Here is a 72,089-nt window from a genome sequence, read left to right on the forward strand (position 1 = left end):
TTTCCTTTTAGGGAAACCCGCTCCATTCCTCATGCCTTGATGGCATATTGTGCTAGCCACCTTCAACAACTTACAAGACTTGCTGATGACATTTTACAATATCCTGAAAATAGAATAACGCAAACTATAAATCCCATGTATATGAATTCTTCGGAAATACTGGGACGAGGAGGAATGAAGCTAAGAAGATCACTAGAGCACCAAAGCCTACACCACACTCTAGTTGTTGGAAGGAGACACGCACTGCTGAAACATTTAAATTCTCCACAGCTGATGGATGGAGGAAACAAATACCTGACACAATCAGGCGGCTCGTAACGGAAGAAGCTAGAGGAGAGCTTGTCAGCAGGCCAAGTCCAGTGAAGGGGGAGGAGCAGGCAATCCACTGCCTGATGCTAAGGGGTCGAAGGCATCCTAGAGGGGAAGGAATGGAAGAGCCGGTGCTCTGCCATGGCAGAGCTGAGAACAAGAGGCTGCCCTTCAACTGCAGTGACCAGACCGAGAGAGGAGAAGAAGCTGATCATGCTCCAGATCGACCAGCGAACTGCAGCATTCACGGTACGGCACAAGGAAGAAGGAAGCAGCCAAACACAGCCGGTGATCCTAGCTGGGGAAGGTGGGACATCTTGTCACTTTCAGGTAGGTTGCTGCACACCAGGGAAAGAGCTGAAAGGCCACTTGGCGAGGGTGTGAAGTCCTGGAAGAGAGACAGAGACTGTTGCAAAAAGGGTCTCTGACCTGTTGGCTGTTGAACACATGGGAAAATGGTTGAAACCTGAGAAACCCTGCGAGTGTGGGCCTTGCATCCATATTGAGAAAGAGTTGTGTTATATGAGAAAGCCCTGGCAAGAGAGTATACCAGGCAAAGTCAAGTGGGTAAAGAGAATCCTAGACCCATGCTCTTGGGATTGCGAACTGAGTGATATGAGAAAGCCCTGGTAGGAGAGTAAAGCCTGCAAAGCCAAGTGTGTAAAAAGAATCCCAACGAAGACCCATGACTTGTAATTATGAACTGAGTGAACTGTCTAAGAAAGTCATGGCAGGAGCGTATACCAGGCAAAGCCAAGTCTGTGAAGTAAATTGCAAATGCCAAGAGAGGGAGTTCTGCTACTGCCCTATAAAGAACTTGGTTATTCTTGTTGAACAATTCTTTGTCGTGGAAAGAAACCTGGGCAAGGGAGCCATCCCCTGGAACTGTGAACACTTTCCATTTGGAACCTTTTTTGTTGGAATTATCCTTTTATTTTGGAACTTGAAACATTTGTACACTTTCAGGGCCACACCAATACCCTTAGCACCTTAGAGTTACATTTAGAATGTGAGGGCTAGGAATTGATTTCAGACACAGAACATTTTGCTTTGGACATCTTGACGCAGGACAGACCTTTAATTTGTGGTTGTGGTAGGGAAATGCCTCCTAGAGCAGGGACATTGAGGCATTTTCCAAACCCTTTTATTTTGAATAAAGGTTTATTGCAATCACTGTGATCTATCAGTAATGATTCCCCAGAAAACCTGGCCTGGAACCCTTCTCATGTGGCCATGGATAGGCAGACGCTTCCGGATCCAACCCTGGGGTGGTGTTCTGCGGGAGGATCACATGGTGGGGAAACAGGTCAGGAAGACTGGGACACCCCAGGGTATAACATTCCTCAAAATCCCACTTGTAATGGCTTATTGCAGAATGGAAGAAATAAGAAAACCTGATTCTGATGTTAGGGACTTCAGGTCCTCTAGTTCCCTATGTCCTGGGACGAGGAAGAGGGCGCAGGAGCAATGTTCAGGAATGGTCAGCTTGTTTAGGCCAATGACCCACACCTGAGGGAGGCAGAGAGGCTTAAAAGTCCCCCTGAAGTGAAGGGAATCAGGAGGAGAATTGGCAGGCCCTGGAGACGGAGTTCTGGCAGCAGCAGTAGTAGTGGCAGAGCACGTTGTTGGCAGTACTCGCAGATGTTGGAGGAAAAAAGGGGCGCCGGGACCATTGTGAAGTAGATTCTAGCTGCCAGTCCTGAGAGGGTCCTTTTCCCCCATTGAATCTGCAGTGCAGAGGATGCGCAGCAGAAAGCATGGACGAAGACTGCTCTTTCCCCATGTGAACCTGATTGCAGACTCTGTGCAGCAGGAAGCGTGCCGAAGACCGTGGCTGAAAGGTGGTGTGCAGCCAAGTGTTATTGGAGCAACACCAGCTCTGTAACTGCATGGCGGGAACGAGGACAGCTTCACAGGAGAAGAGTGCCTGTTCAAAGGAAGCCAGAAGCAGTTAGTTAAAGTCCTGCAACATGCAAAGGGAGTGAAGACCGAAGCCGGTGAGTGTTACTGAGCGTTCCGCTCCCTTGCACAAATAAAGGCTGGCAACTGTAGCTAAAGAGAATCACTTGCGTGTGAGTGAAAGCCTTGCCAACTGACTGTTAATTGTCGGACAATGGAATGCCACAAAATTAGCACACGTGTATGAGTGAAAAAGAAAAATTTCAAAAGCACTCACGTATAAGTAAAACTCTTTAAAGCATGCTGCTTGAATCATAATCTGAAGATGAAAGAGTGGACCTGTATGCTTAAAAGTGATTCTGAAGGGGATATTATCTGAAGAGTCAATTGGAAACTAGTTTTAAACATTGCTAATTTTGAATTTAAACTGACTGAACTTTATGAATTGTGAGTACCAGGGAACAAGCATTGCCCAAAGTCAAGATGGGAACAAGCATTGACCAAAGCCAAGAAGGGAGCAAGCATTGCCCAAAACTAAGAAGGGGGTAAGTATTATACAAAAGCCAAGAGTTGTACAAGCATTGCCTAAATCCAAAAGAGATTAACAACAGGGTATACAATTAAGCTGCTCTAGTTGGCAGGAAGAGAAGGGGCAAATTTAAGGTTGTAAAAGGGTGAAGCTGATTGATGGTGATTGTTCTATAAAAGCTGGTATAAAAATCTCAGATTGCCAAGCCAAAGGGGGAAAAGGCAGAATTACATCCTTGTCATGATGCCTACCCCCGGGGACCCAGACCACGTCCAGCAACCCCAGAAGCAGGTATCAAGTTATCCTAAGCAAGCCCAACAACCCCTGCTAGGGGCTATTTAGGTCCAGTCCTGGGGCCTACGGCGCCAGGCTCATATGGAGAGTCAGTTCTGGTGCCATAGGCGCCAGGCTCATAGATTAAAACTTACCTGATGCAGACCATGCTGCAAACTTACCTGATGCAGACCATGCTGCAAGAGCTCCAAGCCAAAAAAGGCTTGGAAGGGACTACTTTTCTTAGGGACTATTTTTTACTTGGGCGGGGCTGGGGAGGAATGCTTACCTGGGACTACTTTGGAGGCTATTTAAACCACGCCCGAAGAGCAGCACACGCTTTGCGTTATTCTGCATCCAGCAGCGTAACGCTCACCGTGCCTGTATGTCTGCATCCAGCCTTCTGCCACGCCCGCCTCGAGTTTGGAGCTCCTAGAACAAGGGAGAAAGAAGGAGAAAAGGTTAGAACAAGAGCAACACCTTTAATCCTTACCTGAATTCCCGATCCATCGCGCCTTTGAGCTGGAAGAAAGAAGTTATTTTATGCGTGTCGCCTCGCCCGCTGAGGCGCCGCGCTGAACTCACCGGCCTTCGCAGCATCATCATATTCCACCGCATCCTCCTGTATGTTCCCGCCGCACTCCGGCACCTAAGGAGAAGACAAGAACAGCAAGGTGAGCCAAGGGAATACACAGATGAATATTAGTCACCCCCCCATAGACTCACCTGATTTTACCACCGGGGGTACTATTCCTCTTCACGGGTCGGCTCAGCTTCCACTGCATGTTTGCCGAACCCCGGCCCCTAAGGGCAAACAAAAGGACAGCAAGGTGAAACAAAGGGACTAACAAGGGGAACCCTCCTCACCACAATAGACTTACCTAATTTTACCGCCGGAGGTATTATTCCCCAAGACTTCATATTTTCTCTCAGCGCCTGAATAAGGGAGAAGGCAACAGGTTACATATTGACATTATTTTATCGAACTGTGTTGTAAAATACAAATCCTTACCAGAATACTACAGGTTGCCACGAGGAACTCTTCATTAGGGTCAAGCTGCAACCTGCAAGGAATCGGACAAGAGTGAAAGTCAGGCATTTGAACTCTTACGAACTTTATACTTACGGCGTCTTGCTGGGAATCTCGGAGTCAATATTGTTCTGGAACTCACCAAATCCTTCGGGCCAGTGAAGCAACTGGTTATCAACGCGCCCCTGCGCTCAATGCAGGATGGAGAGCTCATCTTTTCAAACGATCAGGTGAGACTATAAGAGGGGACATCAAAGGCGATCTGTCGGGAGAACAGCAGGGGATTTACGCTCAACTCCACGGGTGGTTAATTCCCTTTCTCCATTTGCAGAAGAGTTTTCCTACGGGCCAAGCAAACAAAGCTAGGTTGGCCAGTTCAGTCCGTCATCTCGGCCCTATGCATCACATTGGTGGAGACCGCAGCTGTCCAGTTCCGATCGACGCCTCTGTGGGAGCCAGGTGAGCATAACAATCCTTAAGGGAATTTTGGTTGTTGATGTGGCAGAGAGACGAGAATGGCAAAGAGGCTGCTCTTCAGGAAGGTGAATGTTCTGAAGAAGAGTGCCTTGCTTACCTAGAAGGTGTTGATGTGAATCTTGTATTTTCTAAAGAGTTGTTGAAAAGTCACAAATCTGAAAATTGATGAAGCTGTGTTAAAGGAGGCAGAGAAAACTTGCTTTTGGTTGAACATTGGTTTATCAGAACTTACTTTTGACAGATTGAAGGAACAACAAACTGTGCCAGAACTTTATTATCAACCCAGATGTCCTTGTTTCTTTTTGTTGAACATTAGAATTGAATTCAACTTGAAACCTGGGCAAGGGAAATTCGTCCAGGTTGTAAATAGAGACTGTGAATATATTTCGGAAATACTAGTTAAAGTTAGGAAGTTAAGGAAGGGATATTGAGGTGTTTATTGAAAGTTATGATTTAATAAAAATGGCATATTTTGAGAAATCATAAAAATGTTGTTCGCCTCACAGTCCTCTGTGTCTGCATCTCATTCCTGGTTTCTCATATATGGTGTTAGTAGTGGGATCGAGCTCAGTTGACACAAACTGGGGAACACTCAGATTAGAAAAACTTAATAACCAAGCCTCGGATCCATCAGCAGCCGCAGAAAATTCTATTAGGTTTGACCTATGTAGTAGCAAGGAAGAATGTGTACAACCCGGAGACAGAATGTAAATACCCACTGACGTGGTTCTATTACCACCCCCAGGCACTTACATTAGGTTACCCTCTAAGTTGGGCCTACCTTGGTGATATGGCCTAGACGTCTTAGCCGGCATCATAGACCCCAACTATAGAGGTGATGTGAAGTTCTTAACTCAAAACAGTGGGAAAGGGGAATATCAAATAAAGGCTGGAGAGAAAAAAGTTCAGGGACTCTTTTAGAGAGCTTTGTTTCTAAAGATGGAAGAAATTAGGAAAACAGACCAAACTGACAGAGGGGGAAAATGCTTGGGGGAGGCAGATAAAGATTCCTGAACAACATCAGAGGAGATACAGCCAAACCCCAGGAGGAGGAAACTGAAATAATTCCTGACTTAGCATTTGCCCAGAGGAAGGACCCCTTGCTAGCAGAGTCTTTTCTACATGTGATATCTGAAGAAGGGAGAAGACTAAAAGGGGGACCATTCTTCTTTCTAAGGCATGGGCTACCTTATAGAGGTGACCTTAGCCCATGGTACTCCTAGATGTCAGATAATGGTGCCTAAAAGTCACAAGAGGATGGCGCTATAGATTGTCCACTCCCGCTTAACCAGTGCTCACTTGGGAACAGCCAAAACACAGACGCAAACAATAAACTGCTTCTATTGGCTGGGAATCTACGCTGATGTAAAAAAACATGTTGCTTACGTGTGCCCTGTGTCAAAAGACTAGTTCCCAAATACCTTACCCAGCGCCACTACAGTCCTTGCCTATCATTGATGTGCCTGTTTCCCACATAGGCATGGACATAGTTGGCCCCTTGAACCATCCAAATTGGGAAACTGTTACATTTTAGTAATGTAATTCAGAAATTGGTTGAGGCTGATGGCAAAAATTGGGATATTATGGCCGTTTTATGCTGTCCACAAAAAAAACACAATCCTCAACAGGGTTTTCACTCTTTGAATTACTATATGGTATGGTGCCACGTGATGTCCTTGACATGCTAAGGGAGCCCTGGGAGGAAAGGGGAGGAAGCCCTTTTACCACTGTCACAGATGGCCCATAGTTTAAAAGAACACATGGCTACAGTTAGAGCGATAGTTCAAGCCCACATGAAAACCAAAAGACTTATCATGACAAGAAGGCTTTACTTTTCTTTTGGACAAAAGGTTTTTGTTCTTCTGCCAACATCCGAGAACAAGATGTTCTAAATGACACGGACCATATGAAGTAATTGAATAAACAGGGCCAAATAACTATCAAGCCTCCCAACCAGATAGGCAAATTAAGACCTATATCTAACATATAAACCTCCTTAAGGAATGGAGAGAGGATCCTGTAGCTACAATAACACCCTGATTCCTTCCCATCTACCAGAGACGCAGAAACAAGATCTGCAAGACTTATTGGAACAGTTACCAGACGTCTTTAAAAATGGACTGAGGAGAGTGAAAGGGTTTGTTCACTACATCCGCACACTCCCAGGGAAGGTTCACCTCATAGGTTAAAATGTACTGGTACAGCAACTTTAGAGTGCGCTATGACCACTTGAATCTATGAAGCGTCAGGCTGCGACAACAGTTCCACGAGGTATGCCCATAAAGACCCCTGATAAATGAATCAAAGTGTAGTTTGGTCTGGCAAATAGCGCTATGCCTCTGTCATAATAGCTTTACAAAATCAACATATTTCTTGCTGCTAGGAGTCTGGGACAGATATTTAATGTTTTATTATTCTGTTAAGAATGTTCATAAATATAATGATTGTACAATGCAAGATATCGGGAATGCAGTGTTTTTTAGGATGCTTACATTTCCAAGGACTGCATAATGTGAGATCTCAGGAATTATGGGGTTTTACAGGATGATCAATAATGAATTTGATATTTGTTAGGGCGGTGGACCACATCCATTTGGACATTTCTTTCAATGCACATAATAACCCACACTGTTCAACATATTTCTTGCTGCTAGGAGTGCGGGCCTAGTGGCAACCATGTATGCATCACCCTACTTACATGGCCACTACACTCATAGGGCCTCATTCCGAGATTGGAGGTAGTCATGTTGCTATTAGCGCTATGACTGCCTCCAATAATGGTACTGAGTCTGCCCTGGTTCAATGGGGACTTACCGGTCTATTCCGACCTTTGCGGGACCAGTAAGTCCCCATTGAAAATGGCAATCCCCTTTCCCATTTGAGCCCCCATAGGGCTCAATGGGAATGGGGAGGGCGCAAATAACGGCCCGGCACATGCCAAGGCCGTTATTTTCACCCTGGTCCCCTAACGGGAACCGTAAGGTACTTTTCGTCCGACCAAACGTACCTTACGGGTCCCGTTGGGGGACCTCGAATAGGGCGCAAAGGGATTACCGGCACCGGGTTCCTTACCGGTGCCCGGTATCCCTTTGCGCCCAGGTCAGAATGAGGCCCTCAGAGTCTACACCATATCCTGCTGACAAATAGCAAGATAATTTAGATCACAGTTTGAAAGTCATGATAGAACTGCTGGTAGAACATGCTAATAGGGAACACACAAGGGTAACACAACAAATAGAGAAATGAAAACAGGAGATTACAAACAGGAGATTACAGATATGACTAATGGGACGCTACCAAACAAAAGAACTATGATAAAATGCATGACTCCTAAGAATTTATCAAGATGAAATTAAATTGAGGAAATTCAGAAAGTATTTCAGAGATGACAGAGATTATCGAGAAGACAGGGTATATACCTTTCATACTCAATTTGATGACAATAGTAAAAAATCAAGGGACAGTACACCAAATACCACACCGGGCAGCTCTGATGCAGAATCTGAAGGGGAGAATACCAACACCACAGGGAATAACACCAATGCCACTGATAAAGGAATGACCAAAGGAAGGTTTTTCTTAGATTAAATTCGAAGGTACAGAAAAGGTATACAAAGGAATACAAAACAAGTAAGATTTCAAAGTCCATTAGTGCAAAATATCACAACACAGAACATCACATCAGGGGCAGTAGGGGGGAAGCGAAGCTCAGATAAGGATGCAGGACTCACTGGTATATTACCCAGATCTGGTACCAGGAAACAATTAGTGAAATGACCGACAACAACTTGGTAGTGAACCTCTTGAGCAGACCTCTAAGTCAGAACAGGCAGTTTTGAATAAAGGATTGTCTTTTGCACTGAGTTAATTCTGTGGATTTTCAGATAGACATATACAAATTTGTAAGAAAACTTAAATTGAAAGAAAAGTTGTCTACACAAGTGCAAACGTTTTGTTCCTAGACCACTGTTCAACCCTTTGAGTACCCACACTATGGGGGACATTGAAAACACGAGTCTTCTGATGTCTCTTGAATCAAATACATATCAAGACAAGGTGGCTACTTGCTCTGAATTAGAAGTGCAAGCCAGACATTTAAAACTACAAGAAATTAAACCCAAATCGAAATGTACTCCTCAATTAAGCAATGACCGTGTTATATAGACATTCCATCAAGGACATCCATTCACATTTAGACAAAATCGTTGTTAGCAGGAGGAGGTCGAGTACCAATCTGAGCACAGATGAATTGCGATCATTGGACTAGCGAGTGGGAGATACTAATATAGTGATCGAAGAGGCGGGAAAAAGCAGGCAACGTTGTTATTTTGAACACACAAGACTACATAGATATGGGCAGGAAACATCTAGCCACGCCAGGCTGCTATAGAAGCCTGAGCTCTAATCCAACGAAGGAGATTGTACAAGACCTACAGGCCTTGATACAAGAATGGCATGGCCTAAGGTATCTGACAGATGAGGATTAACGGTTTTTGAGCATTACAGAGCCAACCATGCCCACGCTCTATTTTCTACCCAAAATACACAAACCTTTCATAACCTTTCCCGAAGTCCGCCCTATCATGAGTTGAATAGGATGGGCCACTGAAGGTATTTCACAGTACATAGGCAATGCACTTAAAGGGCATGTGTCAACGTTGTCATCTTACATGAGAGACAGCACTCAGGTTTTACAATTTCTATCACGCATACATTGGCAAGATGGTTACTATTTAGCGACTTTGGATGTAACAGCCCTCTACACAAGCATCAATCATGAGCTGGTGATCAGAGCAGTTGACTACACTTATCACAGCCTCTCAGCATCTTACTGCATGCATGTAGACATTTTGAAAATGTTCTTGAGATTCAATCTTTTTAACAATGCCTTTGTGTTTGATGAAACATATTACGTACAGACGAAAGGGGTGGCTATAGGAGCTAGAGATGCAACATCATTTGCCAACTTATTCATGGCCCATTTTGAAGAAACACATGTTCTCAATAACAGCGATTATTTTGAGAACATTATCACATGGAAACGATATATAAACGACATTCTCATTATATGGCATGGTTCTTTGGAACACTTTGAAAGATTAATTTCTTACGCTAATGACAATACTTTTAGCATTACGCTGACAGGTCATTGTGACACAGCAAGCACAGACTTCCTTGATTTCCACATTGCCATAGTGAACGACAAAATAGAGACTAAGTCTTTTCGGAAAACAACTGAGGTGAATTCCACGTTACATGCTCAAAGTTGTCATTGCAAATCTATCATCAACAAAATACCAGGTGGGGAATTTTTCAGAGCGCATTGCAACTGTAGCAATGAAGCAGATTTTACCAATTAATGTGATCTCTTAGTGAAAATATTTCGGTTGAGAGGATACGAACAGGACATTATTGATGAAACATCTCTGAAATACAAAACAGTCGACAGACTAACCATGTTGCATCCTGCTGTTATAAAGACACAAACACAAAGGAGCATAGACATAATTACTAACTTCTCGCAGGATGCACACTTTTTATACAAACGAGTTCATAAACATTGGAATCTATTGCTTTTGGACAATGATTCATTATATTTTGGCTGACAACCCGAAGTTTGTGTTCACCAGAGCACAAACTATCAAAAATAAATTCACCCCTTCCCTTTTAGGTACGGGCCGCATGAGACAACCCAATGGCAGTGACTGCTTAAGAAAGGCTAAGGATTTTACAAATGCGGCACAAGTAGCATGTGCACATATGCACATGAAGACTATTCAGAATATACTGACTTAAAAGGCACAAAAGTTAAGATTAAGGATTTTATTAATTGCCGGGCTACATTAGTTGTTTATGCTCCGATTTATGTTTGCAAGAAACTTTATGTGGCCAGCACAATCAGACCGCTACGAGTCAGGATTAGAGAACATTTGTCTAGCCTAAGTAGCCAGGATCAGAGGCTCTCACTTTCTGTACATTGGCAATAAAACCATCAATTTGCAGGCAAGACTGGTCTTCAATTTATTGGTCTAATGAAAGCTAAGAGTGGCAAGAGGGGTGGAGATGTCAAATCAAAATTGAGGCAAATGGAGTCTAAATGCATATGCTATTTGCGTTGATCACAAAATGTTTTTTTTTTTATAATTCCATAATTGACATTCATGTACAGTATGATGACGTCTATTTAATGAGGCGGACATGCAAGCAGATATTTAATGTTTTATTATTCTGTTAAGAATGTTCATAAATATAATGATTGTACAATGCAAGATATCGGGAATGCAGTGTTTTTTAGGATGCTTACATTTCCAAGGACTGCATAATGTGAGATCTCAGGAATGATGGGGTTTTACAGGATGATCAATAATGAATTTGATATTTGTTAGGGCGGTGGACCGCATCCATTTGGACATTTCTTTCAATGCACATAATAACCCAAACTGTTCAACATATTTTTTGCTGCTCGAAGTGCGGGCCTAGTGGCAACCATGTATGCATCCCCCTACTTACATGGTCACTACACTCATAGATTTAGTGTCTACACCGTATCCTAGGATTGGGTTCACAATGGAAGTATGACAACATGGTTTGTGGCTACGATCCCATACATAAGAATATAATAGGAATAGGACGTACACCCAATGATTTCACTTTGCATATGAGGTAATATGTAATAGGCAATATATTTGTTTAGCCGCGGTCAGTGTGGATGTGACATCAGGCGCATTGCGCGTATGATGTCACGCACAGTATGCGTATGACATCACACGCACAGCCGCGATTACAAACAAAAGTATGGCAGCGGCGTGTTCCTAAACGCGCACAGCACCCGGGATTGTAACCCATTTATATGGAGCTAGGGAAACCATAAAGGTAAGACCATAGGAAGGAAATCTTTTGCAATGGCCTGTGTTAAACACAGGCTTTATCATCAAGGATTATGTTTAGGTAAAATAATTATTTACAGTAATTTTGGTTACATCCAGGTACTACTGATGTGACAGAGGACCCCATTTTTGGGAATGAATCCCGAATTATCAGAAACTAGTAAAGAACAGCTCATTGATTCTATTTGTTTAACTAGTGTGCCAAATTCTGGTAAGCCAGTTAATTGAAATATTCAGAAGGTATTGGCCAACACAATAAGGGCTTTATAGTAGAAGAGAGAAATCCATATTTTTTAAATTTCTTTATTTGTTAGGGCCAATAAAACTAGCAGTCGAGACAATGGGTGAGTTCTAACTAAACAATTCACACTAGTGCCCCAAATCGGGTTCAAGGATTTAATATGGTGAGTAGCTAATAAGGCACAAAGGATAAGTCTTCCAACACTAGTGATGATATGAGACAACCTACATATCAGCAGGCACTAGCTTTCAATTCTCGATACTTACTATATATTTACCAGATGCTATGCATGTAATTAACAGAAACCAACAACAATTCACTCCACAGAGGGAAATGTTTATAATGGCAATGTAAAGATGGGGTGCATCACATATACATTCTGAGAGCATATTTTCAAGATTCAACTGTGTAATATGTGTTAATAACTATGACATATTGCTCTTGTCTGTTCTTCCTGCTGCTATACCCTTCTTCACCTGTGACATGCTTTTGGGTATGTAACTTTTAATTCTTCTTACAAACATTTTGTTTTGAAATTTTGCCTTGTAACAAATGTATATTCTTTGTTTGCGCGTCAATAAAAATCGCTACATATTTATAGACATGTACAAAACCATTTGCAATACCTAATCATCATTATATGGATCATTTATCAGCCTTGAGGATGACTTAGGTCAAAAGATGTGTCGGCTGAAATCTGGAAATGAATCACTAACAGATGAATACTTAACAAGACGGTTTAGTGTTTGTCACAATAATTTTGTAAAGCTATTATAACAGAGGCATAGCGCGATTCGCCAGTACCAAACTACACTTTGATTCACCTCATACGGTCCATGCCATTTGGACATTTTATTTTCAGACGTTGGTAGGAGAATAGGAACTTTCTGCCCAACAGAAGAAGACCTAAGTAGAGCCTTTTTATCATGAGGGGTGTTTAGGTTTTCTTGAGCTTTAGTCAGATGCTTTTGAACTATTACTCTCATGATGGCTGTATCTTCTTTGAACCTTTGTGCAGTTTGTGAGAGTGTTAGAAGGTATTACTCTCTCTCCGCCACGGTCTCCCTCAACATATCAAGAACATTCCTCAATGCCCTACTATCCAGCATCTCAAATGGTAAAAACCCTTTGGAGGATTGTGGTGTCTTCCAGATAGCAAAAAGGGGCCAGGGTATCATAATATCCCAATTCTTCCGTCAGCCTCAACCAATTTACGAATTACACTTTTAAGTGTTTTATTGAAAGCTTCCACTAATCTGTTAGTTTGCGCATTGTAGACAAAAGTCCTAAGAGTCTTAATGTGTTGGATCTCTTTTACTTCTGTCATGAACCGACTCATGAAGGTAGTCCCTTGATCCTTTAGGATCTCTTTCAGGAAAAGTACTTGTGAAAAAGGTGGGATTAGGTGTTTCAAAATCTGTTGGGATGTGTTACGTAAGGAGCAAGGCCTCTGGGTATCGAGTAGCATAATCTACAATTACTAATATATACCGATTTCCCAGCCTAGATGGCTCAACAGTTCCTTCTATGTCCATACCTATGCAAGAAAAATGCACATCAATGATAGGCAAAGGTTGGAGCAGATCTGGGAGAGGTATTTAGGAGCTAGTCTTTTGACAAAGGGTACAGCTGAGTATGACGTTCTTCACATCAGCAAACATTCCAGGCCAACAAAATTGACTTATTATTTATCCCTGGGTCTTGGCTGTTCCTAAGTAACCACCTGTTAAACGGGAGTGGGCAATTTCCAGTACCATCCTCTTATGACTTTTAGGCACGTAATCTGAGATCTAGGAGTGCCATCAGGATTGATATTGCATCTCTAAAGTAGCCCACATTTTAGGAAGAAGAATAGCTGCCCTTTTAATCTTCCTTCTTCTTCAGATACTACATGTAGAAAAGCCTCTGCTAGCAAGGTACCATTCCTTTGTGCAAAGTGTAAATCCAAAATGATCTCACCTTCTTCGCCAAGGGTTTTCATTTATTTCCACCCCATAAGTCATCAGGAGTTTTCATCTGCCCCTCCAAAGCTGTTTCCCTCTCTTTCAGTTTTATCTGCCTTACTGATTTCTTCCTGTTTGGGGAACAAAGATCTTTCAAGGATTCACACAGCTATTTTCTCTCCCTCTTTAACTTTATATGCCGCCTTCCCGCTGTCTTGGAGTAGGATGTTTACATGACCTATATTATCAGGATCTTTGATGCCTCCTTTGATGCTATATTGCCAAGCCAGTCCAGATTTAGAGGTTAACCTAATGTAGGTACCGGGAGGGGTACTATAACCAGGTCAGCCGGTATCAACATTCATTCTCTGGGTTGTACTACTTCTTCCCTGCCACTGCAAAGATCAGACCCAATTGACCTTTCTGTAGCTGCCAATGCATTGGAGGCTTGGTTGCTAGATTGTTCAAACCTGAGGGTTCCCCAGTTTGTTTCAATTGAGCCCAATCCCACTACTGACACCATACGTGAGGAGCCAGGAATGGGACGTGGAGAGAGAGGACTCATGTTTGGATATAACCTTTTATTTAAAATTAAAAAGGAGTTGGAAAAATGTCTCATTATTCCTAATCTAGGAGGTATTTCCCTACCTCAACCAAAATGAATGGGTCTGTCCTTTGTCAAGATGTCCAAAGCAAAATATATGTCCTGTGTCCAAAATCCTATTCTGACCCTCGCACTCTAAAACTAACTCTAAATTGTGAGAGATATTGGCTCTGGTTCTCAAAGTGCACAAATGTAGAGATCCAAAACAAAACAGTAAATCCAACCAAAAAGTTCCAAGTCGACAATGGGCCTCATTATAAATTTGGCGGTAGCCTTGCCCATTGCTCATTCGGGCAATTACCGGGTCGAGCAGGGCCTTAATGACCCAGTAATTGCCCATTCGCGGATGCCAGAATTTTTCAGAAGTTTGGCGGCAGCCTGCCGGTTTTACCAGCAAGGCTACCGCCAAACTTATAATGAGGCCCATTGTCAACTTGGAACTTTTTTGGTTGGATTTACTGTTTTGATTTGGATCTCCACATTTGTGCACTTTGAGAACCACAGACAATATCCTTCTCAATTTAGAGTTAGTTTTAGAGTTTGAGGGTCAAAATAGGATTTTGAACAAAGGCTATATATTTTGCTTTGGACATCTTGACAAAGGACAGACCCATTCATTTTGGTTGAGGTAGGGAAATACCTCCTAGATTGGGGATAATGACACATTTTTCCAACTCCTTTTTTATTTTAAATAAAAGGTTATATCCAAACAGGAGTCCTCTCTGTCCGCGTCCCATTCCTGGCTCCTCACGTATGGTGTCAGTATTTAGATTGGGCTCAGTTGAAACAAACTGGGGAACCCTCAGGTTTGAAAAATCTAGCAACCGAGCCTCCAATGGATTGGCAGCTACAGAAAGGTCTATTGGGTTTGATCTTTGCAGTGGCCCATTTTGAGGAAACACATGTTCTCAATAACAGCGATTATTCTGAGAACATTATCACATGGAAACGATATATAGATGACATTCTCATTATATGGCATGGTTCTTTGGAACACTTTGAAAGATTCATTTCTTACGCTAATGACAATGCTTTCGGCAATACGCTGACAGGCCATTGTGACGCAGCAAGCATAGACTTCCTTGATTTCCACATTGCCATAGTGAATGACGAAACAGAGACTATGGGCCTCATTACACGGACGGCGGTAAGGGTTTACCGGTAACGGTAAGGGCACCGGTACCGGTAAACCCTTACCGCCTTACTACGAGGTCCCTTTGCGGGCAGGTACTTTAACGCCTGCTGTTTAGCAGGCATTAAAAACCAACCCGCAAAGGGACCAGGGTGCTAATTACAGTACTGCAATTTGCGGCACCGTAATTAGCGCCTTCCCCATTCCTCTAAAGCCCTATGGGGCAAAAATGGGAATGGGGAAGGGCAATGGGTGAAGGGGGAATTACCGCCCCGACAACCTTGGAATAGGGCAGTAATTCCCCTTTCCACCAGGGCGGTGCCGGTATTTTACCGGCATGGAGCAAGGTGCTAATAGCACCTTGGTCCTCCGCCTACCGTGTAATGAGGCCCTAAGACTTTTTCGGAAACCAACTGAAATGAATTCCACGTTACATGCTCAAAGTTGTCATTGCAAATCTACCATCAACAATATACCAGGTGGGGAATTTGTCAGAGCGCGTCGCAACTGCAGCAATGAAGCAGATTTTACCAATGAATGTGATCTCTTAGCGAAAAGATTTCAGTTGAGAGGATACGAACAGGACATTATTGACAAAACATCTCTGAAATATAAAACAGTCGACAGACTAACCATGTTACATCCTGCTGTCAAAAAGACACAAACACAAAGGAGCATAGACATAATTACTAACTTCTCGGAGAATGCACACTTCTTATACAAACTAGTTCATAAAAATTGGAATCTATTGCTTTTGGACAATGATTCATGACCCTTTTTGGCTGACAACCCGAAGTTTGTGTTCACCAGAGCACAAACTATCAAAAATAAATTGAGCCCTTCCTTTTTAGGTACGGGCCGCAAGAGACAACCCAATGGCAGTGACTGCTTAAGAAAGGCCTAAGGATTTTACAAATGCGGCACATGTAGCATGTGCACATATGCACATGAAGACTGTTCAGAATATACTGACTTAAAAGGCACAAAAGTTACGATTAATGATTTTAATTGCCGGGCTACATTAGTTGTTTATGCTCCGATTTATGTGTGCAAGAAACTTTATGTGGCCAGCACAATCAGACAGCTACGAGTCAGGATTGGAGAACATTTGGCTAGCCTAAGTAGCCAGGATCAGAGGCTCCCACTTTCTGTACTTCGGCAATAAAACCATCAATTTGCAGACAAGACTGGTCTTCAATGTATTGGTCTGATGAAAGCTAAGAGGGGCAAGAGGGGTGGAGATGTCACATCAAAATTGAGGCAAATGGAGTCTGAATGCATATGCTATTTGCGTTGATCACAAAATGATTTTTTTTTTATAATTCCATAATTGACATTCATGTACAGTGTGATGATTGTCTATTTAATGAGGTGGACATGAAAGCAGATATTGACCATCTGTTTAATGCTTTATTATTCTGTTAAGAATGTTCATAAATATAATGGTTGTACAATGCAAGATATCAGGAATGCAGTGTTTTTTAGGATGCTTACATTTCCAAGGACTACATAATGCGAGATCTCAGGAATGATGGGGTCTTATAGGATGATCAATAATGAATTTGATATTTGTTAGGGCGGTGGACCGCACCTATTTTGACATTTCTTTCAATGCGCATAATAACCCACACTGTTCAACATATTTCTTGCTGCTAGGAGTGCGGGCCTAGTGGCAACCATGTATGGATCACCCTACTTACATGGTCACTACACTCATAGATTCAGTGTCTACACCATATCCTGTGATTGGGTTCACAATGAAAGTATGACTACATGAATCAAGGAGCCTTTATTTTGTAGTTCATGCACCTGTAACAAACACGGTTTGTGGCTATAATCCCATACGTAAGAATATATTAGGATTCTTAAATGATGGGCACGCTTTAGCCTACCTAATATGCCCAATTGGGCAACAATACACAGAGTTTGCAGGCTCATTCTGCACTGCCAATGCAGGACATACAGCCAATTATTTCACTTTGCATATGAGGTCATATGTAATAGGCAATCTATTTGTTTAGCCGCGGTCAATGCCAATGTGATGTCAGGCGCCTTGCACGTATGACATCACACGGAGTACGTGTATGACATCACATGCAGGGCCGCGCTTACAAATAAAAGTATGGCGGCGGCGTGTTACGACACGCGCACAGCACCCTGGATTGTAACCTATTATATGGAGCTAGGGAAACCATAAAGGTAAGACCATAGGAAAGAGACAGTGGGCCTCAATACGACCCTGGCGGAACGTGTTAAACGGCGCCGTAAAAGGCTGCGGCGCCGTTCAACCCGTTCCGCCACATTACGAGGTTCCCTCGTGGGACACGCTAAGCACGCCTGGGAAAACCAGGCGTGCATACCGGGTCCCGCGAGGGGAAGAGGGAGCAAACAACGGGTCATCTCGTAATGGCCCGTTGTTTACTCCGTCTCCCATTCCCATTCAGCCCTATGGGGGCAGAAATGGGAATGGGGATGAACCGTGTCCGTGTCCTCGAGTGAGGAATTACCGGGCCATCCGAACTCGGAATGGTCCGGTAAGTCCCAATTCCGAGGACACGGACACGGATGCGGTTTTGCCAGCAGCCATGCCGCCAATAGCGGCATGGCTACCGGCATACCTCGTAATGAGGCCCAGTATCTTGTGCAATGGCCTGTGTTACACACAGGCTTTATCATCAAGGATTATGTTTAGGTAAAATAATTATTTACAGTAATTTTGGTTACATCCAGGTACTACTGATGTGAAAGAGGGCCCCATTTTTGGGAATTAATCCCGAATTATCAGAAACTCATAAAGAACAGCTCAATGATTCTAGTTATATAACCAGCGTGCCAAATTCTGGTGAGCCAGTCTGTCCTTTGTCAAGATGTCCGAAGCAAAATATATGTCTGTGTCCAAAGTCCTTTTCTGACCCTCACACTCTAAAACTAACTCTGAATTGTGAAGGATATTGTCTCTGGTTCTCAAAGTGCACAAATGTGGAGATCCAAAACAAAACAGTAAATCCAACCAAATAAGTTCCAAGTCGACAATGGGCCTCATTATAAGTTTGGCGGTAGCCTTGCCGGTAAAACCGACAGGCTGCCGCCAAACTTCAGAAAAATTTCGGCACCCGCAAATGGGCAATTGCTGGGTCATTATGTCCCTGCTGGACCCGGTAATTGCCATTCGCGGCCGCCGGAATGGAATGCTCCCTATTCCCATTTCAGGCCCATAGGGCTCAATGGGAATGGGGAGGTTGGATGCACCGGCATCATTCAGAATGGTGCCGATCCATCCAACATGCTCTTCTCGCGGGTGCCGGTATGGCCGTCAGGTCAGACCTGGTGGCCATAATGGCACCCACGAGCAGAACTCGCAGTTTTCCGGTCCTGTAACTATGGTACCGGCAGCTTACCGGTACCGTAGTTACCGCACTGGCAAACTTATAATGAGGCCCAATGTTCACAGTTCCAGGGTATGGCTCCCTTTCCCAGATTTCTTTTAACTAAATGAAAAGTTCCAACAAAGAATAATCCAAGCTCCTCGTAACCCCAAGAGGTTAACCCTGTCCTCTTGGTGGGTTCACAGTTCTCGGGGTAATCACTCCCTTCCCTAGGTTTCTCTTTACATTCAAAACAGTCAGAAATCCTTAGGGTATGTGTCTTCCTTCAGATTTTTTTTTCACTTTATCACAATTTGGGTGCGGGTCCCAGTCTTGCAGATTACCTGGTATACCCTCCTGCCAGGACTTCTAAGCAGTTACTTTCTCTTTTATCCACAAAATGATATTTTTCCAATGTTGACTTATCGACCTTTGTTTCAATATTGGCTCCTTCTTTTATATGCTGGGTCTCTGACCCTTTCTCGAGACCATTCACATTTACTTTGTAGTTTATTTTGGAATATGGATTTAGCGGCCGATTGGTGGCATGATTCACAGATATGTTAATCTCTTCACGGGCTTCCCTTTTCCTTTCTGGTGCTCCTTTCATGAAAAGGCACATACTTTCAGGCAACCCGGTAACCTGTACATGTTCCCTGGGCTTACTGGTTTCTTCCAGTGTCTCTTATGTTTCTCTGCTTTAGTTCCACTCAATCTGCGGACTCAGCGTGTGTCCCGTTAGCCTCTGTGCCTTCGCTGTGTTGTTCTTTACAGCACACAGTTTCCGCTGCCTCATACTCTCAGGTGGTTGGCTTCCTGCTCTGTGGTTCCTTTGCGCGACATTTGCATTCACCTTCACGCTCCTTCCCACAGCATGCTTTCCCTCAGCGTTTTGAATGTATCAGCAAATGCTGCGGTACAACACAGCTTCTGAAGCTCTCTCTCCTTGGTGTCACCTGTTTCATATTTAAACTTCACAGTATGATTGACTGACTTCCAAAGACTAGGCCGCTGTGTTGGTGTCACGATCCATGTCCCCAACCCCATCAGGTATAACAGCCCCCTGGCAGCAGTGGGGCTAAAGCACTTCACACTTGTCCCAAGGGCCTTAAAACTCCATCAGAAACAAACATGGAGTCAGTCCTTGAGCCTTTGGCACCAGGCTCATTATCAGAAATAAAGCAATACCAGTTATGGACATTAATCCAACATGGAGGCCTATTACACAGCTCAGTTCTTTATAACCAAGTCATGCGGTCTAGTGTTTTGGGTGTGGCTGGGCCTGGAACTACTTGGCCTGGAACTACTTTACCTGGACTATTTAAACCACACCCAAACAGCAGAACACGCTTCGCGTTATTCTGCACTCCTGCAGCGTAATGCTCACCGTGTCCAGCTCCTGCTCATCTGCTTCTCCGGCGGCCCGATCCTGAAGCCCTAGATCTGGATTCCATTAACAACCTGGAATAAAAAGAACAGCATTAGCGAGCAAGAACACTACCTCTGAAGAAACCGGTCTTGAATCCATCCTACGCTTTGCTTACCTCGCCCAGCTCCGGAGTTCGCTGCAACCTGCAAAAGTAAAGAACCAAGCACAGCATTAATAACAATTCTTACCTGGGCAAGCAGCAAGTCCTTGCAGCACCCTGCGCTTCTCTTACCTCGCCCATCAATGGGTTTCACCGCACCCTGCAAGGGAGAAGAAACAAGGTCAGTATTAACAAAGCACTTACCTGGGCAAGCAGCGCTTCGATCGCTCATCACTCCGGAACATCACCGCAACCTGTACCAAGAAGGAAAGAGAACACAGGTTAGCAATTAACACCAATAAACAGCACAGCGCTCCGCGCATCAATAACTAGCTGTGGTCTTCGCCATTGGCACGGCAACTCCGAGATCGCAACCATCCCTGTGAAAACAAAAAGAGACATTGTTAGGGAACAGCATAGTGGAGCAAGATGCTGAGAAGACAGAGAAAACGGGGGGAAAGAAAGAGACAGAATAAAGACAGAAAAGACATTATAATTAATCTGGAACACAGCAAGCAGAGTCGGAGTCACAGCCGTTCTAGACCCGACATAAGGGCACACGGACCAGTGAAGCAACTAGGTCCACGGAACGTCTGCACCAACCACACGCCCCTGCACAGAGACGCAGGACGGAGAGTTCAATGCACTAAAACCTAAGGTGAGCAATAACCCCAAGGGAGGGGGTTTGGACCAGAGGGAGGTGGGAGACCACCCATCACAGAACCAATATCTTAACTCTCCATTCTCCTGTTATAGGCGCTACCCAACATCTGGCACATAACCAAGCAGAGAGGGGTCCGGGATAGCGCTTAGACCGCCATCCAGTATCGTGTGGCACCCCTGTGGATACCAGGTGAGCGTAACTGAACGCGAAGTCTCAATTAAAAACATCCACCTGGGTGTCATGGAAACATCAGAGACTGACCAACTACCCAGTTACTGGGAGAATTACGGGCTGAGGTGCACTCCAGCCGGGAAGAAACCAACACCCTTAGGTGGGAGTTGATTGTCACCAAGGACCGCACCGATGAATTAGCCAGACAATTGCTCCAAACACAGGCTGGGCAGGCTCCATTGCCAGGAAGTATTCCGTAGGTTCCAGCCACATCCGTCAATCCAGTGCAGGTGGTCCTCCATGGGGCAGTTCCTTTGGCCTCACTGGAACGTTTTACGGCGGACCCAAGAAAATATGCAGTATTCATGAACCAGTGCCGCCTCCATTTTCTTTGTAGACCACGAGCCTTTCCTAATGATCAGTTGCGGGTTGCCTTCGTTCTGTCATATCTGCGTGGCAGTGCCACGGATTGGTCCATACTGTTAGTAATCCAGGATGACCCACTCCTGCTGGATTTCAGGGGGTTTCAACAGGAGATGGAGAAACTGTTCACCCAACATATTCAGGGACAAGCTCTGGATAATGAACTTCTGTCCCTCCACCAAGGCAGCCAAGATTTGTTAACATATATTGCCACTTTTAACAGACTTGTTGTTGAAACTGGGTGGCCTGAGGAGAAACGAACAATGTTATTCCATCGAAGATTACTGGGGAAATTGAAAGACATCCTAGCTCAGGTGCTAAACCCGCCAAAAGACTTTGCTGAGTTCATCAACCTAGTGATGCAGCTAGACCACAGGCTGCAAGATCGAAGGACGGATCGAGCCAGAACGGAGAATCGGACTATGTATGTACGCTCAACTGAGAATATACCTCGTTCATCTGAAAACACTTCAGAACCCATACAAATTGGGGGGTACGGAGCCCATTAACCAAGGCCGAAAGAGACAAAAGGAGACAACAGCAATTCTGCCTGTACTGCGGGAAATTAGGTCACTTCCTCAGAGAATGTCCGGTAAAACCCCCTAAGAGAACAGTTGGAACTACAGAGAAAGAAGGAGGAGAACAAGAGTCGGAAAACTTCCAGGCACGGCAAGCGTAGAGGTCCGTTTGTCGAGTGAAGGAAAAGAGCCACAGACCTCACATCTTGCCCTGCCTGTGATTTGGATCAGTCACCAACAACCATCTCGGATGCATGCTGTGGAGGCATACATAGACAGCGGAGCCGTTGGTAACTACATAGACAAAGGCCTGGCAACAAGGATGGGGCTTCCCCTCTGTCAGAAAACGACAACTGAGAAGGTCACCACTGTCAACGGCACAGAGATAGCTTCTGGTCCTGTAACTCAATGCACAGCAGAATTGACCCTTCTGTGCCAAGACGGACACCGGGAAGCCATTGCATTTGACCTTATCAAGGCCCCTCAGTTTCGGGTGATTCTAGGGATGCTGTGGTTGGCGGCTCACAATCCTAACATCGACTGGCGAGCCAAAAAATGTGCCTTCTCCAATGAGTGTGCTCATGCGTGCTACCAAGTGGAAATGCCATCATCTGACCCAGAGACACCTGTCCAAGATAAAGAGGTGTTGGTACTAGGTTTAACAAGTACACTACCTAGCGAATACCACGATTTCCAAGACGTTTTCCAAAAAGAACAGGCTAATACCTTACCCCCTCACAGGCCATATGACTGTCAGATCGACCTCTTACCTGGTGCATAAATCCCGTGTAGTCGAATTTATGCACTCACCGAACCTGAAAATCTCCACTTGAAATCATATCTGGACCAATACCTGGCAAATGGTTTTATTCGGCCGTCCAAATCCCCGGCAGGCTGGCCCCTATTCTTCGTACCCAAGAAGGAGGGGGACTTGAGAACGTGCATCGACTACCGCACACTAAACCTGGTAACAGTTAAAAACTGTTATGCTCTAACCCTTATCCCAGAACTGCTGGACCAAGTCAAGGATTCCCAAATTTACACCAAATTGGACCTCAGGGGGGCATACCATCTCGTGTGTGTGAAGAAAGGGGACGAATGGAAGACCGCCTTTCGTACTAAGTATAGGCTGTACGAATATCAGGTGATGCCCTTTGGGCTTTGCAACGCTCCTGCCGCGTTCCAGTACTTCATGAACGATGTACTACGGGAATTGATTGACGTATGTGCCCTAGTTAACATCGACGACATCTTGGTGTACTCCTCTTCTAAACAGGACCATGTCAGGCATGTTCGCTCCGTCCTTGCAAAACTCTGACATCACCAGCTATATGCCAAACTTGAAAAATGATCCTTCCATGTCACCGAAGTCGAGTTCCTTGGTTTTGTCCTCACTCCTAGAGGCGTCCAGATGGATATGCACAAAGTAGACGCCATCCTTAGCTGGCTATCACCGTCTTCAGTCAAAGGTGTCCAAAGTATGCTCGGCTTTGCGAACTTATATCGTCGATTCATCCCGGGTTTCTGCCAGGTGCACCCAATCACTTCTTTATTAAAAAAAAAACAACAAACTGTTGCAATGGACAGAAGAGGCGGAAAAGGCCTTCCAGGAACTCAAGAAAAGATTTACCTCAGCCCCAGTGCTACGACACCCCCGCCCAGATCTCCCATATGTAGTGGAAACAGATGTCTCCAGCATGGCAATGGGGCCTGTTCTTTCCCAAAGGGATCCCGAAACAGGCCAGTTACATCCCCTGGCCTTTTGGTCGCGAAAAGTTACTACAGCTGAACTTAACTATGCAATAACAGACAAGGAACTCCTAGCGATCAAGGCAGCCTTTAAGGCTTGGCGGCATTACCTCCTAGGCGCCAGATATACCATCACATTAATCACCGACTATCGCAACCTACAATAACTCAAGACCGTAAAGGCTCAATCATCCCGTCAACTCCGATGGGCTTTATTCTTCGTAGTATATGATTACATATTCACGTACCGACCTGGAGTCCAGAACGGAAAAGCTGCTGCACTATCCCGCATGGGTATTGATGAGAACGCATATTGAACCGCAGACCTGGTGGCCATTATTCCAGGTGCCAAACTACTAGGACTTACAACGATGTTATCTCTGGACGAAATCCAAAAGGAAATTTGGCTCCTAATGAACACCGAGGCTCTACAAGACTGGACCACTCAAGGTGAACATTAAACAACAAAGAACCAACTCCCCTATTTCAGAGGGCGTCTATATCTACCGAAACTACAAGAGCAAGTCATTTCTGGTTATCACGACCCCCTGATAGAAGGACATCCAGGAATTGCCAAGACCCTAGCCAAGGTGAAAAGAAATTATTGGTGGCCGACCTGGCGATAGGACATTTATGCAGTTTATCCTGTCATGTGGCATTTGTGCACAGAATAAATCCCAGAACCAAAGACCTGCAGACCTTCTTCAACCCCTGGAAATTCCACCTGCACCATGGCACACACTCTCCCTCGATTTTATCACAGATGATTGTTGACCTATCCTCTTAAATGGCCCATTTCATTCTGCTTAAGGGCCTACCAAACGCATCCAGTCTGGCAAAGGTGTTTGTAGAGCAAATTGTACGATTACATGGTTTCCCCTCCGTCCTGATTTCTGACTGAGGGAGTCAGTTTGTGTCTAACCTCTGGAGGAAGAGTTGTGCAATTGCCCAAATCGATATTCGTCTGTCCACTAGTCACCATCCCCAAACTGATGGCCAGATGAAGCGGACGAATCAGACACTAGAGCAATACCTACGGTGCATGTTACATCAAGTCGAAGAAAGCTGGAAGGATGTGCTGTGGATAGCCGAATATGCCTACAACAATTTGCTACACACCAGTACCGGACAGAGTCCATTCTATACCGTATATGGAAGGCACCCACGTACTTGCGAATTAGATACCCCCATGGCCTTGGAAATGCCTGCAGTGAAGACTTTCAATACGACCATCACTCAAGCCTTCAAAAAGGCTACAGAACACTTGATCCAAACCAAAGAAAGACAGAAAAGATTCTCTGATCAACACCGAAGAAAAGCCCCAGACTACCAAGTCGGGGAGATGAAGTCTGGTTGGTGTCTCGGCATGTGCCCATAAGAGGAACTCAAACATTTTGTCCCAGATATCTAGGGCCCTATACCATCAAGGCTATTATAAATCCTGTGGCAGTAAAACTAGCTTTACCACCAAATATGCAGATCCATCCCGTATTCCACGTGTCACTCTTAAAACCTGTTCAGCCTGGAACTCGGGTCAAAACCAAATCCGGTACTGGTTAACGGAGAACCCGAATTTGAAGTCAAGGACATACTAGATTCTAAGCTCACCAGGTCCAAGTTATATTACTTAGTGGACTGGAAGGGATATGGCCCTCAGGACAGGACATGGGAGCCTAGCGAGCATGTCCATGCGCCACACCTGGTAAGACGATTTCATCTGAACCATCCGACCAAACCAGGGCCAGATGGAGGAAATACCTTGAAAGGGGCCTTAGGGCGGAGTGCTGTCACAATCCATTCCCCTGACTGCCTCAGGTATAACAGCCCCCTGGCAGCAGTGGGGCTAAAGCCCTTCACACTTCCCCGAAGGGCCTTGAAACACCATCAGAAACATACATGAAGTCAGTCCTGGCGCCTTTGGTGCCAGGCTCATTATCAGGAATAAAACAATACCAGTTTTGGACCTTAATCCAAGATGGAGGCCTATTACACAGCTCAGTTCTTTATAACCAAGCCATGCGGTCTAGTGTTTTGGGTGTGGCTGGGCCTGGAACTACTTGGCCTGGAACTGCTTTACCTGGGCTGTTTAAACTACACCAAAACAGCAGAACACGCTTCCCGTTGTTCTGCACTCCTGCAGCGTAACACTCACCGTGTCCAATTCCTGCTCATCTGCTTCTCCGGCGGCCCGATCCTGAAGCCCTAGATCTGGATTTCAATAACAACCTGGAACAACAAGAACAGTATTAGTGAGCAAGAACACTACCTGTGAAATAACCGGTCTTGAATCCATCCTGCGCTTCGCTTACCTCGCCCATCTCCGGAGTTCGACGCAACCTGCAAAGTAAAGAAACAAGCACAGCATTAATAACAATTGTTACCTGGTCCCGGCAGCACCCTGCGCTACTCTTACCTCGCCCATCTCCGGGTTTCACCGTAACCTGCAAGGGAGAAGGAACAAGGTCAGCATTAACAAAGCACTTACATGTGCATGCAGCGCTTCGATCGCTCATCACTCCAGAACATCACCGCAACCTGTACCAAGAAGGGAAGAGAACACAGGTTAGCAATTAACACCAATAAACAGCGCAGCGCTACGCGCATCAATAACTCGCCGTGGTCTCCGCCTACGGCGCGGCACCTCCGAGATTGCAACCATCCCTGTGAAAACAAAAGGAGACATTGTTAGGGAACAGCGTAGTGGAGCAAGATGTCGTGAAGACAGAGAAAACGGAGGGAAAGAAAGAGACAGAATAAAGACGAAAAGACATTATAACTCACCTGGAAGACAGCAAGCATAGTCGGAGTCGCAGCCGGTCTGGACCCGACATAAGGGCACATGGACCAGTGAAGCAACTAGGTCCACGGAACACCCGCACCAACCACGCGCCCCTGCACAGAGATGCAGGACGGAGAGTTCAACGCACAAAAACCTAAGGTGAGCAATAACCCCAAGGGAGGGGATTTGGACCAGAGGGAGGTGGGAGTCCACCCATCACAGAACCAGTATCTTAACCCTCCATTCTCCTGTTATAGGTGCTATCAAGGGTCTGGCACATAACCAAGCAGAGAGGGGTCCGGGATAGCGCTTAGACCTCCATCCAGTATCGTGTGGCGCCCCTGTGGATACCAGGTGAGCGTAACCGTTGGTTTACCGGTCTTAGTCATCTTTATTGCACTCTTTCTCATCTCAGTTGTCACGTTGTTCCTTGTATGATATTAGAGAATATGCGAAGTAGGCTTGGCAAGTGGTTGAGGGAAAGTGTTACAATATGCCATCAGGACATGAGGAGGTTTTGCCTTCCCCCATGTGGTCCTCCCTCTAATAGCCACACCCAGGGTCAGGATCAGGTAGCGGCTGCCGTGCCCTGGCCACATGAGCAGAGGCTACCTCAGGGAAAGATCATCAGATTCATCACACAGAGCTTACTTATCTAACCGCAAAAAATCAAATTGTGGCGAAGACTCAGGATCATGTCCTATCACAATTTTATAACGCTGGTCTCTGCAGTCATATTAAGTGGTATCTAGAGCAGTGTGAGATCTGCCAGAAAGCAGCCCATCAACCTACTCCTGAAGCACCATTGCAAAAGTAACCCATCGTTGAGGTCCCCATCATAAGAATCACAATACATATAGCGAGTCCCTTAGGCCTATTCAGTTAAGGAATTCACTATATTCTAGTCATTGTAGTCATACTACAATGTTCCCAGAATCTTTCCTCAGAGGTCAAATACATCACAACAGATTTGGTAGCATCTATCATCATTCTCTTAATGTAATGAGTGGTGTTCCCAGAAGAGATTTTCACAGACCAAGTAGCACCGTAATATATGAGGTAATGGGTGCGTTGCAACATGTGTAGGGCATAAAGACATTGAGAACATCTGTGTATTACCCCATCGAACGGATGGCCTAGTAGAGCGATTTAATAAATGCTGTAAGGACATCCTTAGGAAGCTTGTATAGTCCATTGGGAAACATGTGAATACCTTTAAAATCAAGGCATTATTTGTCATTTGTAAAATCCCTTAAAGGTCCATGAGCTTTTATCTCTTCATTTCCTCTTCAAGCCAATATATGGCAGACAGCCCAGAGATGTGCATCATGTGCGCAGGAACAGCTGTGAAAAACAGGAAGACTCTGGGGAGAACATATTTTCTTCTCTTACGAGGATTTATTAGTTAACGCAATGGGTGGGCGAAGACAGGTACATTTTAACCTTGACATTGTTGTTCTCTTACGAAAACCTGGTGAGACCTGGAGATGTTGTAATGATTTTCAGAGGGTTAACTAAATGTCCACATTTGATGCTTGATTATGCCGAGGATTCATTAGTTAAGGCAATGGGTGGGCGACGACAGGTACATTTTAACCTTGACATTACCAAAGGGTATTGGCAGGTCTCTATGATCTCTATGATCCCAGCTGACCGGGAGAAAACAGCATTCTTCACCCCGACAGGTTGTCCCAATTCACAATCTTACCCTTTGCATGGGGCCTCAGCTGCCTGTCAGCATCTCAAGGACTGTTTCCAAAAAACGTATTGAGCTTTCTCCATTGCCTCATTGGATAATATTGACATTTATTTCAACAGCTGTGAAAACCATATTTGTCATCAAGGTAACCTGGCTCCTTAGCTCATCGCTCTCTTTTTCTCTGCACCTTGCTTGCCTTCTTCCCTTTGTCCTCTGCTTCCTTCTTCTCGGGGTTGCTGATTTTGGCTTGCTTTATGTTTGCATTCTTCCTAGCTCTGATCTCCTCCTCTTGCCTCCTGGGCAATTCCTATGCTCTCTGCACTCCTGCTTTGTTCAACTGAAGCAATTTTCTTCAAGGCTCTTTACTTCCTGGACAGAGTATAGCCCGGCAGAAAGCCACCATTGCCTTTATCATGCAGTGATTCCTGGCCCTTCAACCGTATACCTTTGAAGTATAACACAGGTATGGACAAGAATAAAGTAAAATTGACTTCATAAGTCAATTTCCCAATGACCACTAAGGAAGGGGGAGCTTTGAAGTAAGGGAAGGGGAGTGTGGTCAGTTTTCCGAAATCACCATGCTGACTTGAGGAGTAGCAAGACGTTAGGGATGGTGTTGGTCCTGTACTTCCTGATTCTCTTTCCCAAGAGTGGTTGAGGTGGGTCCCTGTGGTTCTAATACCCTACAAGGAACACAGTAAAACCTGCACACAGACATCAGGAGAGGAAGAAGACCTGGAGGACTACTGGTCCCAAGGCACCCCTAAAGGAGGTACATTTCATTGTGGAGTGTCAACAGAAACACGTGAACCCGTGAAGCGACCAAGCCTGCAGAAGGAGGCAAGGGACAGGCCACACAGAGATTTCACAACAGTCGCTTTAACTACAAGTGCCTGTTAACTGCACGCAAACAAATCATGGAAGCATACCCATGAAGCGAGATAGCTACTACGGAGCGCCATCTTTTGAACCTTCACTGACCCTCATTAGAGAAACTCAGGGCTGTCACACTGTTAGCCAATCAGCCTCCCATATTCAAACTTTAAATAGAGATAAGCAATAGGACTAGGAAAGTAAAACACAGCCCGATAGGGAGGAGAACAAAAAGAGTGGGAAAAGCCAGTTGGCGGTCATATATAAATATGTATAAATATGTATGCAGTCGTGCTTCCTCAGCACAAGGGGAGATTGTCAGAATGCAAATGCATAGGAATACTTCCTGGGTGGAACTCTGCTGGGCTATGGGAACAGCTCCTACACACCAGGGGTTCCAGCTGAAGCAGACAAGCCGACATGAAGTAAACCCAAACAAGGGCCAGCTCAGTTATTAACCTTCTAGGAATAGGAGGTAAAATAACAAGTCCTCCACCTGCAACCCAAAGGTTGATACTCATCCATGGCAAGTGCACAAGAATCCAAAAGGGGGGGTACTGATATGTGTTAAAAACAACAAAAGAGATCCAGAAAGGATCCCAAGCCAGAGAGTAAACAGTGAGATACCAAGGTCCAGGAACATCTCCTGGAAAACCAAAATCCGTGGAGTCTTTATACCAGTGACACACAAAGGAACTAAAGATCTCCTATTAGAGGCGTCAATCCAAAGACAAATGTGTAAAGCCAAGCCCCAGTGTTGGCTACAAGAAACAAGAAGATGGAAGCCCTCAACTAGAGTACTAGGAAGCTGGTCACACGTGGGGGGGCCAGGGTGAAGCAGATAAAGAACCCCAATTGTGAGTAACCACTACAAGAACCTGTAATCGCTCGAAATGAGAAGGCAAGCGCATTCAACCAGAGCGCTACGAAGGTGTCCAACAGACATGATAACAGGTAAAAGCAGAGTGTGAGGAAGAACACAGTCTGTACGTAACGCACATGAGGACTTGTTCCCCAAGAAAGGGAAATGTCAGAGCATTCAACCAGACTTCTGCAAAAGTGTCCAATTGAGAAAACACCAGGAGAAAGCAGCGCGACTGAGAAGGAATCCAGACTGTAAGTAACCTGTGGAAAGAACCTGTTTTTTTTAAGGAAGGGAACGATGAGGGGAGGGGCGTAGGGGTAGGGGATATAAGGGAGAGGAGGTGATCAGGGTCATCATAGAAAGATGTGAGTGGACCAGGAGGGCGGTAGATAATAAGAAAGGAGATAGCATGGGGTAGGTGGAGGTTTTGAACAGGTATTCAAAGGAGGGGTAGGCTGGGAGAGGAGTAGAACAGGGGGAAGAAAGAAATTTAGGGTGATAGAGATAGGGTGATTGAATAGTAGAAACATAACTAAAATGTAAGTGAGGGAGGAACAAATGCCTTTTTCTCACAGAAACACTGACGACCTCTAAGTAATAGCCTCTGAAACCCCCTCAAACAATGTTAAACTTTTACAAGCAAAAAGAGAATGCAGGAGAGGAGGAGGCCTCAAAAATCTGTGGTCCACAAAAATCACATCACTGCCTCATCACTACCATAAAAGGGCATTGAAGATGGCATATCACTCCTGGTCAATTTCAGACTCAGTGACCAAGTGAACCTACTTTACCTACTCATATGCAGACAGGTGACATACAACCTGCACTTTGATGTCAAACGTACAGATGCTATAGCCAGCTTAGATGTGAAACACAACAATATCATGGTACTGAGAGATTTTAAAATCTGGTTTGCGGGAGAAAATAAAAACATCATCACATCAATCCAAGGCCTTTACTGCCATCTCTCCCTACAAGAAGGAAGACTGCCCTGCCCTCATGAACACTGCTTACCAGACCAACATGCATGTTGAACTGGAGCAGTTGTCCCCTGATAAGACGACTGTCGCACCGAAGCCAGAGGCAACCCCATCCAGCAGGCCCCTCCTGTTGGAGGAAGCCCCAGAAGCATCATGGCCCGTTTTTACCATTGAAATGGCCTACAGAGACCTGAGCCAACTGACGAAGCCAACCGTAACCCAAGATCTGCATCTTGAGCCTTTATTGCCTGTCTACTCCTACAAGAAGGAAGACTGCACTGCCCTCCAAGACACTGCTGGCCAAACCACTGTGGTCCCCAGCACCTTGCATGTTGAACCAGAGCAGTTGCCCCCTGATGAGACGACCGCCGTGCTGAAGCCGGAGCCGACACCATCCAGCAGGCCCATCCTGTTACCGACTTCACATGAAGGCAAGAAGAGCCTATACGTAGCTTGCTGCAGTATCTTCTATATAGCTATGATGCACCTTTATACCCAATTACTCCTCATTAATGCATTTTCCATTTCCTCCTTCCTACTCCCTTCCTTCCTTGAACGACTTCCACAGACACCTCCACCTAACCAAACTATGCCACATGCAGTCTCCCTTTAAACACCCCAATCTCCCTGGAACCACCAGATTGAAATCGGAGGTCATGTGAGTGTGCCACCCGCCCTACAACACAGCCTGACAGTTATGCACAATACTGTTCTGCAACATCCCACAGCCCGCACCTACCTAGCAGAGGTACGACCTACACCCTGTAAGTGGTTTCAACCCAGCACTCTACCTAAGTCAATGCCTAGTGTGTGATGCCCAGCTGGAACCCTTATTTATATATTTTTATGTCTAAAGTTCTTTTATTTCTGGATGATGTATCCTTATACGCCCCTCTCTTTAAATCCCCCGGTCTCACTGAAACAAGAAGAAGGTTGTTTTGCAAAGTTAAAAGATTTAGTTGATGAACTGAACAGTATATATATCACACTTTTATGAATATGAATAATATCTAAATATCACACTTATCAATATTTCTACAATGATCAGCAATGGGTAATATTACAATAATCAACGATCTCTTAAACCAATTAGGAGTATGGATAAGAAGAATAATGTAGCAGAGAATAAACTTTGTGTGGGTTCAATGAAATGCAATGAAATGAAATTAATGTAACACAGATTGAAACTTGATATGAATTCAATAAAAGACAATGTAATCACTTTTTCCCCCTGTTACTCAATCCCCCCTAATATGCAGTATGAAGATATGGAATAAGGGCACACAGGTTTCAGGAATGACAAACAACAATTGCAGTTTCAATCCCGATTCCCCCCAGCAAGCTTAGAGAGAACAGGAATAATTTAAAAACAGGTCAAATGCTTTTAAATGTGGTTTGAAATGAATGGGAAAATGCTAAAAATGGATTTTAAATTGCAAATAGGATTCAGAATGAGTGAGAGCTGCTTTGAATAGGTTCAGGTAAACACTAGCAATGATTGTTGAATGATTAGCAGATGGAAAACGAAATTCCGAAGTTGAAAGCAAGAAATAGCTGTTTTTACATGTGGTGAAATTGAGCCAAATGCAAAATCGCGGCTAACTTTTCAGCGTCCGAGAAATGCGATTACAGTAAATTTTCATATTCTTAACATAATCACAATAGCTAGAATATGCACATTTTCGTGGTTCAGTCTCTGAATATTGCACAGATTCCAGATTAGTTTTAAAATGTGATTGAAATTTTCATTTTAATAAACTCTAAATTCCATATTTTTATCAGTTCAGTACAATTTGCTGTAAGCCTTTTTCTCAAACATATTTTCTGTGCTTTCTGATTCCACAAAATGGTTTGTCTCTGCCTCCAAGGTCTTGGCTGGGCCAGAGAGTCACATGGGCTTGTCTTCCTGGGCAGTTGGTTTCAGTTCACACCCGAATTAGCATTTTCTTTCAGTTCAAGAAGCCCATTGTCTCTTTACCAGAGCAGCAGAGCAAGTCTCCTCCTTTTCTCATTAGCATCCAAATGAGATATCATCTCCTTTTGGTGGGAAGGAAAAGGGTGGTGTGTTCTCAGTGGGGGAAAACCTCTTTGAAGTTTTAGCTGAATCAGGTTACCTTACAGTAAATTGTGGCATTGTTCCTTGTTAAAATTAAAGTTACAAGTTTTAAAATAAGCAAACATATCTTCAATGCCAGTCTTTTTTTCAACATGAAAATTAATAGTGGCAACCTATATTGCATTTAATGGAAGTCGCTTCTTTCCCCATATTTGGATTTTGAGACACAAGTTTAACATGACAGGTTTAGAGATCGCCAGCTGCTGACACAGGCGAGTAGCGGTATTGCACCTATTTTCAACATATTTTCCCAAGCAAGCATCTTTAAATGTGGATTTTCTTCTGATACATGTACTTCTGCTGTCATTATATTTGTGTGGATTCTTGTAATAGAATGATGTTTAACATCCAACAAGGAGGTTGGATCTTTTGTGTGGTTTGTGAACCATGATTTTTGCAAATTTGACAACCAAGAAAAACAGATTTCCAAACAGCTCTGTGTTTCTTTTGCAATCAGCATTGCTTTTTCAAGTAGTTTCAGGCTACTCTGCAGGTAGCCCAATTGTGGGTTTTGGCAGTGGTCTCCTGTGTTACCACTGACATAGGCAACAGTGGATTGGCAGCCTATTTTGCAGGTTTTTCCCTGCGCACTTCGGGGTGATTTTAGCATGCATAATGCTTTCCAGCAGCCATTCTGATGTTCCTGATGCAAGCAATGCACAGGAATGTTGCAGGGCCTGGACTAGTGGGTTAAAACATCCCACAAGCCTCCCTCTTGCGATTTGGCGTTGATCATCCATCAATGGGAATTCGCAAGACTGGGATGTCAGTTTCATCTCTTCTGATTCCACAAATGGCAAAGTTCATCATCTTTTCCTCCATCAGGGGTGGATCGATCAGTTCTCCTCGCCAGTCCTGATGTGAGTATTGAGCGATACTCCGGGCCCCTCAGATCTTTCCTCCCGGTCCCCGGGTAGTCCTCCTTGATTAGTCGCCATGGTTTCCAATCAACTATGATGACAAAGCAAAAACATATTTGTAGAAATTTCCCCACCACTATTCATGTAGTGGGGCGGACACATACATTTTGATAAATCGGGACACATTTTTATATTGTAAATCATGGACTATATATGGAGTATTTTATAGTTGGAGTTTTATGGAGCTGGAGTGACCTCCTCTGGGGTTCCAGAAGACTCCTCCAGTTGCTGCAGAGTGTGCCTAGGATGGCAATACTTTAGTTGGTTAATATGGACCCACTTATCTTCCCCCTCTGTCAAACTGCCTTTGGGGATGCGGATTTTGTAGGCGACTGGTGAGATTTTGTCTACAATTTCAAAAGGACCACTCCAGATAGGCAAAAATGTGCGCTGTTTGGCCTGGTTCCTTTGGAAATTGTATAAGCAGACCCGGTCTCCTACATTGTATTCTTTTCTCGTAGTCTTTAAGTCTTAGTGGGTCTTCATGCTGTCTGCAGATCTCTCTAGATTTAGCTGAGCATAGGCAAAAGCATGTTGAAGGTGTTTTCTTAGATTTTCAACATACTCATGAGTTGTGGAGGCATTGATCAATGTCTGCTCTTGGGTTCTGTAGAGCAGATGTTGGGGAAGCACCATCCTGCGTCCAGCCATCAGCTCAAACAGTGATATTTTAGTTGCAGATGAAGGGGTAGATCTGATGGCCATTAGGACACGAGGTAATCGACTATCCCAACTTGGCCCAGAATCTGCCACAAACTTTTTTAATATGCTCACAATTGTTTTATTATATCTCTCTACTGCACCACTAGAGGCTAGTCGGTAAGCAATGTGTAGCTTCCTTTTGACCCCAAGTATCTCCCACATCTTTGTCAATACTTCGCTGGTGAAATGGCTACCTCGGTCTGACTCGATCCTTTGGGGTAGTCCAAAACGCGAAAAGATGTGGTTGATCATCAGGGAAGCTGCTGTTTCTGCCTTGTAGTTTGGGGCTGGGAGACATTCCACCCACTTAGTAAACAAGCATGTCACGGTCAACATGTACTTATTTCCCCTAGAGGAGCGAATCACAGCCCGATGAAATCGACTTGCAAATCTGACCATGGCAGTGTCATCCCCCTCTTTTGGAGAGGCGCACGGTGTGTGAGGGATGTTGGCTGAAATTGTGCACACACAAGACACCCCTTCAAGTATTGGTCGAGGTCCTGCCCCATGTGTGGCCAGTATGCAATTCTCTTAAGATTTCAAGTGTTGTATGAAACCCCCTATGACCGGCTGTGGCCGCATCATGGGCGTGACTTAACATCAGGCTTCAGAATGAGGTAGGGACCACCCACTGATCATGGCCAGCTAGGGATCTCCTGACCAACAAACCGTCTTGGATTCGGAACATTTTTGGACATTTCATCAACACTCTGAGGTCCTCTTTCCCTATGTAATCGGTATCCGTCAGGGGAAAGTTCTCAGCGTCCTCAATGTGTTGATAAAACTTACCAATTATTGGATCCCCTTTTTGAGCTGTAATCAAATCAGCATCTGTGGTCTCCTTACTCCATTGTGCAGTTGAGAGTTCATTGTGAGCATTTGTCTGGGACCTAGTGATAGCAGTCACCTGGATTTCCCCCAACAGGGACTCGATCTCAATTAGATCCCCTTGGATGGCCCCGGTTTTGGCCAGCTGATCAGCTAAGTCATTTCCAGTTTTGTCTGGTCCCTCTACTTTGGAATGACCCTTGATCTTTTTCCAGTAGATGGTCATCCCATTCGAGGTGACCAAATCATCAGTATTCTGAATTAATTTCCCATGTGTCAAGGGTTTATTGTTAGCACATAGCATGCCTCTGGTTTTCCAGTTAACCAGGTGCTCCGCGAACCCGTTCCGTACATAATCCGAATCTGTGATTATGACCAGTTTGTGGATTTGATGTTGGACAGCAGTGAGGATGGCTTGATGCACAGCCATCAACTTGCCACTTGACTACTTTGGGGACCAATCTTGTACCCAGCAGAGGGTCTGGGGTCTCATTCACCCATGCATTCCCTACGCCGGCCACAAGTTCTTTTTCCCCATTGTTGTCAACATGGTAGGAGCATCCATCCACATAGGCAGTGGGCATTCCCTCACACTTGTCTTCTTCAAAGACTTTGTGTGGGGAATTGAGGTATGCCTCCATGTTGTCCTTGATTTTTAGACTCTCGTCCTCGAGACAGTTTTCTCTGGCACAATCATGCAAGTCAGCCAGACCTTGCGCGAGGGGACTATTCTTGTTTTGGCCATATCTGACCTCCACAGGAAAGCCTTGCATTGACAGAATCCAGGAAGTAATTCGGCAATTACTCACATTTCCGGCCTGGATTCTGTCACTTTGGAGATATTGCAGAGACTGGTTTGGAGTCTCCACTATGATGTGTTCCCCCTGGATAAACGGGCGGTAATTCTTCAATGCCCACACCATTTCCAGGAGTGCCTTCTCACAGTCGTTGAATTTTTTCCTCCACAGAGGATAAAGTTTTACTCGCATAGTAGATGACTTTATTGACCTTGTCATGCTTTTGGCATAATACTGCAGTCAAGCATGTATTAGAGAACCCTATCTCCAAGAAGAACTCCTTGTTTTTGACAGGGTAAGATAGGCAAGGTGCTTGTGAGAGGCTTCTTTTGAGTTGTCTTACTGCCTCGGCTTATTTTGGACCCCATTCCCACTTGACCCACCCCCCCTTCAAAAGATGAATCAGGGGTCTTGTGATCTCTGCGTAGTCCTCAATGAACTTTCTGCTGTAATTAGTCAGTCCAAGGAGGCTCCTTAGTTCCTGCAGAGTTGTGGGGTCTTTTAATTTCTGGAGTGCTTCCACTTTCTTTTCCTGGGGACAGAGACCCTGAAGAGTAGTCTCATGCCCCAAGAAATTGACACGGGTTCTACACCACTGTGCCTTTTGAAAGGAATGGTTTGCTCCGGTGGCCCTCAACTGTGTCAGAACATAACGTATCTCCGCTATGTGTTCCTCCACAGTTGAGCTTTTTATAAGGACATCATCTACATAGGCCAGGTTACCCCTTTCACCGAGGTCGGGCATGGCCTTATGTAGGAAAATGTTGAACTCCTTGCCGGAGTTGATGTATCCGAAGGGTGTCCGGGTCCATGTGTACTGCTGGCCCCCCAAAGGTAAAGGCCAGCTTGTATTGGTCCTCACTACTGACAGGTACAGTCCAGTATCCATTGGTCAGGTCTATTGCAGTGAATACCCGTGACCCCTGGATCTGGGCCAGCCCTTGGTCAATGCAGGGAAGAAGCCATCGGGAAGTATGGACCCATTTGTTGAGCTCCCTAAGGTCGGCGCAGAGTCTCCACTGGCCGTTTGGCTTCACTATCCCCAGCACCGGATTATTGAATGTGATGTGGACTGGACGGATTATCCCACGGGACTCAAGGAACTTAATTATTTCAGTAAGGGACTCCATTGATGCGAGAGGCAAGCAATATTACTTCACAAACACTGGAGTCATGCCAGGGTCCGTGGGAATTGTTGTTGTATGGATGTCGGTGCGACCACAGTCATATGAGTCCACCGCAAAGAGATCTTGAAAATCCAAGAAAATTTGTTTCAACTTTTGCTTCTGCTCCCGAGTCTCACAGGCATCAGCTAGGTTGACTCTCTCTTCCACCATCTGCCTGAAGCCTGGAAAGACTTCTGGTTTTGCTATCTCAGTGGCCTCCTCCAGCTGGGTGGAGATGTCCCTGGTCAAGGTGCTGATTTGGACTGGTGGCTTCAGGTGGGGAGGGCAGCCCTCATGGACCTGGAAAATCACCTCATCCCGCCTGAAGTCACAGGTCACATCTTCCTTGCCATAAGGGCAGGAAGTGTACACCAGGAAGTTCCCACCATGCCGGGTAAAGATCCTGTCTGGTGTTGTGTTTTCATCACTGTCACTGTCAAAACAGTCCTTGGGGATTGGTCCTAACAGTTCATTGCCTAAATCTATGGAGAAATGTTGGTCATCAACCGCCATTCCAATAATGGTGCCTGCGGCTAGAGTGATACTCTTTAAGTCGCTGTTATCCACCTCTATTTGAATGGTGTCATGTTCTACATTGACTAGTGGTGTTGGGTTTACCCCCAACACTTGCTGTTGGAGAGAAGCATTTTGATGAATATAGGCATCAGGGTTTTTCAATTTCTGTCCTCTTTTAACTTTCACTTCCAGGGAGAATTGTCGGGTCCTTTCTGGGATTGTAACTTCCTCTCCAATCTGAATTTCAACTGCATAAGGCAGCAGTTGAGCTGACCTAAATGCTTTCTCTGGGTCATCGAAGCCCATGGGATTATCCGCTAATCAGGACCAAGCTTTGAAGTTTATTAGGTCCAAACTAATGGCAAAGCGATTGTGAATGTCACTGCCTAAGTAAAAGGCGGCAGTAACGTCTCGCACGACCCAACAATTATGGACTATGCTCTTGTTGCCTATGGAGATTTTGAGCATACACCTGCTTAGCAAGAGATGTTTGGAATTGGGTGTTTCCAGATCCATTTCCCATTTGTCTATGAGTCCAAACGTGGGAATGGCTGGATCTTTTGGGAGTTGGCGGAACATGGCTTCGCTGATGAAGCTCTTACCGTTGTTCACACACACTCAGGCGAGAACAGAGTCCTTCCCTTCATTTAACTGAACAGGATGAACAACTGCTCTTTAATTTGCTGAATAAAAGCCAGGCTCTGAGCTGATTTCACATCTTTCTGAACTATAGGAGTGGGAATGTCTGATTGTAGATTGGTAAAGAATTTCAGAGTGTTTCCTTCCACTGTGGAATGCCACCTTAAACTGGAAGGAAGGTTGAATTTCAGAAATAGAGAGGACCCCCCATCACTAGTTTGTTGTCCTACTGCTATTACTGTCACGTCTGGAATTTGATTGAAAGAAGTGAAATTCTACTTGGTCAGATTTTTGTTGAACCATGTGGCAGGTGCCGTTTAAACTAACATGGTTGACACTCTGTTTTAATTTTATTGGTAGGCTAGTCTGGGTCCAGAGGACCTTGTTTACACAGTCTATAAGGGGTGACAGCCTTTGTAGGAGGTAATTCCCTAGTAAACAAGGGGTGCCCTCTGGAGTCACAACTATGACCGGGTGCTTCACCTTGTGTCACCCAATTTTAATGTCCAAATCCGCAGTCCCCTCGACGGGAATTTCCTTCCCGTCAAAGTTCTGAAGTTGTCCAGGAAGAGAGGCGAGAGGAATTTGGTATTTCCCCCCCCTTCCTGAATTCAGTTTATCAAAGGCCTTTCTGGACAGAAGGGTACCTTGGGATCCAGTGTCCACCAGTGCCAAAATTGTACCCTGCCCCTATATTTGTACCGGGGCATAGTATCTTCCCTCCTTCTCCGCAAGGGGGCACAGATAATGCACATTTTTGGACAACTGGTGGGTTAATTTTCTAGTTTTGGACATGGAGAGAGAAGAGATTTGGGCAGAATTATCTTGGGAGTCTTGGGAATCTAAAAGAAAAAGGTGGCAACTAGAGATGGGAGAAGTTTTGAGTTCCCCTGGTTCTGGGCCGCCCCCGCTTTTTGGAGGCAGTCATCAGGATGGGTTTGAACCAGGGGATTTTTAGGCTGTTGGTTCTGGGATTGGATGATGGGCGGCGCTAGCTCAGTCCCCACATCTACCCAGTCTGGATTTGAAACCTTTGGGACCCATTTTTCTTTGGGAGGAGTTCCCCCATCTCTGAAGGAGAAGATCCTTTTCCCAGGATCCTCTGAGGATCCCTCTCCTTCAAATTTGAAGACTTGTACCTCCTCTTCAAAATGGGTCTCTTTGGGTTCTTTGTTTCTCCTACCCCCTCTCTGCCCCTTGGGTGGCAGACTTTCAGGGACAGGAGATTTTGGTTCCGGTTCCTGGGTTTCCAGGGGCTTTTTACAAGTGGGGACGGAAGCTTCCCCCAAGGCTTTACACCCCCCCTTCCCCTTCTGCCTCCTCCCTGGGAACTGGTGGGTTGTCGGGGTGCTGCCCCCATTATTGTTCTGGAGCACCAGGACTGGAGTTTGAGGCATTCTGTGCCGGCATGTTCATCCGAGGGTTCTGCTGAGCCCTCAGAATGCGACCCAGATCCTGTGCCATGTTTTGGACCTGGCGCTCTAGCTGTGATACCTGCTCAGGCTGATGCAGGGTTCTCATTTCTCCCTTGGGCTGATCCCAGCAAGGGTGGCTATCCCTTCTCTGATAATACCCCAGGTTTGGAAGATTTGGGTACCCCTCCACCCTTGGCCTCCCCTCTCCCGGATTAGGTTATCTGGGCTCAGGAAAGTGGGGAAAGAAGGATGGATTGTTCTGGGGTTGGAAATTTTGTGGATACCTGGGGAAAAAGTTCTGTCCAGGATTTCGGGAATTCCTGCCCTCCTGGGGGAAGTGAGGAGGGAAGTTCCCTGGGTTAGGTGCTGTTTGGCTGGATCCCCCCCTTGGGCTGGAGAAGTCCACACATAACCCAGGATGGGTCTATTCCCCTTGTAGCGGGGACTTACATAGTCAGGGGAGTAAGGGATCCCATTTGTGGGACTACCTCCTTGGCTCCCTTTCTGTGACTGGCCCGAGGGCCTTCTAGGCTTGGGATTATTCTGCTGTGCAGGCGGGTTTTTAGGCCCCCCATCTCCAAATCCAAAATGGGGGCAACCTTCACCTCTGCCACCTTAGCAGCAGCAGGGGTGTTGGTTGGTTTGGGGCTTTTAGCATTATTTTTGTTTTCTATGGGCTTTTGTACCTCATAGATTCGGGTGGCCTGTTCAATGACCCAGTTTAGTGATTTTTTCTCATGAAAATCTCTCACTAGCTGGGTCATGATGTACTTTGGTAGAGCGTGGAAAAAAGTATTGACAAATTCTTTGCTGTCCGTGCGCACCCTTCTGGTAGTCTGCGCAACGGCACGCTTTAATTCCTGCACAAATTCTTGTGGGGCCTGATCCTCCCCACATTGCAAGTTGTGGGCTACCTTGCGAGCCTCCTGGGGATTTCTATGTACCGAAAAATGCTTCAAGATGGCCGCCCTATAGGTGGACCATCTAGAATGATTTTGGTCCTCCAGCCCCGCAGAGAAACTGGAGTATTCTGGTGAGAAGGTCCATTTCACATACTGAATGCATCTACTGCTGTCTTTCAAATGGAAAGTTTCCATCATCTGCTCAAAGAGCTCTAAGTGCTCCCAAACAGAATATTTGGTGTTCTTATGATAAGGCGTATTGACGCTCCTTATTGCCTTGATTTGTTTTAAGGGGTCCTTAAGCAAGGCCCTTTTTGCCTCATTGGCCTTCTTGGTTCGGTCACCCTGGTCCAATCCTCCTCTGACTCAGAGGCACTGCTCTGAGAGGTACCCGTCTGGTCCTCTAGGTTCTCCCGGATTCTTTGAGCCTGGGAATGGCTGGCAGAATGTGGGGACCTAGTCTCATGTGTCCTGCGGCGCTCAGAGGAGTCTTCTGATTCCTCCGTGCTCCCAGGATTTGATGGGTACCCCCCAACTGTCCTAGCTAGGTAGAGTCTTTTAGGATGCCCTTAGCGGGCCTACCCTCATGGGGTTCCCCACTAAACTTCACAGTACTTGGGTACCCATACCCAGATGCCCGCCCATCCATTCCTGGAGGTACTGGTCTATGAGCCCCATACTTCTGATTGGTTTGAAATCTGCCATCCCCGTGGCCCTGGGCTCATGTGCACCAGTGGACATGGGGTGGCAGAGTCCAGGGACTAGGAGAGATGAAGGCCTCTGGTACTAGGGTTCCTAAGGTTATGCTCAGGTGTTTCCCTTTCCCAGCGAACCTCATCTCTATCAGCCCCTTCTCCCTGTTGCCATGCAAGAACCTGAGCTTTCTGTTCCTCAATTAAAGCCTTACTAGTCTCTATCAGTCTCTTTTGCATGGCTACCTGCTTGTGGAGTCTGTCATTGTTCTCAGAGAGAGGCTCATTTTCTCTCTGTGCTTCCTGGGTTGTTTTTGAGTACTGGGCCAGTCTTTGTTTCAGGAGGGTTACCTCCTGAGTCCTGTCCAGACTGGCCTGTTCCTCCCTTGCCGGAGCATCTTCCACCCTCTTGGTGTGCTCTAACAATCTTTCATGCTCTTTTTGGAGGTCACCCAGTCCCTGAAGGGCCAGGTGATTTTCTTCTACTTTCCCTTTTAAGTGACAGACTTCCTGGCCTAAGGTGTCCCTTTCCTGAGCAAGAGCCTGCCTCTGTGCTGCCAGGTCGTCCCTCTGTCTTTGAAGTGCACCAGCTTTCTGGTGCTCTTCATCAAATTCTGCCTGGGTATCCAGGCAATTTATTGCTTTCCTCTTTCTTTCTGTCTAGTTGGATTTGCAGGGTGGCTACCTGCTCTGTGCATGCCTGTTAAAGTTTATTTGTTGCTCCAGCTTTTTCTGGCTCTGCTGTAGGGAGTCCAAACTTTCTTGGTACTCCTTCTGCAAGGCCAGTATTCTGGTATCCTGTTCTGCCTTTTCCTGTTGCAGGATACCCATGTCCTCTTTTATTTTGACTATATACTGCCTGCTTTCATTTTCAGACTCCTGGCTCCTCTGCAGCCTCTGCTCAGAAGAGTCCAGATCAATCTGGGCCTTTTCTAATGCCATCTGTTGCCTACTTGCCAGATCTTGTCCTTCAGCATATTTATCCTGTATGGCTCCAATAGATAAATATAGATATGCCGCTATCTTGGCAATCTTATTTTGCTCATCCTTGGCCTTAGGGGCCATATATAGTTTTCACTCAGGGCCACATGTAAGGGACCCTGGTCTTTCCAGATAACTAACCCTGTTGCAGTGATCTGTTGCGTGATTGCCTGCAACCACACATTCTGATCCTGCTCTGTCCATTCACCTCTCACAAATAACTTATGCAAAAGGTGTTCTCTAGCCATGTTGATGTCTACCAATATCGCCATTTTGGAAATATTAATTTCCTTCCTGACTTGCAGAAGTTTATTTTATCTTTGCAAAACAGACCGTTTCCTTAGAGCGTTTCCTTTTGAGGGGTGCTTTTACAGTGTTACACAGCGTGGCAGCCCAACAGGATTTATGTATCCTGTCAGTTAACACACTGTATTAAGTTGCACAAGTGGTAGCTCTAATCCAGAAATCCCGTGACGAGCCCCCAATCTGTAAGTGGTTTCAATCCAGCAATACACCTAAGTCAATGCCTAGTGTGTGATGATATGATATGATATGGCATTTGTAACGCGCCTATACACAAGTGTTTCAAGGCGCGAGATGCACAGCTGAAACCCTTATTTATATATTTTTATGTCTAAAGTTCTTTTATTTCTGGATGGATGATGTACCCTTATATCACGCCCCTCTCTTTAAATCCCCCCGGTCTCACTGAACCAAGAAGAAGGTTGTTTTGCAAAGTTAAAATATTTATTTGATGAATTGAACAATATATATATCACACTTTTATGAATATGAATAATATCTAAATATCACACTTATCAATATTTCTACAATGATCAGCAATGGGTAATATTACAATAATCAACAATCTCTTTAATCAATTAGGAGTATGGATAAGAAGAAGAATGTAGCAGAGAATAAACTTTGTGTGGGTTCAATGAAATGCAATGATATGAAATTAATGCAACACAGAAATGAAACTTTATATGAATTCAAAGACAATGTAATCACTCTTTCCCCATGTTACTCAATCCCCCCTAATATGCAGTATGAGAGAGATGGAATGAGGGCACACAGGTTTCAGGAATGACAATCAACAATTGAAGTTTTAATCCCGATTCCCCCAGCAAGCTTAGAGAGAACAGGAATGATTTAAAAACAAGTCAAATGCTTTTAAATGTGGTTTGAAATGAATGGGAAAATGCTAAAAATTGATTTTAGTTCGCTAAATAGGACTCAGAACTAGTGAGAGCCGCTTTGAATAGGTTAGGGTAAACACTAGCAATGATTGTTGAATGATTAGCAGATGGAAAATGAAATTCAGAAGTTGAAAGCAAGAAATAGCTGTTTTTACATGTGGTGAAATTGAGAAATGCGATTACAGAAGAACTATAGGGATTCAGAATGCAGTTCTTAGTTAGTTCTAAATTTCGTTCCTAGCATGTACGGTTCAGAAGTTACAGAGGTTTTAGTAAAGGTCGATTTTTCTCAAAATGGGTCAGGATTTTACAAATGGGATTGCGCTTTTGAAGATTTACCAACAAGGATGGATTTATACTAAGAGACTATGAAGATGCAAGATACCCAACAGCGAGCTACCAGAGCAGTGGCACCTCCGCTCTAACTTTTGTCCGCCAGGACACTTGACTTTCTTCAGAAGAATATCAGCGTACAGATGATTATCACTATAATTATCACAGGATTATATGGATGGGAGAAGGATACAGGATAGACACAAGAGATTCTACAATTCAGTTATGGATATGGTGGAATGGGTTGGATTGGATTACTTAATACTCAGAGGTTGGTTATGGACAGTTCTACGCTAAATACTCACAATATGGTTTGGAATGGGCCCGTCAGAGATCTGGTCAAAGGTTTTGGCTGAAATTCACTCGCCACCGGACAGGTCTCAGGCACCTGGTTCTGCTCTCAGCAAGGCACTCTGGTCTGCACGGCCTCTTGCACTGGATCTGATGTCTTCTGGGTTACAGCTCTGCTCTACTGATCTGGATCTCAGGGTTCTAGCAAGGGTTCTTAGCCAGAAGCAGCCAAAAAAGCACAGCCAGGCTGTTGAATTGGTTAGGCCCCGTGGAGGTTTAGGGGTTAAAATCAGGTTGCAAGATTTCAAAGGCCCGCTGAGAAGGGTTTAGCTTTTTGGATTGGGCATCTGCTTCAGGGTTCTGGAGTCTGGATCTGGGTTCTGGAGTCTGGATATGGGTTCTTCCTGCAGAGCGCTTCACCGGTAGATTAGTGATGAGTGAATGTGTGTGTGTTTTGTCTGTCCTCAGCAGTCCCTATTTATATATTTTCCAAGGGGTGGGGAGGCTGATTATACCATGCCCAACCCTCTAAGAATCTGATAGGTCAGAGAATTCCCTCTCCCCTGATTTGAGAAGGGAACAGTGTGTCATGATGTGTCATCATGTGTCAGAGTGACACTGTGTTTATGGTCCAGAGAAAAATCCTCCCCTTTCTTTCTACCCAGAAAATCTATTTTTCCTAAAAAAACATCTTTCCAATATCCCCAACTGGTTAATAAGACATATTTACTTTTTTTTTTTAAATTTATTGCACCAAATTAGTTTCCAAAAAAAAACTTTAAATGCATATTAAAAAAAAGAGGAGAAAAACTAATCAAAATGTTTCAACTCTATAGGGGAGGAAATAAAAAACCAGAAAGGAGTAAGAAAAACAAGTGATAGAAGACAGAAGGAGAAGGCACAGTGTTTGAATTTATAACAATGAATTCCCCAAGTCCGAGCTGGTGTCCAAAGTTAAAAAAAATCTCTCTTACAAAATTCAACAGTGCCAAAGTCAAGGATACCTCCCCCCCATCTTAAAATAGACCACCTCTCGTGAGGGGATTTGAATTTGAGGTTCTCGAGGTGTTTGCCCAGCCATTTTTCTCTCGAAGCTGACAATGGGGCACATCTCATTACCAAGTGCTGCAAAGTTTCATCCTCTTGTCCACAACGACGACATAGCAGTGGCCGAACTTCCCTTTTTTGATCCTTCTTCCTGTCACTTCCCTTGTTGGGTAGAGGTTCAAACAAAATCTCTAAAATGTATGCCTTTCTAATTGAGAAGGAAATTTATCAAGGTATGGAAGGACTGTGCCTTTACTATAATGTTCATCCAGGCCCATCGATATTGACTTGAATGCCCTAAGTTTGTCCTGGGTGACTATCCAGTCCCAGTCAAGAGGTTTGTTCTTGACCCTCGACGGATTTTCCAATAACCTGGCTTCAGTTTGGGAAATGTAATCCAAGATACCTTTACATGTGTTGTGCCATGCGTTTAAAACTGGGATCTGTTTATTGGTCAGGGCTTCATTTAAGATCATAAAACCACTTCTTTCAGGTGGGACAAGGCATTTGCTATGTAGATTCAGAGATTTCCAAACAATGGCAATGTAGAGGGAGGTTAACCCCAGTTCTTTCCTCACGCATTCAATGGGTAGAGATGATGGAAGACCCATCACTCTTTTCCAGAAACAACCCTCCAGGAGACGCCAAACCTCTGGGGCCAGAAAAAAATTTGCCTCAGCAGCGTAGGTCAGAATCAGAGATACTTTTAATTTTTAAAAGTCAATCAATGGGCGAAGTGAGAAGGAACAGTAGTGTTGTTTAAATAAAAGTGCTTGTGATGCCAGGTTCTTGACTTTATTTCTTAGCCTAGCAACGCCCGGACCATCACAAATACTATTGTTCAGAGTGATACCAAGGTAGCCCATAGACGAGATGACTTCCCCTGATAAATACCACATCGTTTTCCTGATGTTATTAGGTGTTCATAGTGCCAGAATTATTTTTTTGGATTAATTCTTAGACCATTGTCCTTGACATACAGTTCCAGTGCTTTTAACTGTTGCTGAAGGCCTATCACTGTTTGGTCTAGCAAAAGGAGATCATCAGCAAATAATAACCTGCCCACCGAGGTCCCTGCAATCCTCGGCGGGAAGCTTCTTGTTGCTTTAAATGCTTCATGCAGATCAGGAATAAATAAGCAGAATACAGCAGGCGCCAAACGGCACCCCTGTTTCAGCCCATTTTGAGAGGGGACGTTCGAGAGGGTTCCTTCTCTGTCCAGTCTAATTCTAATTGTTGTTCCACTGTGTAATGCCTCCAGAGGTTCCCTCAGATTGTCTGGACAGCCCCATTTTCTCAGTTTATTCCACAGTAAAGATCTGTCGACCGAATCAAATGCCTGTTCAAGGTCGATCGACGCAATGTAGATGTTTTTATATTTCTTTTCCTTGACGATACATTTTAGCGTATTGATAATAAGGACATTCAGTGCAGTTCCAATACCCTTACGAAACCCCGACTGCCAAGGATCTTGATGATGTGCCAGCCAACTCCAGTTGTTCAGATGTCTCAGGATTATAGCGGCGTATATTTTTCCCACAACATCCAAGAGGGCGATTGGTCTATAGTTGCCTGGGTCCGACCTATCGCCCCTCTTGAAAATGGGGACAATGATAGAGTTCATCCAGGAGTGGGGTATCCTTTTGAAACTCCTTATAGCATTGAACAGGTTTGCCATGAACTGACCCCAATTCTCCGGGTCTCTCTTGAGGATGTCGTTTGTGAGGCCATCAGGCCCAGCTGCCCTAGAAGAATTTGATTTGTTAATGAGGTCAATGATGTCCTGTTTATCAAATTTGAGATCCCAAGGTTTATTCGAGGGTTGATGATTTAGTATAACACGGGGTTTACCTGTGGAATAGAGTTTGTGACAGTGATCTTCCCAGGCCATCGCTGAAATAGAATTTACAATTTTCGAGTCAATGGGAGAACAGGTGTGGTTAATTAGTTTCCATATACCGGAGATGTTCCTAGTGGTCTCTAATTTTAACATCTTCTTGCTATCTTGTTGCAGTAGCTGATGTTTGTGTTGGATGAGCCAGTTTCTGTAGTTGTTTCTATTCTTTTTATATATAGCTAAGTCGCCTGGCGTGTTCGATTTTTTCAAAGGCCTCCTGGCCCTCCCGACAACCTTTTTTTTACCTGCTATTTGTGCATCATAGGCGTGCCTGTAAGTCGAAGAACCTCCATTGTGTGTGTCCTTCGTACGAAAAACCACCAGCACGTCAGTGTATTCAATCAAGTGTGGACTTGAATCATTGTCTTCCAGTTTTAACCTTGTTAGGGGTCCAGTGCTGACCCCATGTCTTTCCTCTTGATTCGGAGTCTATTACCGCCCGGGGCCAGTTCAAGATAGTGCTCCGGTAGATGTTTATCTGGTGCAGCAGCATTTGTGACCCAGTCCTCGCTTACACGTTCCAAAATATTGTGGACACTCTGGGTAGATGGAACCACTGTCAAGCAGTGTGGCTTCCCCAACAGTCCTTCTGTTACGAAGATGTAGTCCAACGTGCTTGCTTGATTTGCACGTTTCCAAGTAGTTGCTGCTGGTTTGTCACCCCGCAGACTACCATTTACCATATGGATGTTCCTTCGTAGAAGCTCTTTTCAAAGTCCACTCCTCTTGTGATGTTTTTCAAAGCAATCAAGCGCACAAACTCTAATTTGCATCCTTTTTTATCGAAACATTCCATGTTGAGGTCCCCACAGAGGAGGACCTCCAAGTTTAGGCACAGGATCCTTGCATTGTCAATTGCTTTTAAAAGCACTTCCTTGAAGGTGTCATCTTGCCTAACATTCGGTCACCAGTATACATTGCATATAAGCAACTTCTGTTCCGATGGAGCCTCCTGCTCTTGTGTGAGTAATTGAACTGTTATCAGTTGAATCCATGGATTTAGATTTGTAGCTGAGTGCACCGTTAGGCCACTGGATCTTTTAAATGCCCAATAAGAGACCTGAACAAGGTCTCCCTTTGGGGCCCTTTAGGGCTGGGTTTATGTACAGTTCAAACCTGTCTAACACTGGAAGGTCACGCAGCCATGTCTCCTGGAGACAGAATAAGTCATATTTAGATAAGTCCAATGCTTGATTTCCAAGTAAATGAGAAAACCCCCTTGAGTTCCAGCTCATAACTTTTTTACCCTTTGATATGGTAAATTTTTGAACACTATCGGGTTCCGACTGGCGTTATGACTTTACTGGCAAAAACCCAGCCAGCCAGCTCCAATCCTCCGGGCTGCCTAAGGTGTTCACCTCTGATTTTTGCAAGAAAGAACGTGTTGAGCCCCTACCAACATCAACCTGTATGTCCTCCTTGCCCCTTGTTACTACAGGCACCTCACAGCCGTGTTTGAGTCCAGATGGTCGCTTTTGGGGTCGTCCAACAGGCAGTACTCCATAAGACATATTTACATTACAGATTAACTAAAGTACGTTTCTGTCAAAACCTCATCTTCCTACGAGTTTTGGTTCACAAATGACAGTTTTTCGCGCTTTTGGGCAGTTACTCAGTGTCATATTCTTAACATAATCACAATAGCTAGAATATGCACATTTTCGTGGTTCAGTCTCTGAATATCACACAGATTCCAGATTAGTTTTAAACTGTGAGCAAACTTTTCATTTTAATAAACTCTAAATTCCATATTTTTATCAGTTCAATAGAATTTGCTATAAGTCTTTTTCTCAAACATATTTTCTTTGCTTTCTGAATCCACAAAACGGTGTGTCTCCACCTCCAAGGTCTTGGCTGGGCCAGAGAGTCACATGGGCTTGTCTTCCTGGGCAGTTGGTTTCAGTTCACACCTGAATTAGCATTTTCTTTCAGTTCAAGAAGCCCATTGTCTCTTTACCAGAGCAGCAGAGCAAGTCTCCTCCTCTTCTCATTAGCATCCAAATGAGATATCCTCTCCTTTTGGTGGGAAGGAAAAGGGAGGTGTGTTCTCAGTGGGGGGAAAACCTCTTTGAAGTTTTAGCTGAATCAGGTTACCTTACAGTAAATTGTGACATTGTTCCTTGTTAAAATTAAAGTTACAATTTTTACAATAAGCAAACATATCTTCAATTCCAGTCTTTTTTCAACATGAAAATGAATAGTGGCAACCTATATTGCATTTGATTGAAGTCTCTTCTTTCCCCACATTTAGATTTTGAGACACAAGTTTAACGTGACAGGTTTAGAGATCGCCAGCTCCTGACACATTATTGCGCCTATTTTCAACATATTTTCCCAAGCAAGCATCTTTAAATGTGGATTTTCTTCTGATAAATGTACTTCTGCTGACCTTATATTTATGTGGATACTTGAAGTAGAATAATGTTTAACATCCAACAAGGAGGTTGGATGTTTTGTGTGGTTTGTGAACCATGATTTTTGCAAATTTGACAACCAAGAAAAAGGGATTTCCAAACAGCTCTGTGTTTCTTTTGCAATCAGCATTACTTTTTCAAGTAGTTTCAGGCTACTCTGCAGGTAGCCCAATGTTAGGTTTTGGCAGTGGTCTCCTGTGTTACCACTGACATAGGCAACAGTGGATTGGTGGCCTATTTTTCAGGTTTTTCCTGTACACTTCTGGGTGATTTTAGCATGCATAATGCTTTCCAGGGGCCATTCTGATGTTCCTGATGCATGCAGCGCACAGTAATGTTGCAAGGCCTGGACTAGTGGGTTAAAACATTCCACAACCCTTCCTCCCGCAAACTCCCCTGAGCACCGCCTCACTGTGCCTGAAAACACCAACTCAGAATGCCCAGCAACATCATCCTCCCAGAGACAGCACCTACTTAGTAGAGGTACACCCAACACCCTTCCTCCTGCACCTTCATCTGCAGCCCAAAACTCCTCTGAGCACCTTGCGGTGCCCGAAAACACCTGCTCTGGATGCCCCAATTCCACCTGGGAACCGCCAGATGCAAGTCGGAGGATACTCTCATGCAAGTGTACCAAATGCCCTACAAGGCAGCCTGCCCTTCATGCCCAATAGTGTTTTGCAACATCCCACAGTCGGCACCTACCTAGCAGAGGTACGACCTACACCCTTCCTCCCACATCGGTTCCTGCAGCCCCAAACTCCACTGAGCACCGCCTCACTGTGCCTGAAAATTCCCGCTCAGAATGCCCTGCAACATCGTCCTCCCACAGCCAGCACCAACTTAGCAGAGTTTACACCCAACACCCTTCCTCCCGCACCTTGATCTGCAGCCCAAACTCCCCAGAGCACCTCACAGTGCCTGAAAACGCCCACTCTGGGTGCCCTGCAACAATATACCCCCACAGCCAGCACCTATCTAGCGGAAGTACGTCCAACACCCTTTCCTCCGGCACCTTCTTACACAGTCCCAGCCCCTGAGTAGCACCTCATGGAGCCTCAACATGGTCTTACCTGACAACACAACCACTGCTCTTTGGCAACGCTCACTTCAATCATTAGGGATCATTGCCCATATGACACCTAACAGAGCACCATCAATGTCCTCCCTGCCTTTCCGATCCACACTCTTCACCACGCAGGTTTTCCACATACCCTTGTCCCCCCCTACGCATTTCCTTCATGCTGGCGCCAGATGGTTGGGCCCTAGGAAGGCCGACACTCATCCCCATGACACATTGCCTAACCACCATGCTCCTGAACAAGCACTACCGGATGACAAAAACAACATTGCAACCACTTGCCCCCTCGCCCCAGTGAACTGCTGGCCTGTGCATCAGAGAATTAATTCCAAAGCTCCCACCCCTTTGCTGAGAGAACCTACCACTGATCTCACTATCAACATATGCCTCAACACAGAAACCCACATTCACCACGCCACACACAGGCAACACCCGACTTGCTCATCTCTCAAGTCGCACTTATACCCCTGTCACCACTTACCTAGCCAACCCATGGGACCTTCAGACCCATAACTCCTTCCTACATTATCGCAGGACACAATCAATGCCACCTTCCCGATTTCACACCATCACATATCATACAAAATGCCACCAACCTCAACCCATCCACCGCCTATCCACCTTCCTTGACACTCGCTTACATCCTGATCAACGCTAGGTCCATTGTCACCCATGCAGTGGACATTCATGACCGAATCACATCCAACAACACTGACATCATCGCCATCACTGAAATCCTGGCTCACTCCTACATCTGGCCCTGCCCTATCCATCACAGTACCATCCGGATATACTATTACCTGAGAAGACAGACCCACAGGCAAAGGAGGAGGAGTCGCCTTCGTTCACAAAACCGCTCTGGCCCTCCGACCTATAACCCCCCTTCCTCTATACCACACTGCGAAATCATCTCAGCCAAACTAACCTGTTCACCTAACTCCACCATCGCACTTCAGCTTGTCTACTGGGCATCAGGTTCTCTAGCCTCATTTGAAGAGGACCTTGCCCATCTCCCCTCGACCAACTTAAAACCATCCACTCAGCTGACCATCCTAGGTGATCTCAATCTAGGGTACAATGACCCCAGAGACTCAAAAGCTGCATCCCTTACCATAACCATGACTGCCTTTGGATGAACCCAACTTGTCAAAGACCTGTCCCACATACATGACCAAACACTTTATTGGATTCTCGACCATAACATCTCCACTCACCTTGCCCCTGGACTGGCCACCATTGCATTAGCTTCTCTATCCCTATCCCTCTGAGCTGCCAAGAAAGGCCTGGGCCGCTGCCCCCACCATAGCTCGCAGCTCCCACAATCTGACAAAAGAGCACCTACTCCCATTGTTTTCCTCCCACAGACCCAAAAACCTAGACACCAAGGCACTTGTTGTTCACTACAACACTATGCTTACCAAAGCTGTCAAGACCCTCGCCCCACTCAAGCATAGGAACTCCTGGTTCACAGCTGAACTAGAATCTCTACGTGCAATAAAACGGGCCGTGGAACGCTCCTGGCAGAAAATCTCCCCAAGCCAAAACAAAGCACGATTCACAGAGGCAGCAGAAGCTTACAAAAAAAAGCTCTACAAATCTAAAGCCACTACCTAAAACACAAGAATTACTGAATCTGCTTAAAACAACTGAGAATTGTTCTCCAGCCTAAGAGAATTAGAATCCCCCATCACTCCTCACTCTAACGTCATTAAAGACACTACCTGGTGCAACAAAATCCAAGAATCCCTAACAAATAAAGTCACACAACTTCAGGTTAAACTTAAAGCTAAACTGCCAACTACTCTGCGAATGGGTCAGGTCATCCTCAGAACAACCCGACCCCCATCGCCCAATCGTTCAAATTCAGACCGATTTCAGAGCCTGATTTAGCTACCATTATCACAGGCCTCAACCCATCCTGCTGCATGGGTGACATCTGCCCTGCTACTTTAATTAAGGAATGTGCAGACTGTCTGATCCCCCTTATCACCACCACTGTAAACTGTTCATTCAATTCCTGCACCATCCCGACCTGCCTTAAAAAGTCATGGATCACCCCCTCCTCAAGAAGCCTTCATTGGACTCCACTATCCACACCAATTATAGACCAATCACCAAAGTGGCTTTCCTTCAGAAAATCACAGATAAAGTAGCTTATACACAAATCCAAGCCTTCTTGGAAACCTAACATATCCTCATCCCTCGCCAGTCCGGCTTCTGCCCCCGCCATGGGACTGCAATAGCATTCCTTGATTTGAAAAATCAGCTTGACGAGGCCAACGATGCAGGAAATCTTTCTCTCCTTCTCCTTCTGGACTTATCAGCAGCCTTTGAATTAGTCAACCACCAAACCCTCTGTAGCCACCTCACCAAGGTTGTAGGCTTCTCCCCCGAAGCAGCCAACTGGGTTGCTTCCTTCCGTGCAAACAGATCCTCCAGAGTCTTCTCTGACGAAGCCAATATCCTGCTGTGTGCCCCAAAGTTCATGGGTCTCGCCCACTTTGTATAACATTTACACCAAACCATTATTTGACCACGTTGACGATCTGGGTATCACCTTCACTAACTATGCAGACGATACCCAGATACTCATTCCCGCTTCAGGTGATTGTAACCAGGACTCTGAGAGCGTCAACAAAATCTACGAAACAATTCAACATTGGATTGCCAAAAATACTCTATTTGAACGACAAAAAGATGGAGCTCCTCATAGTTGGGACTCCACCCACCTTGGCATGCCTCGACTCAGCATTCGGGTTCTTCACTATTGATGGCCATAAAATTCCAGGTTCACCATATGTAAAGACCCTGGGGCCGTCTACCTTGATGCCTCACTTAGCATGTCATGCCAAATCAGCCACATCACCTCTTCTGCAGCTCCCGCTACCAAACTGATATGAGCAAGCAAACCATTGCTATCATCAGATAACCGCCTCACCATCGCCCAAGTCCTTTTAGGTTCAAAGTTGGAATATTGTAATGCCTTGTGTTGTGGCTCATCTGACAAAATCATAAAATAGCTACAGGTCATACAAAACAATGCCCTCTGGGCAGCACTGGACCTAAGTAAATGTGATCACATCTCTGAAGCTTGGAGATCTGCACACTGGCTCCCCGTCAGAGAGAGGATTATATTCAAAATCCTCTCAACTACGCGTAAATGTCTATACAACAAGGACCCATCTTATCTAACCCAGATAATTACTCCTCAGACTTCATCCAGACCTCTAAGATCCAACCAGAGCCATTGTCTGGTCAAACAATGATTCAGACGCAAAAGAGCCAATGGCTCCAGCTTCCCTACTATGTCAGAAAACCTCTGGAGCAATTTAACCCTACACATACGCTCTGAGCTTTCCCATCTCATTTTCTGGAAGTGCCTAAAGACCCATCTCTTCAATTAATCTTATGAAAATGTACCTAATATGTCTGTAACCAGCGCCTAAATGCCCTCGGGCACTGTGCACTCATACAAATGAAAAATAAATACATTCACTGACAACTCCTTTACAAGCCTCCATCCGAAACAAATGGTCAATGGAGCCACCCACCTAGCTGGACACATACTGGATGGGGTCTTCTGCAGAGATGGATTAATCACTACCGCCTCCCCCTCATACCGGTCATCTCATGCAACCACCATACGTTCCCTTTTACCATCAACATCTCAAGCAACACACCTGCCACAAACCAAGCAACTGCAACCAATAAAAACTGGAAAAAGCTCTGGAAAAGCTAGCACAATTGATGGAATACACCAAACTGGAAACTGACCAGCTGAACATGATGCCGGACACTTTTGCAAACAAACTGTATCACTAAATGACAAGCTCCCTACATAGACGGGTGCCCCTGAAACTTTTCAATCCATCCCAAAAAAAGGATCAGCAAAATGGTTCGCACCTCAATTGAGAGCACTCAAGAAAATAACCCAAAAGTTATAGAAAGGATGCTGAAAACACTACAATCAACCTGACAAAATCAAGTAATAGCAACAGACCCATCTATCCAAAGCAGCCATGTTAAAGGACAAGAAAGCTCACTACACAGAAAGAACTAAACTAAATGAAAATCCCTAACTCATGCCGCAACAAGCCAATGCCTTCCAAAAGGTTATGCAACAACATCGCTGTCATGATTCCTGCCCTCATGTCCCCAGCCCTCCAAGATGTCAGGCTGGAGCCAGGCCACGATCACCTACATGGCCCTCAAGGGCCTCTCCATCCCTCCAAAGACCCACTTGGAGTCAGACTTGGCGCTTGTGGCACCAGACTCACTCACTCCCATAGGATAACATTGGGGATTGGACTTGTAGTGCATTGATGGGGACAAGATGGATGCCCCCACATATTTCGGTTCCCAGAACTGCATGTGCAGTCTAGTCTTTTGGGTGTGGTTCAGCCAAGAGACACCTGGGATACCCAGAGACTATTTAAGCCACACCCAGGCTGAGAAACATGCTTTGCGATTTCTGCACCTGCAGCGTGACACTCACCGTGTTCGGATCGGTCTTCAGTAGGCCTGCATCTTTCTTCTGCGCTCAGCTCCTGCAAGAACAAGAACACTGTTAGGAACAGCCTTACCTTGCGGCGCTTCTGCCCATCATTCTTCGCTCCTTCTGTTCTGCGGGCATCTTCGGCGGTGTCATTCCCATACCGGCAGGCTGTTTCCTAAGGAAAAGGGTAAAGAACAGAAAAAAGGCATTAGTAAGCATTCTGTAAATCTTTGCTTATTTTTAAATACTGTACGAGCTTCAAACGCTTACCTGAATCCCAGCCGCTCTGGGGGAACTCTGTCTCCGGAACTTCTCATCCATCTGCAAGAGGGAAAAGACACTCCAGGTTAGCGTGGAAACATCTAGAGGCGCCGCATACCGCGCTTACCCACCGCATTTGTTCTTCATCGGCATCCACGCTGAAAACGTTGCAGCACCTAAAAGACACAGAAAAAGAACTCAGTTCAATGCAAATAAGAAAGGGGTGCATCACGCATCGCGCTCTCACTCACCTTCAGCGCTACTCATCTCAGCAGCACGCCGCCATCCCCGGACGCCGGACATCATCTAAGGAAGGAAAGGAACGAAGTTAGAGAACTGTTCAAAAGACTCATTATACTTACCTGTCGGACTCTTGCCAGTGAAGTAACTAGGCAGCAACGAGCCCGCATCAATCAACGTGCCCCTGCGCTGAAAGCAGGACAGAGAGCACACTATCCAAGAAAACAAGGTGAGCTATGAATCAAAGGGAAGGGTTGGACCCCGGGGAAGAAGGGGTTCAAGCACACAGAGACAATAGGGAGTTAAACTCTATCAATCCTGTGTTTCAGGCACAGTCTCCAGTCGAATAGCCTCCAAGGAAGGGTTCGACGTCGTAAGAGGTCAGAACAGGCTGAGTGACGTCCCCGTGGATACCAGGTGAGCGTTACAATCACAGAATACTAGTCTTCAGGATCAAAATAAACAAAATAACAGGCCATTGACTCAAATACCTCCAACACAGTAAACAGTGCTCCAGACACACAAACCCTGATAACAACAGAAGTGTACTACGTCAGACCAATTTCAGAAGGAGCCTTCAACAAAACAAACTAGTAAAGTGGAGTAACAAGAGTAACAAAGACGGATCACCCAATGACCATTACCCCCCGGATGTATACAAATACATACTCACAAAAGAAACCCCAGCCATCAATTTCTGAAACTGGATTAATTTTTCACTGAAACAGGAAATGTGCCAAAGCCTTACAAAGCTGCCTTCAACAAACCATTCTTAAAGAACAAAGCAGGAAAAGCAGACTATGCAACTAACTACAGGCCCACACTCTAGCAAATGGTTTCTGGCCCTCACACTTATACATATAATAAATTAAAAGGGCAATATATGGCAGTTCAAATATGACAGAAATAACAGTTATGCTCACAACCGGGTAACTGCATCTCCTTATAATCTGGGTGAGTTTCCTTTCCCCAGATTCAAGCATGATTCTGTTCAACCGTTCAAAAAGGATAAGGAACTCCCATCTTGCAACACAATGTTCAGATAAAGTTCTTTTTGTTCCAATTGAAACTCCAACAAACTGTTCAGTATTTTCAACACGTTTTTCCTTTTTCCATTTGTGATAAAGAGTTCAAAGCGACTTCTTCTCATAAACCAAAAATACTTTCATAGTTCAGTAGGATCAACAAAAATGTCTTTGTCAAGATAATTCTGCAACAGTTCACAAAACACTTGTTTCAGCCAGTTCACAAAAAGATCTTAGTGGTTTTGCCACTTCTTCTTCAAGACTTTTAGCCAGACCACAGTACTTCAATAATTTCCACCTGGTCCACTCACCTGCTGGCTCTACGACTACAAGATCCTTTGCCCTGCTATACTCTCCTACCAGGACAAATTAAAACTACTAATTACTGCAAGTACTTCTGTGTTAAAGGTTTGCTTCCAACAATTTAGCAATGTCTTTTGTTTCACAACCTCAAGTTTAAATACTTCTTCTGGAAAGACAAGAACACATTGGTGCTGTTTGTTACACACTTGTGATTGCCACACATAATGCAGGCTATGCTCCACTCCTTGTGACTATCTTCTATCAGAAAAACAGCCCCCCTGCCACTCTTGTTTCCCCACTTGTGTATTAACCAAATGCTGACAATGGTTTTCTCTTCCTCTCACACTTCTTTGGCTTTGGCAATGTGGGTTTAAGCCTGTTTTCTTGTGGCCTCTTTTACACACTAGAAATAAGAATTATAAGCACTTAGATTCTTAATTGTCCTCTTTTGGCTTTGGCAATTTTGATTCTTTTTAACTTGCCTTGGTATTATTCTCTTTTGGCTTGCCAGTGGTTGTGTTGGTTTCTCATAAATTGCCATCTCTTGGCTTTGGCAATTTAACTGACCCACATGAATACAATCACACCTTTCTGGTCTGCTTGTCAAGTTCTTATTCTGCCACCACTTCCTCTTCAAGTCAGCTTGGTTTTCAGAAAGCTTCTTATTCTGATTTACATTAGTAAGGTATTCAAAATAGTTTTTGTTTTGCCACTTCACTACTTTTACATTAGTTCCATGCTTATAGCACCCAGACTTGGCCAGCAGGCGATTACGGAGCACTACAGTAGTGAACTCACCAGGTCTGTGTGTACGTCCGCTCGCTCTGCTGCTGCTGTGCGTGGCCCAGCATTCTGCTTCTCTTCATCGGCCATGGCCCATGCCAGTTGTAATAGGAGCGCTCCTCACGCAACAGGCTCTCTGGTGCTTGCCTGCCATCGGAGCCCGACTCACTTTGGGGAAAGCTTTTCAATGTTATGCTTCCCACCGTGTGACCACTTCAACATCTCTGCAGCCTTGGTCTTCAGAGGGAAAGCTTCCAGATCCAACGCTTCACGCTGCACAACCTCTTTAATCAAGGTCTCTGGAGAAAGAGACCCTCACAGGACCGGCACCTCATCACCCCCCGACAGTGGTCCAGGCATCCCTGCTGTCGTCCAGATTCTGCTTCAACGTGGAGGTTCCACAACTACTTCACCTTCTGCTACTGCTCTCTATGGCCTACACATTAGGGGGTCTTTTATGCCTCCCAGTCTCCACTCAAGTGGATGGAGGCTGTTAACAACATTAGGCTGCAACTTGCAGTCTTGTGCATCTACAGCCCTCTTGCTCGTCCCAGTACGTTGGGCATTGTCAGACTTGAAGTCCCCAATGTACAAATCATCTTTTGTAATGGAAATACCATTACCAAGTTTCCTTAATTATATTCCCTAAAGGATCATTATAAGGATTCAATGAAAGGGTTGCCTTTACCGAGGAATTATGATTTTCAGAATCTAAATTGTTAGTATTTAAAGATTCATCTTTGATATTCCCCTGGGGGTCATATGAACTTTCATCTCTATGAATGTCAGTGGGCCTCATTACGAGGTAGGTGGTAAGGGATTACAGGCACCGGTAAGGACACCAGTGCCGGTAATCCCTTACCACCCTATTCTGAGGTCCCTTATGAAGGGACCCGTTAAGGGACTTCAGAGCTAATAACGGTACCGCAAATTGCGGTACCGTTATTAGCTCCATCCCCATTGATCACTATGGGGGCTCAAATGGGAATGGGGAATGGTTCCCGGAATGGGGACTTACCGGGTCCTCCAAGGTTGGAATGACCCAGTAAGTCCCTATTTCGGGAACCCGGACCCGGAATGAGGTAAGGGAGTAGCCATGGTGCTAATAGCACCATGGCTACCTCCTACCTCGTAATGAGGCCCAGTGAGTGTTAGCAGGATTTTCTAACTCTCACTGCATAACTGGTTATGATTATTTTCACCCACGTTCAGATAGTTAGCTTGGGGAAATAAAAGCTCTCTCTGACAGCAAGCCATTCCATATTCCGGTATCACTGATAGTTCCTTCTTTGAGGAAGACAAAATACTGCGTCCCACTCAACAGAGTCCTCCTGTTCCCCTGGGGCAATTGTCCTCCAATGGGATCCTCCTGGCTAATACCACCCCCAGGGGCAGGATCAGGAAGCGGCTGCCTTCCCCTTGCCACCTGGGAGGAGACTTTAGGTAGGGTCTTTGTGAGGACTCTGCAGGATTCATCACAGAAGCCTCCAACTAAGAATAAACCAGGAAAAACATAACCCTGGCCATTAGGCGCCTTCACTGTCTACCAGTGAAGATAAGAATACATTAAAACACTGTGCATCGCTCAAAGATCACTCCATGGAGCAGAAGCAGAATTCCTGCAATGAAAAATTCTCACTTACCACTGAAGAACGACATTGAGATCAAACAGCAACAAACCTATAGAATCAATACAATAGGAAAAAACAAGTACCGAGGTGCAGCCTTCTCAATGCTCAGAGCAACATTTTGGAACTTGATCCCAAAAGAAATCAGGATGACAGAAGATCATCTAACTTTTTGGAAAATGTTTAAAAAACGTGACTATCGAATGCACAAGGCTGGGGATCGATCGAGAACTCCAAAGACAGCAAAGCAACTGCAACCGATACAACCACCACGTGAAGAAAAAAAAAAAGTTGTCAATAAATTACACACAAGTAGAAACAAGGAAGAAAACACCTTTAGGCCCTTTTAGAAAAGAATACAAACAGCCCAAAAACTAAATAACATCAAACTGGACTACCCCTATCGAGCTAACTCCCGCTCCCCCGCTGTGTAACCACTGATGACACTGCTAAAAAACGAGGTACTCGTATGTGGGACAAAACATGATCTGAATCTAATTTACAAGACAACCTAAAATACATTAACATAATCCAATCCAACTGATCTATACAAATAACCCAACCATCTAGCAATCTCACCTTTCCAGCACCTGACTCAACAAATGTTCACCTACTTTCTGACTCAATGGGCCTCATTAGGACCCTGGCGCTAAGTGTTTAACGGCGCCGTAAAAGGCTGCAGCACCATTAAACACTTAGCGCCTTACTATGAGGTCCCTTTGCGGGACCCGACCTGAACGGCTGGTCTACACCAGCCGTTAAAGTAGGGACCCGCAAAGGGACCTTGGTGCTAAGTACGGTACCGGAATTTGCGGTACCGTACTTAGCGCCTTCCCCATTCCCATAGAGCCATATGGGGTGAAAATGCGAATGGGGAAGGGCCATGGTTCAATGGGGAATTATCGCCCCGCCAAGCTTGGAATGGGGTGGTAATTCCCCATTGAACCCTGGCGGACCCGTTACAACACCGGCACCAACCATGGTGCTAATAGCGCCATGGTTTAGCGCCAGTGTTGTAATGAGGGCCAATATCTTTGCAATATCACAACACATAAAAATGTAGCACCTTTCAAACAAACTGCTATAAACACCCAGAATGCACAGATTCCCCCATTGCCTCAGGCCACACATCTGTAAATCATAGAGCTCCAGGAAAAGCACAAATCACTTAGAAAACTACCCGTATAGAGACCAATTCCTCCTGGTTCTACCAACACCAACAGAGGAGCCCGATGCCTAGTCTTCTGCAGCGGATGTTAGCTTTACTTCGTCTGCATTCTCTTAGCAGAACACTGACATTGTTGTAGTGACTTTGGCATTGACATCTTCATACATTCACTTCGTCATTACAGTGGGAGACCTCCAGTAACCCCTTCTTTTACAACCCATATTCTTCCCCTAAAACGTCTTTCCGCTCAACCCTACAGCAAACCCTAACATATACAATACCACCCAATAAGGGCAAAGTAAATGCACCAAGAATTCAATGTATGAAGAAGTAAATGGCTGATGAATTCAGTGCAACCAAATTAGTCTTGACATAGGTTTTCTGGTGAAGTTAAGGTGGATACCTCTCGAGCTAACCGCGTAACCACTCCTTCACCCCCTGTTCTCAGATTCACAGGAGTTCCTGAAGACCATGAACATGGCAGCGGTGTGCGGTATAAATCCAAATAGCATAACATAAAGGAGAGGGTAGAAAAACAAATCCCATTTTTTTATGAGATAGCTTAAGGTGAAATAACCCAAAGAAAAATAACTCACCATTGCAATGCGTTCATTGGGTTGAGCTTGAAGTGAGAGGCATTTCATTAAAATATCATATATCCTCTACTTCAGCAGTCTGCAACGTGTTCCTCTCTAGATGCTTGCCACTGCAACTCTCATGGACTTCACAACTTACCACTATTATGGCTGGGGCTGATAGGAGAGGTAGTACAAAACACGCTTAAGAGCCACATGTTGCAGACCCATCCTCTACGCTACCCTTCCTGTTCATTTGGTTCCTCTGTGAAATGGTAAGGATGTGACAGTTCACATACTTACAGCATTCATTAGTAAACTTATTCAGCTTTTCATAGAAAATTCTTTTAGCACTAAAGATGTTGCAACAGAACCATCATGCAATTGTGTGGCAGGGATATATAATGAATCTACATCCGCAAATTGTTTTATCATTTGTCAATGCAATGTAAGTATGTCAAATTGTATGGATGACAGTACTTTCCATCCCCACACTGCAAGACTGAGGACACAGTGCGAAACCATGCCAAGATGATAGATTCTTGCACAGCATGGTGGAAGAGCCAATGTGATCACTGCGCTGCCCGTAATTCCGCAGACGAACATTTCGACCACCAATATGGCATGGCGCAGTGTTCAGATGGTTCACTTTGGCCCGCATCCCCTTATCCAGCTCCCCACTGGCCACTTACCTTAACAGCGACACACATGGAAGTGTGCCCCCGACTTCCCTCGATCCCTGCAGCTTCAATTCACCCACTTAAGTGGGTCAGCGCTGGCACCGCAGGGTCCCTTTTTTTCTTTAAACGTTCTTGTCCTCCGCTCTCCATTTAACGGAAGCGGAGGACACCCCGGCAACCCCCATTACCATAACTTAGAGGAGCGGGGGTACACCCCTGCAGCCCCTGCTTCCCTTGGTCGCAGTAATGAGTGAAGGCATTTTTTTACCGCGCAAAGGTGCAGGAATCATACCAGGAGACATAGGGCCTCATTACGAGGCAGGCGCTCCCGTAATGAAGGGTGCCGGTACAGGACCGGAACCGTTCATTACGGGATGCCTGATTAGCGGGACCCGGAACAGACATCTGGTGAAACGGAGCCGTTATTAATGGGCCCCTTATTAGATCCATCCCCATGGGAATGGGGAAGGGTTCTATGCATGAGGAATTACCGGGTCCTCCAAGGTCGGAATGACCCGGTAATTCCTCATTCACAGAACCCGGTACTGGAACACGGTATGGAGGCAGCCATGCCCTTATTAAGGGCATGGCTGCCTCCATACTCGTAATGAGGCCCATAGTTTAGTCCCAGTTGTGGTACGATTCCCTCTGCAATATATACCATTGTTTTCTTCTATCAAATACAGTGCAGTATGCTGACATACAGGTGAACCACGTAAAGCCAAAGACCCTAATTGATACATGCCCCAAATTTGCACCTAAACTAGGGAAAGAAGCCTAAGAGCTTGCATTAGCAAATTATGCATCCACTCTAACCCATCGTTCCTCCCTCTACTCCCTCTTGTGTATTTTGTATTCTCAAAACAAGAACATTATAGTTGAAATCTTGTACGCTTAGAAATTAATTAGTCACAGATGAACCTCGTTATTTGCCGATGTTCTTTTGATTATTATCTTCTAAATAGCTAATAAAATATATAGGAGCTCATTTTTGTTGTGGTGTAATGTGTGTGAAACGGGTGAAAGCCTTGAGTAAGGCTTTTATGCCTTTCAATCATGCCAAGCCACATTTTATTGCATTTGGAGGGAGGAAAGGAGGGGCGGAATGCAACTTGCATTTCCGCCACCTCCCTTGGATCCGCCATACAAATGCTGCAGCATTTGCACTGGCCTGGATTTTAATGCCGGTGCAAATGCTGGAGATCCTTATGGAACTGTCGGATCCCATCGGGATCCATTGTACGCACTGCCTGCCATGCTCGCGTGAAACTAATGATTCCCCATGGAAACCGCCTGCTTTTTGCACCAGCCAAAAGCAGGCGGTTTTCATAAGAAATTACTGTAAACACCACCTGCCCTGGAAGGCGGTGTTTACTCTTTTTACTCTGCGGAGTGCAAATAGAGAAGTGTAAAGAGGCTTCCACTGCCTCTTTGCACTTCTCATTTGTCGACAATTGCCAGTAGGGGACCAGTTTGCATGTAAGTGTAATTGTGAGCTGTCCCCTCTGGGCAATTTACCTTTTATTAGAAAATTAGCTCCTCTGTCTTCAAAGAGCACATGGTTTAATTTTAGCATGTATTTTCATGCTAGTGTTAAACTCGAGGATTCCTGCGGGACACGTTTGTCAAATGAGTCATTTGATGGCGTTTTGTTTACCTCAACGTAAACGGATCGCCGCCACCAAATCGTTTCGTCATTTGGACTGTACTGTGCACATGTAAAGGGAAAAAGGTAGCGTACAAGCATCTACTCCACCTTTTGCCCTTCACATTTGCACCCTGCAGTGCAAAGTGAGTTAACGCTCATGCAGCATTTACATTTCATTGTGAGCGCTGCTTGCCATGCTCTGCAAGCAGTGCTCACAATTGAAAAGAAACGTCCTTGACGCGAGCACCTCGGGCACGGTTTCATTTGAACTGTGATTACTGCTTACCATGCACATATAGTAAGCACTGGCCTCACTTGAAATTAAACCCTCGTCTGGGAGGGTTTCATTGTAATTAATTAGCACTTTTAACAAAATGAGCCCCATAGATAAAAAAACAAAGGCATGTTTAGGTTATGAAACTAGAGTATGGTCACATTATCATGCCTGCTTGACCGCAGCAGAAACTGTCGATGAAAATTCGCCTTGAACTGCGTTTCAAAACCTGATAAATGAGTCATCTTGGGCAGAAGCGAACGAGAGCAATCGCTGCTGCGTCAACAGGAAGGTTCGGAGGCGTGCCCTCCTCTTGCTGGGCTGCTGCCAAGCCACCAGAATCTTGGCACGCAAACAAATCAGTGACAAAGGGCTGAAAAAGAACCTTGTCCCTCATGTTGTATTTTTCAATACGCCATTCTTCCATAACATTGCTGGCAGGAATAATTTTATTTGTTGTCTTCAAGGGCCCGCCCCACCCCCACCCCATGTGCTACACGTGATAATGGCTGAAAGAAAGTATACCTACGAAAGGCCGTGGCCTGCTCCCAAAAGACAAGAGTCAACAATAGAGGGAATAGAGCGGAAGTCTTTCTCGCAGCTGTCATAAGCACACTTCTGGAGTGGTGCATGCAGTGGCAGATTTAAGGCAGAGGGCCCCGTGGGCAGCACCTGACACAGGGCCCTAGGTGGGTGGCTCATGGTGGCGGAGCTTTGGGTGGACGGTGTTAATTGTGGTCAAAAGCGCACAATGGCAAACTTTAGGGATAAAAGCTATTCTTTATTAAGTTGTCTTTATTACAGTTACCTGTGTCGAGGGGTCTCACTAACTGGAAACAGCTGGGCCTCCTCAGCAGGCTTTGCTATCAGTGGTAATATTGGAGGATCAAGCCTGAAGCTAATGTTGGAAATGAACATGTTTCAAGGCTAAGGGCGAAGGAGAATTACTTAAAGCTTTTCAAGAGCACACAATTTCCTAGAAAAACGGCTCTAAGAAGTCTAGTTGGATCCAATGTTTGTTTACAAGTCTGGGCATTTTTCACAACAATCCAAATCCTTGTGCAAATATGTCTTTAATAAGTACACATTTCGCAGTACAATACATTCAGTATTGTGCAACCAAAAAAACAGTTCCTTTATAGACATTCTTGTGCAATAAGGGAAGTAAATACACAATTGCCAGCCAAGCTTCATAAAATAATGCCCAACGCGTAAATAAAAAAAATAAAGTGGAATGCTGGAAGCAAATAAATTGCCAGAGCCAACCAAAGGTCCCCGAATTTTATAGGAACACACTGCCTCTTCGTGCCCTTCCCTTTGCAAATGCTTCTATCAGTTTTGATAAATCTAAATTATACACAGTATATTGTTCAATTGCCAGAAGCGTCAAGTCACTTAGACGCTTCTGTGTCATGGTAGAGTGCATGTAGCGTTTCACACGCCTTGCTCCTCTCTGCGCTTGCAATGCCTATTGGCAGGATCAAAAATATCCCGCACAGCATGGACATCTCTGGTAAGACATCTTCCAGAGAAGAGGAGACTATAAACTGCAGATAGTTTAGCACTGTGCTCGTGGGGCATGCATTCCTAGTTTTGACATGTTTCTGAACTCCAAAATAGTAGGTCTGGAATAAGACCAGGTTGCCCAGTAGCTCCTGGCTGAAGACAGAATATTTCTTTAGGAGGAGTTCAACTGGTTTCCCTAGCCCAACACTGCGCAAGCCTGATAAAAACCTTGTGTTATGTAAGCACATGAAATGCAAAGCAACATCTTAAGAAATATCTACATCAACTAAACCTGGGAAGATGTGCTCAGTTGCTTAAATTTTCCACGTCCTGGTTTCATCATTTAACCAAAGTGTGTGATCCTGGGCAAATCATTTAATCGCACTGTCTTATCTGCAGCTCTGTAATTGTTTCACTTCAGACCTTATGTTAATATATCATGCTGTTAATTAAAAGAAGCCTGATGACTATAGAGTTGCTCCATTTATAATAAAGTTATTTGCCACTTGGCTTACTTATGACAACTTATTGTAAAGTCGCTTCCATGGTGCCTCCAAGTATCAAAGACTGATGGTGCTCCTTGCAATGAGCGTTTCTGTGAAGTCACTTCGGTTGGCGCAATCCATATGCAGATTAGGAGGCTTGCCTGTATTTTTCCCCAGAGCGCCTGGACAGAGCTCTAATAGATGAGTTTCCTGCATCTGTAATGATTCTGCCGATTTCTTGTGTGTTAAATTGCCATCTGCCATAGTAGATTGGGGCAACGGTGGGCAGTTTGGGGGCGCGAATGAGACCTTATGGAATTGCGCGTCCTGCAATTGGGGGGAAAAGTAGCAGGACTTTCTTAGTGGCTGGCCCCCCACTCTTGCAATGCTGGATACTCCCCTGCATCACCCTCATAACTCATGTATTCGTAGCCTATTTACCTCTTCATGGCAACAATGCACCCCTTTCAGTGCAAAGATCGTCCGTCGATGCGTGTGCCTTTTTAAAGCCACATAAACAGCTTGAACCATAGCCCGCTGATAAACATGGATTCTCATATATAACACTGTAATAACAGGTGCCCATGACCCATGTAATGGTATCAGTTTATCAACCTCCGAAGGATGAAAGGCTATGACAGCCAGTGGCGTCGCTAAGGGGGGGCCTGGGGGACCCTGTGAAACCCTGTTCCCCCCCATGTGCTCCTCCTACCTAAGACGAGCAGTGACCATGTTCTCCCCTTACTTTTGTCTGTGCCCCCCCTACTTTTGTCTTTGGCCCCCTCTGTGCCCCTCCTAAATTTGATTCCTGGCGACGCCACTGATGACAGCCCTGCAGTGCAGGCTGGAGCCATGTCAGAGACCAGCGCTTGACTGGTGAAATATTCACACCAACTTAACTTTTTTTTTTTTTTTAATGAATCTCGTTTAAATGAAATTGGAATTTGAATTGTAACAACATACTCATAGGGCCAATTTACAAAAAAAAAGCCACACACGACATGCACATTATAGTTATCAGGAGCTGTGTGTGGGGCTTAGTGTATTTTTTAACCTGTCAGTGTGGCATGTGCTTACAACATAGCATTCGCTGTTTTTTTGCGTCTCTGTGATGCAACTACTTGTATACAATTACACAGAGTGATGTCCCAACCATGGGAACAACAACTGCTACGGACTGAGGCCAAGATTTGGATTGGCCACTTCTGCGGATACTGTGCGGTGTGTGACCTTCGCCTGTGCCCTGCATCGGCATTTAGGCCTCCTGTGTAACGTGGGCTGGTGGGGAATGCGGACGTACACTGGGATTGCAGCATGCCCGCTGGCTATCCAGAGCTGGCATGAGACGGGCACAGGGGACCCGCCACTTCAGCAGGGTCTCCCGCTGCGCCAGAATTCTTTCCAAGAAGAGTGCTTTTATTTGCACTAGCGAGATGGCGGCCCTCATCTGGAAGTGGGCCGGACGGTGCTGCAGGATGGGGCATTCAAAAGAAGATGAAACACAGGTTAAGATCAGTGAGTGCCTCGCAGGCTTGGGTCCAGGTGCTCATTATCAGCTGGACTGGAGTGACTTCACTTCAGAAAGGGCCCTGTGCTGTGTGGAAGGGGTGTGGCCTGGCACAGGGGCCCCATCGCCATTTGTCTGCCTGGCGACCGTTAGCTCCGCCTCTGGGTGCATGTGCACAAGTATGTGGGTGGCTACAGAACCTAACTTGATGTGAATACTCTACGATGAGTGTTGTAGAGATATTGTTGGCTGTTACTTTGCAAAGATTAATTGCAATACCAAGCTTTCATTGTCATACTGAAGCCCACAAACATTAACCCCTTTAATGCAGCAGTTTTTTTGGCTGCACAACTTTGCCTGCAATTATAGCATGGGCTGTGTGCACATGGCTGCCTGTGTCCTATGCAATGGACAGGGATTGCATGGCAACGTTCTGCGTAGCACAAGGGTTAATGAGAGCATTACATTCAGCAGTCTTACTGCTGGGTACGAAATGTCCCAAATTCACATGCATTCTTTATTTATTATGAGTATTTACATGGCGTGAAAGTAGGCTATAGGGCAGTGGAGCACTTTATAGATAACAAGCTGGGGTACCATCAAAGATGTGGGGACATGGTAATAAAGGCAGGGGCGGGGGAGAGCACAAACCGGATGCAGAGGCAAGGAAAAGGGATCTATGTGATCACTGCGTGGACTGAAATTCCGGCGACGAAAATATTTGTTAAATATGAAAATTGCGCAGTGATCACATAGGTCACTTTTTCCCGCTTCCCCATACTTCCTACCTCTTTATACCCCTCCTTACCTTTTTGGAGTCACACTTCTTTGTGTGCCTCCGACTCCCCTCTATCCCTGAGACATCAGTTCCCTTCCACTAATGTGAGTCGGAACTGGTACCGCAGGGTCCTTTTCTTTTACTACTGTATTATCCCTCGTTATCCATGTAATGGAAGTGGGGGACACCCCTGCACCCCCAAGCCCATTATACTGAACAGGGGTAGAGCAGGACACCCCATAACTCCTGCTCCCCTTGTTCATTATAATGGGATTCAGTATTTTGGTTGCAGCCGAATGCGCAGTAAATGCGCATTCAGCATTTGTTTATCGATATTTTCGGCCAATACCGGGGAAAAGTGTGTGTCAGTTCAGGTGGATGGTGATTATATCCTGAGGAGAAACAAACAAAAAAACAAAAGGAACACCCTTTTTTCACCTTGTGAGTCTTTCTGATTCATAACTAAAATGCTGAAATGCGTAGTGCTGAGATGACTGTCTGGACTGGCCCGCCTAATCTCGTCTGCTTGATCCGTAGAAGTATTCTCCTGCAAGTGGAGAAAGGGATTTAGCCACCTGTGGATTTTAGTGATGGCCCCCTCCCACTGTTCTCGTTCTCCCCTCTTGTCACCTCCGATATCCCCTTTTAGTAACCTCACCTTATGTTTGTAAATGATGAGCTCTCCATCCTGCATGGCATGCAGGGGCGCGTAGATACCAATTACTTCACTGGTTTGAAGGGCTGGAGGAGTTCCAGAGGTATATTGACTCCGGGGTTTATAAAGTTCAAAGAGTTCAATATGTCCGATGTTCACTTTTATTCCATTCCCTTGTTGAATTGCAACTGGTTCAAAAGAAAATTGCCTGGAGGCAGCTGATGGCGTTCAGGTAAGAGTCTCTATTACCCAACACTGTCCGGTAAAAGTTGCATGAGTTTAACTTGTTGTTTTCTCCCTTTATAGGTGCGGCAAATGAAGATGAGGTGTATTAAAGGGTAATGCCTCCGGTGGTAAATCAGGTAAGCCTATGGTGGTAAGAGATTGTATTTGTCGGCTCTCTTGGCTCACCTTGTTGTTCCTTTTGTTTTCCCCAAGGTGCTGGAGTTCGGCGAAGAAAATGATGGAGGCAGCGCCGGATCGAAAAATGCTGTGAGGACTGGTGAGTATGGCCCGGCGCTGCAGCTGGCGAGGCGACGCGTGCAGAAATAATGTCCTTTTCAAGTTCGAAGAAGCGATGGATCCGGAATCAGGTAAGGATTGAAATAATGTTGTTCTAACCTTTCCTTCTTCTTTCCTCTTTTGCTAGGAGCTCTGGATTCGAGACGGGCGTGGCTGAAGACTGGATACTGACTGCGGGCATGGTGAGCATTACGCTGCTGGATGCAGAATAATGCGAAGCATGTGTTGCTGATCGGGCGTGGTTTAAATAGCCTCCAAAGTAGTTCCAGGTAAGAAGTTCCCCAGAACCACATCCGAGTAAAAAATAGTCCCTGTAACAAAATAGTCCCATCCAAGCCTCACGTTGGTTTGGATTCAGTTGCAGCATGGTCTGCATGAGGTAAGTAATGTCTATGAGTCTGGTGCCAATGGCGCCAGGACTGATTTCTATTATGAGCCTGGTGCCTAAGGTGCCAGGACTGAACCCAGACAGCCCCTAGCCGGGGCTGCTGGGGTTTTAATAAATATCTGGATGCCTGCTCCCGGGGCTGATGGGCTTGGTCCGGATGCCCGGGGGTAGGCATCATGACACATCCTTTCCCATGCTATTCCCCCATTGTGCTTCACTCCCCCCTCATCTAAAGGGGCCATGCCTCTGGCAATCAGAAAAACCCTCCACCGAGGTGTTCTTTCTGCCCCCCCCCTACAACTTCTGTTTACTTCCAACTCCTTACTATCTCTTCCACCTGCAAAGTCAAATCCGCCAGATGATAACTATTCCCGTAAATGGAAAGGTGAACGCCATCCTCCCTGAAAATCTTGAAACCCTCAAACTATTTCTTTGTGCTCTAACCACAAACATTTCCCATTTCTCTATTTATTCCCTTCCTTGCCCGCTCTATTGCTCCCTCACTTCTCGCTCCCCTCCAAACTCTCTGCGGCAACAGCTTAGTCCAAACTACATATGCTTTGGGCCACATTTCCCAGACCCATACCAAATCCCTTTTAATTTTTCTAAGAAGAACCACACCTGTGTCTCTTACTAGGTCATTTTCCCCTGCATAACTTATCACCCCATCTGGAGACCCATAGATATTCTTTCAGCCCCGCCAACATAAGCAGCAGCTGATCCCAGCAAAGCCCCCCTCAACCAGACCACCTTACCAATGCCACTTTGTAGCTGCAGCCCAATAACCTGCCAAAAACTCTTTTCTCCACCTCCTTCCCCGCCCACTTAACAATAGAGTGGCCCACAAACCAAATCTGCGGCATCTCCCCCGGCCGCCGCGTAGCACCTGAAAAAGAAATTACAATATCACTTTCCAATCACGACCACCCAACCACATTCAACCCTCCTCTACTCCCCAAACCCTATTTCAAACAGCCCCTTTACCCAAGTCCCTAATATACCCTTTGTATTTCCCGGACCTCCACCGTCCAAAACTCTTCACCATATCTTCGGATAAGCCCAATCTACTACATGCAGATGCTGCACCCATCCTAAATTAATGAGTTCCAAACTCCTACACCTATTCCCCCACCGCTACCAACACCTTCCTCAGAAAACCCATCCTCACCTGACCACCTCCTTATTCTCACTACGGAAACACCTCCCGGTCCTTTCCTACCTGTCCCCCTATAATTTCCACCTTTAACACCCCTCCTTTAAACTATGCACCTACCCCCACTTAGACTCCTTTCTTCTCTATCCTATTACCCTCCTGTTCACCCTTGCACCCCACCCTCCATCACCTTCCTACTATTGCCCCGAGTTGCCCACCCTGCACCAGGGGCTCACGTGCACCCCCGCCCATGCAGGCCCTTTTCCTCCTTACTCCTCTCCACCACTGCACCAGAGGCCAAACCTGCGCCCCCGTCCATGCAGTCTAATCCATATAACTTACTCTTCCAGGACCTTGCGTCCATTACACCCTGTTTCCCACATGCATCAGGGGCCCTTGTACACCCCCGTCCATGCAGTCACCTCTTGTCACTTCCTCCGGCTGCACCAGGGGCCCTCCCGCACCCCCGTCCATGCAGTCACCTCTCCTCATTCCGCCCACTGCACCAGGGGCCAAACTAACCCAGTTCCTCCCGTGCTGTGCGTACTTAATTCCTGCCCTCGCATGTGCCCTGTCTCCTGCCACTCCTGTGAACCGGGGCTACTACCGTACGCTCTCATTTGCGATATCCTCTTAACCTCCGTTAGTCTCACTGTATTTATTCTGTACCGCTATAACCCTCTCACGTTCCCCCAAAGCTTGCTCACCTTGTCGTGCGGCAAGCGTGAGGGCTTTGCCACCATCTTCCACACCCTCCCAACGACAGCCACCACCACCTAACATTTTTCACAGTTACATCCCATCCCCGTGGCCCTCCCCCACCCTACCTACGCATCTTCCTCCCCACCCCTCTCCTAAACCCTTGGGATCGCCCCCAAAACCTCTCCCCAAACTTTGCGTCCCCCTCCTTTTCTGATAAACTGATGCCCCACCTACAGGAACCCCCCACTTTAACTGCCATATGGTCCTTCTACCTCACCTCCTTGCCCCGATCCTCGCCCTTTCCCTCTATCTCCTGCCTGAAAACAATGTGTAATTGGATGCCGACCCGCACACCTGCTGCACTCGTGTTTAAAATTGCACATTATCCTCGTGCAGCCTTCTTTATTGAAAGCCCAACATGCTGCTGAGGGCTGACCC

The sequence above is a fragment of the Ambystoma mexicanum genome, chromosome 9 (assembly GCF_040938575.1).
Source record: "Ambystoma mexicanum isolate Mex_15411 chromosome 9, UKY_AmexF1_1, whole genome shotgun sequence".
Classification (NCBI taxonomy): domain Eukaryota; kingdom Metazoa; phylum Chordata; class Amphibia; order Caudata; family Ambystomatidae; genus Ambystoma; species Ambystoma mexicanum.